Source organism: Miscanthus floridulus, chromosome 5 (genome assembly GCF_019320115.1).
Source record: "Miscanthus floridulus cultivar M001 chromosome 5, ASM1932011v1, whole genome shotgun sequence".
NCBI classification, from domain to species: domain Eukaryota; kingdom Viridiplantae; phylum Streptophyta; class Magnoliopsida; order Poales; family Poaceae; genus Miscanthus; species Miscanthus floridulus.
The window spans coordinates 45,753,983-45,826,071 of record NC_089584.1 but is presented as its reverse complement, the minus strand read 5'-3'; the positions used below and the strand labels follow the sequence as shown (position 1 = coordinate 45,826,071).

General features: G+C 43.3%; 1 protein-coding gene across 1 annotated transcript; it reads right to left on the bottom strand.

The window, feature by feature from the left end:
• Positions 1 to 37,673: 37,673 nt before the first annotated feature.
• LOC136452104 (caffeoylshikimate esterase-like) lies at positions 37,674 to 39,097 on the bottom strand. Its single transcript, XM_066452745.1, has one exon. It carries the CDS (start codon positions 38,876 to 38,878, stop codon positions 37,880 to 37,882), a length of 999 nt encoding a protein of 332 aa, XP_066308842.1. The 5' UTR covers positions 38,879 to 39,097; the 3' UTR covers positions 37,674 to 37,879.
• Between the last annotated feature and the right edge of the window lie 32,992 nt (positions 39,098 to 72,089).

Sequence of the window (72,089 nt, the reverse complement as noted above, 5' to 3'; positions counted from 1 at the left end):
CTGATCCTGAAGCATATTTAGATTAGGAGATGGCTGTAGATCAAAAATTTAGCTCCCATCAAGTACCTGAAGAATATAGAGTTAGACTTGCTACTAGTGAGTTTACTAGTTTTGCTCTTTTCTGGTGGAATGATATTTGCAATAATGCTAATGCTAATGCTCAAATACCTCAAACCTAGACTATACTTAAACGATGAATGAAATCAAGATTTGTTCCTCCATACTATCAGCGTGATCTGTGATTAAAACTGCAATGTTTAAATCAAGGTAGTAAAACTGTTGAGGAATATTATCAGGAGCTTTTAATTGGTCTAGCATGTAGTAACAAACAAGAGGACGATATGGATAAGTGTTTTAGATTTTTTGGAGGTTTACGTCGTGAAATACAGGATGTTCTTGACTATAAAGAATGGACTAGATTTTCCCAATTATATCATTATGCTATTAAAGCTGAAAGAGAAGTACAGGGACGACAACCTAGGCGATCCATGACTCCATCCGCGACTCCATCCATTCCTTCATGTCCAACCGAGGTGAGTAAATTTTCTAATGTGCAGACACCACCAGCGCCTGTAAAGAAGAATTCTCCTATCACACCTTCTTCTAGTGGATCTGCTACACCTTCCTCTAGCAGCTCTTCTAAAGTTGTGTGCCACCGCTGCAAGGGCATGGGACATATTGCTAAAGAATGCCCTAGCAAACGCGCATATATTGCTACTGATGATGGTGGGTATGCTAGTGCTAGTGATGAAGAGAATGAATTTGCACTTGCAACTGATCTTTATGCAGATAAATTTGTGGATAGTGCTGAAGATCCTGATGAGGTAATTGATAGTGTGGCATGCACTAAAGACTACAAATCAATCCTTGTTCAGTGTGTTTTGAGTACACACATTGAGCTAGTAGACAAGCTACAACGCCATAATTTGTTTCAAATGTTCCTCGTTGTCAATAATTTCTATGTTTGTGCTATAATTGATGGAGGGAGCAGCAACAATTTAGTAAGTTCTGAGCTTGTCAAGACTCTTAGTTTATCTACATGTGCTCTTCCACATTCATACCATGTTTAGTGGTTCAACAATAGTGGTAAGGCAACGGTAACACAATCTGCTCATGTGCAATTTTCTATCGGGTCATACCATGATTATGCTGATTTTGATGCCGTGCCTATGCAAGCTTGTTCACTTTTGTTAGGCCGCCCTTGGCAATATGATAATAATGTTGTACATCATGGTAGGCAAAATAGATATACTTTTATGTTTAAAGGAAAGATCATTGCTTTATTTCCTTTATCACCTGCTGAAATTGTGCAATATGAAAAGGAACTTGCTAAAAAGAAAAAGAAAGGCCATGATAAAGACTTTAGCAAACCAACAAATGAACCATCAAGTAACATGAAAGAACTTTTATTTGCTCTTAAATTTGTTCCTGTTGATCATGATGAACCATGTTATGCTCTAACTTGTACATCACCGATATGTCCACTTGGTCCTACTCCTAGTGCTATGCCTCTTGTTGGTACTAACCTTTTATAGGAGAAGGAGGATGAATTCCCAATAGGGAAGCCACCATGGCAGCCGCCTTTGTGAAGGATGGGGCACCAAGATGAACGTCTTCTTCTAGAACCATCATTGCTGTCATCCAATGGAGGAGACGATCTACTTTAGTCGAGGACGACTTCAATTCAAGAAAGGGAGGATGATGAGGACATCACTACTTCATTGCATACAAGCCAAGTAGAGGAGGAGGTCTAGCATGGGCGTCCAATTCATCTTTTTCATGGTGGAAGCCGAGTCCAACTCAAGTTCGAGTCCGGTTTGGGCTCTAGGACCAGTCCAACGGTTGCGGGGGTCCAAATCAGTCTTGGTTCGAAGCCTAGATCATGAACATCAAGTCTCCACCAATCGACGCTATCATACCTTTCAGAAGATCAGGCTTAGTCTACATCATTTACTCCAAGGGTTAAGAATGGAACCGAGCAAGCCTACTATAAGATATACCTAGTGTATGCATGACAAAAGATATAAGCATGCAAATGCAAACATAGGCATGAAAAAATAACTAGATGCTTAAAGATACCAATTTGTAAGAAATACCACTTGTAGGAAATGCAAATTGATACTACTTGAAGAAAAATGAATCTAGTTACCTAACATGGGAAGGGGAATTTGGGTCCATAGTATTCACTAACCCACTTGGCAATGATTTTGTCCATCATAATGCACCCCATGAAATACACCCATACTTTGCCAAGTCTCCAAATTCCCCATAGTCCATTGGACTTCTCACTTCCCTTTTGGGATCCAAACCTTCTTGGTGCTCTTCATGTTGGAAATGATTTTCTTTGGCATCCAAAAGCATTTGACCCCATTGTTAGCTTGCTTGTTCACCATTATGGCCACCACCTTGTCATTTTTCTTCTTCTTTAACAAGTATGGTGTGGAGGCCTTCTTGTCCACCTTGTTGGTGTAGGTGTTGGAGAGCTTGCTTGTTTGCTTCTTCTTTTTCTTCTTTGCTCCTCCCCTATTCTTCACCTTGCACTCATAGGACTTGTGACCTTCCTTGTGGCACATGTAGCAAACCATGGTTTGTCATTCATTAAGATTCTTTACTCCCTTGACAGTGTTATCTTGATGAAGTTGGGCTTGCTTCGTCTTGCCTTTCACTTGAGTCAAGTCCTTGGTGAGGCGAGCTACTTCTTGCTTGAGTTGCTCATTCTCCTTTGCAACCTCTTGTGTGCATGTATCTACAACAACTTTCTCAACACAAACTTGGTTGCACAAGGGTGAGTCTAAACATAAATCATTACAAGAAGTAGAGGCATCCTTTTTAGACATGTTAGAGATAGAGCTTTTCTTTTTAGATGCCTTGGTGGGGGGTTGTACCAATGGCTTCAAGATTAGCAACTTTATTAGTTAGATCATCACAATGTTTGCACATGGTTTCCATTTTAGCAAGCAAACTTTTGTAAGCATCTTGTGATCTAACTAACTTTTCTTTTAATTTTTCATTTTTCTTTACAAATTGCTCATCATTGATTGTGCATGCATTTGTTGTTGCACTAGCCTCAAGTTGCTCAATTTTAGTAGATAGTTCAACATTGAGATTAGCAAAGTTCTCATATTGTTCAAGTAAAGTTTTGTATGCTTCTTGTGAACTATCTAGCTTTTCTTTTATTTTTTTGATCTTCTTTTGTTGACTTGTGCAAACTTTAGCATAATTAAGATTTTGTTGCATAATTTCATCATAAGAAGGCATTTCATCATCACTATCACTCTCACTAGAGGCTGAGCTTTTGTTACCTCATGCCATAAGGCACATACGAGAAGAGCTTGATGATGAGTGCTTGCGCCTTTGCCTCTTGTGATGGTGTTCTTCTTCACTTGAAGAATCATCCCATGACCTTATTGATGTGAGGGCTTGGTTCTTGCATGCCTTCTTCTATGTCTTGGGTGTGGGCTTGTTTGGACAAACTTCCACAAAATGCCCTAACTTGCCGCATCCACAGCATCCTCTCTTTCTTTGCTCATTTCTTTGATTAGTGAAGATGATATCTTGGATTTGGATGGACACACCCTTGACATTGAGCCTTTGGATCATCTTCTCCACCTTGTTGATAAGTTTGATTGATTCTTCATCAAGGTCAGAGGTGGAGGAGGAAGATTGATCATCATCACTTGAATCTTCATCATCATCATCATCATCCTCATCTTCTTCTTCATCTTCACTTGAGGAGCTTGAGCTTGAGCTTGTTTCAACTTGATTGCCCTTCATCTTGTTTTTCTCGCTACATGCGAGAGATTTGCCTTTGCTTGATGAAGAGGCTTCTTCTTGACCCATCTTGCATGACATTTCAAATGCCACTATCTTGCCAATGACTATGCCCGTGGTCATGGTGCTCGAGTTCTCCATATTGTGAAGGATGGTGATGATGATTGCATATTTCTTTTGTGGTAGCTCAAAGATTATCTTCCTCATGATATCTGCATCATCTAGCTTTGTTAATCCTATTGAATGGAGCTCATTGATAATTAGATTCAAACAAGAATGCATATCATGAACAAGCTCATCATCATTCATTATAAAGGAATCATAATTTTGTTTAGCTAGACAATGTTTTTGCTCATGGATATTAGATGTGCCGTCATGGAGCTCTTGGAGTTTTAACCAAATTTCATGTGTTGTATTTAAGGTGAATACTTGGTTAAACACATCCATGCTAAAAGATTCAAACAAACAATTCTTAGCTCTAGCATTGAAATGTATTTCCTTTTCTTCACTCTTTGTGGATTTATCGGGATTCTTAATGGGTTTCATCCCATCACAAGTGACTCTCCAAACTCCCAAATCAACCGCCTCAAGGTAGCAAGCCATTCTAGCTTTATAATAAGGGAAGTTAGTGCCGTCAAAGTGAGGAGGCCTAGAGGTATCCATCCCAACCACTCTAAATAGCATCGGCTCAACAGCGGTTAAGCCAAAGGTCTAAATTGAGCCAACCAGCTCTGATACCAATTGAAGTGGACCATGACGCCTAAGAGGGGGGTGAATTAGGCAACTTAAAACTCTAACACTAAACTATGGCCTCTTTTTCTAACCCTAGAAAACCTTTGCAAAAGATAAACTATCTAAATGTGCAACTACAGTTTTGCTAGTGTATTGCTATCTCTACCGCAAAAGGAGTAATGTAATCAATGTAAGTGTGGAAGCTTAAAGAGCAAGGTAGAGATATGCAAACTCCCATTGATGACTCCAGTATTTTTATCGAAGTATCGAGAAGCGCACAAGCTTCCCCCTAGCCTCATTGGAGCCCCTCACAAGGAATCCCTCGCAAGGGCCAAGCTCCCGGTCGGGTAACTCCATGGATAGCCTTGGGCCTTCCCCACGCGCAAGTGGGTCTCCGACGTGCCTTTTGGCAAGCCTCTCTCGAATGCTCCCTGCCATCTTCACTATCAAGCTTCCAGCCAAAACGCCATGGGCCTTGTTCCCTCCGGTACACGGTGGTGGCCACACCATAAACACGGTTGGTGTGATCTTGCAAGACTACAAGCCCCTCCAATGTACAACAATGGTGCACGCAAGCACCGAGTGGTAAGAGGTATGCAAACCTCACTAAACACTAGACCTAAACCTAGAGCAAGCGCATAAGCGGTGGTCTAATTAACCTAAGCACTTCACAAAGCACCTACGCTAATCACCTAATAAAACACTAAGCACTATGCAAGTGGAGATCACTAAAATGGTGTATCAACACCCTTGGTATGTTTTCTCAGCTCCACACACTTCCAAATGGCCGGTTGGGGTTGTATTTATAAGCCCCACTGAGAAAGTAGCCATTGGAGATGAAATCCCACTTTTCTGCTACTGACCGAACGCTGAGGTCGTCCTGATCGAACGTGTCCGGTTGTCTTGACCATTGGAGCCATGATCCACTAATCAGACGCTGCCAGCGTCTGGTCACATGCCACCGGACATGTCCGGTCGTAGTATCACCACTCTAGAATCTTTCTGTACTCGACCGAACTCTGCTATCCTGCATCTAGTTAGTTTGCCACCATCATCCAGTCATTGCTAATGACGTCTGTTTGCCAAGCCTCTTGATTGGAGCGTTCAGTCACTTTCTGCCAGCGTCCGGTCCAGCGTCCGGACACCTCTGTGAGCTCGTTTCTTCACGATCTTGCGTTTGGTTTGGTTCCTATCTTCGTGCTTGGACTTTGCTTGATATCTTGAGTTTTATCTTGTGTTTCTAGGGTCTTGCTTAAGGTGTTGATCATCGGATCATCATGTCGCCTTCATCCAAGTCACGTCTTGCATCCTATTGAACTACAAAACAATCACTTGCAAGTTCATTAGTCCAATTTGGCTATGTTGATCATCAAACACCAAAATCCAAAGTAAATGGGCCAAGGGTCCATTTTCCTTACAATGTCATTCAGAACTATGTTGATTACATTACAATTAAACTGATGTTGTAATAACTATGTTGGAACTCCAATGTCTGACAAACTAATTGTGAACTTGTTGTAACATGTGACTTGTATATTGAATCATGTATGATCTTAGCTTGTATGTTGGTTGATTCAAGATCCTTCATGATACTCAACGGACTACCAGATTTATATGGGCTCAAGTGTGATGGTTTGACTGCCCTGGTGGTTGCTATTGTACTTGTGCTCTTATAAATTGGATAGTTCTATTACATTTCCCTTCTAGGCTGCCTCCACTTCCAGGACACTGCACCCCACCTTCGTTCACCACTATAAGATGCTCTTGGCCTTTGCTCTCCTTCTTCATCCCCATCCCCTCAAATCTAAAGCAGGGCTATGAGATCTAGTCGTCATTAAGGGAACTAGGTTCATCAGTCAGAGGTGATTGTGTAATCTAAGAAGAAGAAGGGATCTGGTTTTTGTTGAAGAAGTTCAAGTCTACCATTGGTTAGTTGGTCTTAGGGTTCAGGATGTTTGAGTTCTCAATCTCCTGTTTCTGGATCTGTTGGGCATACGCCATGTTTTGGATAATCATTTTCTTATTGTTCCTCCATTGTCCTCATCTATCTCGACTTCTAGATTAAGCCTTGTCTATATTAGGTTGCTCTTAACCATGTAACTCTAAATCCCTATATGGTTTAGTGTTCAACGTAGTGTGATCTTTCATGTAATTTTAGATCTACGAAGTGTAATCAAATTTTCCCCTTATGATTCATGGTTCAAATCTCAGGATGAGATTTTGTTTAAGGGGGTAAAGCTGTAACATCCTCGATGTTATGCCCTAAACCAACTACTAAATCATATCACAAGCATTGTGTTTGTGTAATAATGCATGTGAGAGAAGGTGTTGATAAATTTCTTGTAGCCTAAAATAACCAATTTTTATTGAGCAAAAACACTATAGAACACACATGTGACACTTAAATGAAGTTTGAAATATGAACTTTGTAGATGACCGTGAAATACTTGCTATCGAAAAATGATATTACTAGCTAATATTTCCAATAGCTTAGAAATCACAAATTGAAATCAAATTCAGCTCAAAACTTAGAAAATTTGGAAGCTTGTCAATAGCTAGACATTGCTAAGTTTAGCAATTTATTTAGAGAGATTGGGTTAGAGGGTGATGCGGTGTTTTAGCTCAGCTGAGCAGCCTCATATATCAGTTTGATCATGGTGAAGTTGGTTTTGGTTTAGAGGTAATGGTTTAGTGGTAGTCGCTGCATTAAAATCCATGCACAGCATGTTCTAGGGCTAGCCCCCTGGGCTGGGTGGGTCATGACATTGGCGTGCTCTACGTGCGCACGTGCGCTGCCACACTTGGCCGACCTGGTCGCCTTGACCCGCCCGTGAGGAGCCACCATTGTTGTGGCTTGCCTAGCTGAGCAGCACTGCCCCTACCCCACACGCTGCCACGCCGCCGCCCCACCTCATGTTGTGACACAGCCACTGCCGTTGCTGTCACATTATGTCGCACTGCATCACCTACCGCTGCACCATGCTGTATTGTTGGCCCATTTTGATGTGCGCACACAAGGCCGGACCACCGTTGCCATGCCATTTATGGCACTACGACGCGCGGGCCACGCCGGTCGTGAGCATGCATGCCTGTCGGTTAGCGTTTGGCCATGGGCTACACTAGTCGCGTCAACCGTGTCCCACCAAGGCTCACCTCGTCGAGTCACCAACCGCACCCCATCTCTCTCTCCTTCTCTCTATCACCGAGCCGCGCGAATGTGCCTACCTATGAGGGGTCATCTCCCATCAATTCCATGCACCCATAGTTCTATCCTCACAGCCTCTCATCAACCACCCCACCCTGCCTTGATTATGCCCAGGCTAAGCTCCAATTTTGGAACTTTGATCCTACCACCGTGCCATTAAGGCCTAGCCTGCCTCACCGTGGCCAGCTCCAACCTCGCCATCTCGCGTTGAATTGACCACACCACTTGCCCTACCTAGAACCCCTCTTCGTTGTGCGCACCCAAGTCGTAGCCCTATAGCTGCCTCCACAATGCTGACATGGTCGTGTTGCTATGGTTCGCCGTTGAGCTCACCGCATGCACATGCCTAGACTTGCTCGAGGTGTCTCCGGCCAGGCCACCACCACAGGTATGATCGTGGTGCGTCACTGATGCTTACCCATCATTTCTATTATTTGTTGCACATTGTGGCTCACCAGAACACGGTTACCGCGGCTGTAGGCCGACCGCCCCCGGGGAGAGCTCGCTCTGCTTCACCTCCGTTCGTGCAACCACTGCCCATCGTCGTGCGTCGGCCCATAGGTGAGCATCGGTCCCATAGCTAGGTCTGCAAGGGTCCTGGTTGGCCGACGTAATGGGGTTGTACCGATCCACACCGCACTGGCGAGCATAGGGTCACAGAGACCTCCTCGATGCGAAGACAGCTTCTCTTAGGGTCTTTCGTGCATAAGTGCAGACTGAGCAAATAGGACAAATAGTGGCTACGAGAATAGTGGGAAGCTCAGGGGCGTTTTCGCTAAAATGCTAGCTCGCGCGTGGGCTCCCCAAGGTGGGGCGTCTCCACGCATGGGCCGTGCCCCGAGTGGGCCGCGTTGGGCCAGATTCGGTTATCTTTTTTGTGGAAAATATAAATAGCTTTTTATTTTTATTTCTGAGCTGAACTTTGATAATTAATATAAAATGATATAGATGTCCAAAAATTGTGAAACTAATTTTGTTAGGTTCCTAAAATCATGATCTATCTGCTAGTATATTTTGTTCACAAAGTTTTATAATATTTTTAGGAGTTATCTAATTAATTTAAGATACTTAATATTGTAAGATATAAACATGTATGAATTTTTGTGAGGAATTAGTGATATTGTTGGCTCTAAAACTTTTACAGTAAATCCTTAACATTATTAGGTGCTCACTATAATTTTTGTAGCTCCATAATAATTAGTTTGCTAAGGTAGCTAAATGAGCCCTAGTTCAAAAATATATATTTAATCAATAAAATACCAAAGCACCTTGGGATTTTAGAACTAAAATATTTTTCTAGAGACAAAGCCTTACTTGATGATGTGGATACGTAGACTAGTACGTTACTCATTAAATCTAGCTTGTTAGCTTGCGGAGTGTAATCGTATATTTAAGAGTTGCATTTACCGTTGATTAATTGCGCATCTGCGTTGTATCCACGTATATCATAATAGAAACAATGATGGATCATGGAGTCGACTGAAGTAGCAGAAAAGATGATGCCTTGATGATTGTGTTACTATGATGGAATGCTAACTTTTGGTTATATCTTACCTAGGCAAGCCCCGGTGCATAACCTCTATTATTCTGCACTTTATCTTATGTTTCTGCATTAAGTTTTAAGAAGTTGAATGAAAACCACTTGCATATATATATATATATATATATATATCCTTATCCTATGAGTCCTACTAGTATGTCAGGATTGTGTAGATTGCTATGCTATAGGATCAGATAGAAGTTGAGTGATGATGTGTCACTCGTGAGAGATAGGAAAGATATTATTGTTGTTATTATATTACTGTCACATGGAATATATATGAATGATAATAGGAGACCGGGTAGAATGGTACTTTGGATCTGGACTTGGTTAGGCATTCAAGCAAGGCTCGGATTGCACTTGTTCTGTCTGTGTTGATTGAGGACCGTCCGTTGCTGTAGATGGTAGTCAAGTCACAGACTTATTATCCTGAGCATATATTTGCTTATGGGAGCGGGAAGGCTCGTTACCCTCGTGGGTTTTGGCTCTTTCCGGACCGATTGATTGGAGGAGGGAAAGGTGGAGGTCTAAGTACCATACTAAGATCGGGTCTCAAGTATGGGGGATTAGAGTCCAAGTTTGGACGGGGACTTGGACCCCGTGACAGGAGTGGAATGGGTTGGTCTTGTTTGTGCCTAGGGTACAAATGGGGCATATGTTTTGGGGTACCCAGCTAGAATACATTGGTTTGCGAATCACTATTTCTATGAGATGGTATCAACTTGGCTATGGTCTAGCACCATAGTAAGAACTGGAATATGAAAGATGGTAAAATGGTTCTGATTGCTTACCACCTGCTTAAAAGTAGCATATGTGCTTACATAGAATGGTTAGTTAATGAACTAATGATAACTGCTAATGAAGTTGAATATAAGGATGCGCGTTTAGTAATGCTTCCGCAAATGCAATAACCCATAAGCCAGATAGCCTTGCATATCCTTGGAGTCTTTTATTTTCCTCCTGTCGGGTAAGTCTTGCTGAGTACAATCGAGTACTCAGGGTTTTATTCCCCAGTTGCAGGTGATCGAAGGATACTTAGAGCTGAGTCTTGTGCGTGAAAACATCTTAGTGGGCTCATAGAGGATTCCTTTCACACTACGACCATAGTGTTTATTTATAACCCTCAAAAAAGGTTTTTATAAGAAAATATGTAAAATCTACTAGCATCTCTTGTATAAAAATGTCCACTATGTTAATGCTCCACCATGTCCTTAAATTAATCTTGCTTCCTCTGTAACTCTAATAACATTATTATATTCTACTGTTATAATAAATTGAAGTAATATTCTGGTACTGTAATAAAGTGACGTAAGAAATAAATTTAAGAATGCTGTAAGCTTTATTCTCTCATTTATGATCCTAATAGAAAAATGTGGATTTTCGAGTTCTTCCTTAGGGTGTGCTCGATGGAACTGCGAAGTTTAGTGTCCTCTCTTGGGAACCTAGTGTCTAATGGAAGACAAGTACTCCTGGGAGGTATTAGATTAGGTGGTTCTGCCACGGTTATTATATACAGTATAAAATTATTTGTGGTTCATTTTTGGCAGAATAGCCATTTGGATCCCTGAACTAATTTTTAAAATGGTCATTTTAGTCCATAAACTCTACTTTTAACGTCAATTTCATCCCTTAACTTTCAAAACGGCCGTTTTAGTCCTCAAACTTTGCATTTTCGGGTACAATTTCATCCATAATGTATCAAAATTGCATTTTGATCTTTAACTTTTATTTTCAACGCAATTTTGTCTATCAAAAAGAAAAGTTAATATTTTAGGCACAATTTCATCCAAGAATTATCAAAATGCATTTTGGCTCAACTTCTTCCTTTGTCCAACACCACATGCGATTTGAGATGGATGGTCATCGTTATGTACTATTCAACCTGGCGTCGCCCCAACTACCGAATCGGATAGCACATTTTCGACATTTGTATTCATATTCTAAGATGAATATATATATATATATCTAAATATTCTTAAATATAACTTATTTGGAGCCTATGGATAAAAATATTATTTTATACACAAATGATTATTAGTTGAGCACTTGAGCCTAACTCTAGAAGTAGCTAATAAAAAATTATAGATCTATTATTGTTTTAATATATCCATGTTTCTTAAGGAATAAATAGTGTTCAAAGCAACTATAATTGCTCCCACAAAAATGATTTAGTAGGATATATATATATATATATATCACGCACACACTTTTGATAGTTTATGGATTAAATTGAGCCCAATATGCAAAAGTTTGAAGACTGAAACAATCATCTTTATAGTTGTAGGATGAAATTGAGCCCAAGTTTGAGGATTGAAACGATTATCTTTATAGTTCTATGATTAAATTGGGTCTAAAAATACAGTTTGAGACTAAAATAGTTGTTTTAAAAGCTTAGGGATGAAAGTGTAGCACCCGGTTTTAAGAACAAAACCAGATACACACCATATGTGAGCTTAAGAAGTCAAATCTCACATATAGTTACAAATAAGGGTAATATCGAAAGACAATGCTCGTTACAAAGCATATTAGTATAAAGAATACAACCTCAGAGTATATACAGTGGAAAGACAACTCTGATCTTTAGGTGAAGACTCCACTTCTATAGGGACAACTGACTGGGTGATCACAAGCCTAATTCCTCCAAACCCTAGCAATCCGGTACACATCTAGGATTTTTCCAAAGTATTGAAAATAAAACAAGCATAAGTACATGTCGTACTCAACAAATATATCATGGGGTTCATGAGGCTCAAAAGGCTGACGCTGGTTTAACTACGATTAGCTTTTAATTGTCACAATTTTAGCAATTGAGTAGCAACTAGTTTATCACCAGCCCATATAAGCACATGATCAGGTAAATATGAATAATGAATAGCATAAACAGTAATCACTAGTGAGCATCTTTATCAACAGTACCATAAGTGTTCATCATCTATTCCATAAGGGTCCAAGGCCGCTCGTGACCATGAGCACGGCTGATATACCAATTTTACACTCTACAGAGGTTGTACACTTTCACTATGAGTCGTGATTTACCCTTTCGCCCGAGGAGATCAACCTCTTGACCCACTAACAGGGAAGGTCGGCAGGGTTCACTATGAAGCATTCAAAGGTTCGTCTAACAAGTTAGGACCACTAAGGTTTTTCCATCAATAAGCATGAACCCCCCTCCAAGGAGTGACTAACAAAATACCAAGAAACCAAAGTGCACCCTCTTGGTAGACCGAGATCATACCTGTCGGAGCCCCTCTTACGCCATAAAGGTAACCACTAACAAGCTAGAAAAGGTCCTCATACTAAGCTAAAGCCAGAGCCATGTATCCCTCACAGTTATACTGTAAGTCCCAGATGATTGCTTACATATAAGTCCTTAGGGAGAGAAATCTAGAGCACCATAAAAATAGCCCAATGCTCTAGCCCCTTGATTCCATGTTACTAAAAAGCATCTTTTAGTGTTTATTGCGTATACCATTAGTCAAGTTATAAGATCATGGTTCCAGTTGAGCACTAGCATCATATTACCCAATGTAATAACCCAAAGGTGTCAAGGAATCCAGGATATCAAATAGCTAAGAACATTACTACAGTTGCTAAGGTAGACACATGCATATGATTAAATTATTAAAGTGAATAGGACAACAAGGATGATCCCATGCTATACTTGCCTTAAACTCAGACCCTTTTTCTATTGAATTATAACCTCCAAAGGACTTCTTCTGGATCACCAACTTCTTCTATGTCACCAACGTACTTCTCACCGACTGGACATGATCATAAAGCACCATAGAAGCATCCATGCAATTATACATGAAGCAAACAATACAAATAAATTAGAATAGTACACCAAACATAATAAACAACAAGTAAAAAGGTTTTAAAGATGTTCTACACATTACTAAGATCACACAGGCATGAAAAGCACTCCAATCAGAGCTATAACAAAGAAGTTATGAATTAAACAAGATTTTCTTTAATAAAATAATAGATTAAATCTAACCTCAAATTTCAAAAGTTGAAAATATACTTAATAGAAATATAAACATGTAGATTACGTAATTATGAATCTAACACAACTTGAATGGATCAAATCGGAGTTAAAACGGAGAAGTTATGGCCTAAAGAAAATAGTGGCAAAACTATAAATAGATGAAAACGTATTTTGGATCTAACAGAGGATTTTTACACTTTCTGAAAGACAAAACATATTCTAGAAGTGCGCCATGGACTGTAGGTTCTATTGCGTGAACTTCAGGGGCTCTTTTGCAAACTTGTCGGCCGAAGGGGTACCGACCAATCTCAGCCATTCGATCGTAGATGGGCGGCGGAGATTAGAAGATGGGGAGGGAGAAGAGATGCCGACACCAGAAACGAAGCCAAGGGCGGCGGTGGACATGGCCAATGGTGAGAGACATCGCCGACGCACTTGAAATCGACCCTAGAGGCCACATAAGAGTAAACCGGAAGCATGGGGAGAAGGAGAAGGAGATGGCGAACTCACCTAGGGGGTTTTCTTCGGCGGTGGAGGCTTGGAAACGATGTGGGACGTGGTGGATGAGGACCTCGAGCTTGGCGATGTGATGCTATGGTTCCGAGTTCGGTGGCTGCAAACTTGGGACAAAGCGAGGCTGCGCTTGGGGCTGGATGGGGGCGGCACGATGCTTGGCTTATATGGGGCGGGAAGGCGTGGAGTGCACAGCAAGGCATGGCATAGGATGGCGTCAGACTCTCGGTGGCGGGGTCCTCTTTGGCTACAATAGAGGTAAGGGATGGTGCTGACAAGTGGGCTCAGGATGGCAGTGACATGGAGCGCTTGGCCAGGCAGTCAGAGGAAGAGAGGGGTGGGACACGGCTGCAGCATGTGGCTAGGCCTGCAGTCTGGCAGGGCAGGGAGAGGGAGAGCAGTGCTGGGCCACAGGTGACGATGGGGAAGGAGTTGGGCCCGTAGCGCTCTAGCCCAAGTGGAGAAGGAGGAGGTGAGAGTGGGCCAGGCCGAGGGAAGGAGAAGGTGGTGGAAAGAAGTAGGCTAAGTGGGCCAAAATAGAGAGGGAGAGGTTTTCTATTTTTTCTTTTTTTTCCTTTTATTTCAAAACTATTTCAAAAACATTTGAATTCAATTTTGAATTTTTGGTCAAAACCACTCACCTCAATAAATCAAATGCACCAGCATGTATGCACAACAATGTTGCTACACCCTATAATGAATTTTAATTTAATGAAAAAATTTATTTCCTATTTTTTTATGAGCACAAAAATACCAAATTAAATACTTTTAACTCTATTTCAAAAAGAGCAATTTTTAGGGTGTTACAGAAAGTCTTTGAGTAATACTTCAGAAACCAAAATGACTATTATGCCTTTATTTTCCACAGCTGTCGTTGATCAGTGAGCGGTAGACCTGCAACAAAGGTGGCACATTTTATTTTGGGACAATGGTCTATTGGACATCCAAAGTGATGGTTATTTGCTGGCGGACACCCACTTTAGAGCATTTTGTTAGAAGACACTCTAGTTCTATAAAATTAGGCCATAGGACACCGTGGACCGGTTGTAGTCGGTTGAGGAGAGAGAACAACGGTGAAATAACATTCTTGCCCTTGCTGCTTTCTTCTTCCTCTCTCCTTTTCTCTTTTTTCTGTTTCCTATCCCGTTCGCCAGCGCGTCGTCCAGACCCGGACATCCCCACGCCATCGGCGGCAAAGGCTACTTCTTTAGCATGCTAGCTAGCCCCATCCACCACCTCCTCCTCTTGGCCTAGTGCTCGACCTCCTCGACTCCCAGTGCCGATTATGATGCTACTACAAGCTCTCCAACTACATCACATTGCTTCATGTCACAAGGTGACACCAAGGTGTCAAATGATAATGTGGTTGATCATGTTGATTCATATGATGAGCTTGTGAGTAGACTTGCTAGCATGACCATGTCTTTAGAAAATGAGAAAGCTAAAACCAAGAAATTGAAAAATGAAAACTCTTTTCCAAAGAACACAAGTGAACAACAAAAGCATCTACTTTATATTACTACTTGTTCACATGAGGAGCTAAAATTGGCTCATGAGGAACTTAGTGTTGCTCATGATAACTTGGTACAAGACCATGCTTTTCTCACTAAGGAGCTCTCTAATGGAAAAACTAAAACTAGTGAGAGCTCATCACATGGGTCAATTGATCAATCACATATTGTTGCTAACCCTTGTGATGTAGGCAAGAAGCATATATCCACCTCTTATGATGATTTATTAGAAATGTCATATTCTTCACAATTAGATGCTTGTTCTACTTCTATGTCCTGTGAGACTAACCTTTTGAAGGAGAACAATGAGCTCCATGAACAAGTGAAGAAATTAAGCAATAAGTTAGAGAGGTGCTACAACTCTCAAGTCACCTTTGAGCATATGATGAAGAATCAAAGAAGCTATGGTGACAAGAGTGGCATTGGCTTCAAAAAGAGAAAGGGCAAGAACATGAAGATGCAAGAAGAAAAGATATCTCATCTCATGTTCTACTGGTGCCATGATATGGGACATCTTGCCAAGTATTGCCCAACCAAGAAGCCTCAAGTTGAGCCAAAAGCTAAACCCCAAGTTCAAGTCAAGATCAACCATCAAGATGGTGATTTGGGGATGAAGAAGAAGAAGACAAGAAGAGGTGGTAAAGCAAAGGCAAGGCATCCAATGCAAATTCTAGATGCCAAGATGATGAGCAAGACACAAGATGAGAATAAAGTCTATGCTCACATCAAGTGCTTCAAGTGTGGAAATATGGGACACTTTGCCTCTAAGTGTCCTACCAAGCTTGAGAAGAAAGCTCACGCAATCCATGAGAGGCAAGGCAATAGGAAGCACAACATGAGCAAGGAAGAGAAGGCTCAATCAAAGAGAAATTGTTACTCATGCCAGGAAAGGGGACATATGGCACATTCATGTCCCCTAGGTAATAATTCTAAGCCTATTTCAATTGTTGATAATAATGTGCTTAGAAAGAATGGTAATGGTACCTCTATGGTTGCTATTACAAAATATCCCGCTACTCATATTAAGGTTTTGCCTAAGTATGTTGCTCCTAACTTGAGAGGATCCAAAATTGTTTGGGTACTATCAAAAAGTGGGTGATTGATTGTAGGTACCATCGGCATTGGAGACTTGATTAAATTGATTTCATATTGATCATCATATGTTGAATCAAGATATGAAGCCTAGTGCACATCCAAACCCAATACCATGACAAATTGAGTGAAGTTCAAGTGCTATCAACATATAAGTGTCATATTCAAGTTGTTGGTGATTTATTGGATTATTTGATGGCTTGCAAAAATATTTGAGTTGAAGCTTGCTAATTGGGTGATTATGAGCTAACCAAGGTAAATCTCTTGTTGATCATTTTATTTGGGTGCATATGAGTTGATTGAATTGGATAAATATGCAATGTTGCTTGTTATAAGATGTTTGAATGGATAAATTGATTAGTAATCAAGTTTGGATTAATTTGTGTTGGATAAGTTCATAAGATGACATATAGTAAGTGGATTGAATGGATTTATATCTTGTGAAAGTATACAAATAAGTTGGTTTTAAGTTTGATTCATACATAATGAAGTATAGTTCAAGTGATTGAAATCTGTCCTAAATTGCAAAATCTGAGCTAGCTGTGATCTTAGCCATGTTTGAGTGATCAAAACTTATTGGATTGGTATAAAAATTGGTGTACATGCTCTAGACTTATGGTATAAGATGCTGTACAAATTTTATGAGAATTGGATAAGAGATGCTTCAGTTTTGGAGTGGATCTTATCAGCTATAGTGCAATAGTTTTTAGCATGTAGCAGTGCTGGAAGAATTGAAATCTGGTAGCAATCTAGAAGTCAAATGAAGCTCACATTGTTACAGCTTCTAGACAACTTAGTGATGCACATCTCCACCAAATTTTGTGGCATTTGGATTTGTACTTTGGGAGATATTAATTTTTCTTTGAAGAGTACAGAATCTGCCAGAAAAGTGACAAGTGTTGGATTGATCTAGAGTCACCTTGATTGAAAGGTTATCAAGTTGGAAACATGTTTACAAGTGGTTTTGAGGTACCTAAGTTTGGCTTTGAGATAATCTATAAGCATGACAAGCAAAGAAGTACAAGATCATTTAATTGTGGAGTGTACTTTGCACGCATTTGGTACTCAAATTAGAAGATCAAGATCAAACTCAAGATGAAGATGAAGTTTAAGTTCTAGTGACTATTGGAAATTATTTGGTAGAAATAAAAGGTTTTAAACAAGTAGAAAGAAAAGGAATTAAAGAAGGAATCAAGGTTACTCATCAAGTTAAGTACATCACTTGGATCAATCAATCAAGCTATTTCAAGTAATTATCAAGAATGGTTCTTACTCCACCCTAGTGTAGGGGCTTGCCGCCTATGTATAGATAAACCAAGTGTGGTACTTGAAAGGCTAATATGGAAGTGGTGATCCGAGGAACATTTGAGATGCTTAGTTGAAGCAATCAAAAGGGTTGATCACGAAAAGCAAACAACACCCAAAAGAGAGCAAATCATGATATTTCAAGTGGTACTCTCACATTGATGCTCTCATGCAAGTATTGATCAAAAGATGAAGCAAGCCAACCACAACAAGAAAGTGCACTTGATCATAAGTTGTATTCACTTCATATGGGTGAATAATGGAATTCAAAATGGTATCTATTGGTCTTCACCAAGCTTATAATTGGACTTCACATTGCTATTGGAGTAATGAATTGGAATCTATGTGACTATCCTCTACTCCAACATAGCAAAGGTATCATTATAATGTGCATGATCATTTCATCCCTTACTAGTATGTGATTAGTGCATATAGTATATGCTTCATAGGATCATGCATAACAAATGAAATGTTTAAATTCATAGCTTACCACTATTGCTTGAATGATTAATTGATCTAGTGGTTAGTATATGAATTTATTCATGAGCTAGTGAACCCAATTACTTGACTTAATTTGGATTGCTAACAAGTGACAAGTACAACATTGGCAAGTAACCCTTGTAAGAGGTGTGAAGAAGCTTGTCATTGGTTCAAACCGGACTTGGAAGCTTAGGCAAATCAATTTAGTTCAAGTCAACATTAGAAGCTCATGATAGTGATAAGAGTACAAGCACAAGACAACAATGCAAATGGATATCTAGTTTGTTTGTTTCAATTGGTATCTAGACTCAAGTATTTCATCAAGAATTCATAAGTGATGTCTAGATCAACTCACAAGTGATATCTATAAGTGGTACTCATAAAGATAACAAAGGTTCAAGAATTGGTTTTTATTGATAAATCCAACAAGTGGTTCCATACTAGAAGATTCTTTCAAGTGGTATCACATCTACACATGGTATCAATCATACAAGATGATGGTTCCACAAGTGATCCTCAACTTTAAGTGATCATCAAATGAAGAATGCATCCTTTACCTACAAGAGATCAAGTGTATCAAATGGATGACCCATGCTATCACATAGGGGAGGTGTCATACAAATTGATATCAAGATCAAAGATCCTATGTGTGGTATCTCAAGAAGCCACACAAGATACAAGTGGTATAAGTTACAAGTGGTATCTATAAGTGGTGTCATTCCAACAATCAAGTGATGTCCATAAAAATGCAAGATTCAAGCCTCAACCATCTACCCAAAATACATACCTTTGCATCAATGAGAAGTACGCCTTTTATGGAAATTGATGACAAAGGGGGAGAGATTGTACAAAGATATGAAAGCCTTGAGATTGAGATTGTACAAGAGAGATAAGATAAGATATAAAAGCTTTGGGAGAGATTGAGACAAAGAAGTAGAGGTTAGATATGGACATGGACAAAGAGGGAGCAACATTGAAGAAAAGAGATTGATCAAAATTCTTGGACAAGAGAAGCACACAAGTAGGGGGAGCAAGCTCATGAACTTTGATTGATTGCATTTGATATGTGCATATTCATGTGCTTGCTTGCATTGCATAAGTTCTTAAATTCAATATGCATGCTTGTGTGATGTATGCTAGTTGTAGAATTTGACTGATGAAATGAAAACTAGCATACATAGGATGATAGCTAGACACTTGGTATGCTTTTTAAGTAATGCTAGTACCTAGCTTTTAATGATGATCTCACGAGGTATCTAGTGCTTTTTATTTCCAAGTGTTCTCTAGCTAACCATGGTGCTAAGGATGAACTTAAAGGTGCAACTCCGATTGGTATCACACTTCAAAGGTTTACTCTATACACCTTAGCATCATTTGGTAGTAATTATTCTCCCACAATTACAATCTATGCATATGTGCGAACTTCAAACCAAACACTCTAGCACATATGTAGGGGGAGCTAATACTACCATTTTGGGTTTGTGGTACTTGTCCAAAATCATTTACACATGGTAAAATTGCTTGGGCAAGCAATATGAATCCAAAAGAGCTTAATTTACATATCTTTGTAGAGTTGTCATCAATTACCAAAAAGGGAGAGATTGAAAGGTCCTTGTGTGGTTTTGGTAATTGAGTGACCACTTAGGTGGACTAATTGTGTTTATATAAGATACACAGGTGATTAGTCCATAGGTACATGAGTGTGAGCAACATATGCCATGAAGGTGAAAATAGCTTGGAGATTTTGCAAAGCTCATACATGTGATGATGAAGGAGCTCATTGCACATGAGACATGACATTGAGTTATGTGATCAAGGTGGAGAAGATCAAGACAAGACTTAGCTTAATGGGCCGGTTGCAAGTGTGAAGGGCAAGTTGGGTGATGGCTTGGCACCGATGGACCGAGGCAACGGTGAAGAGCAAGTGAAGTCAAGATCGATGAACCAATATGATCACATGATGATATGAAGTGGATCATATTATTGTTGATTGAGTTGGTGCATGTGTTGCATCAACATTGGAGGATATGGATTGGAATGCGCAAGGCAAAGGTATAACCTAGGGCAATTCATTTCACCGGTCATAGGTGTGTAGAGAAGTTGATGACTAGATTTAGGATAGATGGCCGTACTATCAAGAGGGGCAAACTTGTTTGCATATCAATCATCTAGTGTCACTCGAGTGATCTAACTTTGCATCGTCGCTAGGATCGAGTGGCGTGGCAAGTTGAGTGGCTAATCCTTTAGAAAATATTTGTGAAAATCTAACAGACATACACATAGTGGTGTACACTTGGTGGTGTTAGCACATTTACAAAGGTGAAGAAGTTGGTGAAGAAAAGGAGTTAGTCGTGCTGGTCATATAGTCATCGGACGCGTTTAGTATGGATACCAGACGCATTCGATATGTGGCTCGGTACTGAATCTCAGAAAGCGACCGGCCGGTGTGAATCAGCGAAGTCGATGTCCAGTGAAATAGTTGATCGGAAGCTGGGAGTGTCCGGTCCAGAGTGACCAGACACGTTCGATCGGGACTGGGTGCTCACTGGACTCGACAGGACGCTGAGGCTCAGCTGTAACACCTCGGTGTTAAGCATGCATTAACATTTTGCAAATCATGAGCATAATCATTATTATGCATTCATAAGCATGACATGAAATATAGAATTGAAACATACTAATGAAACATGTATGTTGCATAGTTTTGTTTTAATAGATTGGATGCTATGTTTGTTTTGCCATGTGAGTACCTTGGTTGATCACTTAGACCACTTAGAAGTAATTAGGATGCAATTTGGAGCAAGGTGTACATTCAAAGTTTTCTCAAATTTTGCTTTTAAAAATAATCTTCTAAAATAGGGTTTTTGATTTAAATTAACTTTAAATCTATAGTTCAAAATCTAATTGGATTTTGGCCTTACTCTTTTTGGCAAAGTTGTAGAGTATATTTTTTTGAGCAACTTCTATTTTGGGTCCAACTTTTGAAACTGCTTTGAAAAGGTTTAAAATTTCATTTGAATGAATTTGGGGAAGAAAATAAAAGGAAGATCACATTTTCACTTAATAGCCGCCGCCTCCCTTTCGGCCCGGCCTGCCTCCACGCTCGCTCGCTCACCCGCCCGCCCACCGCGCCCGACCGGCGTCAGGCCATGGTCTCCGCGTGGCCGTCGGCGTATGGCAGCGATGGCCAGGTGGCGTCCGGTGGCCCCCGCGTGCGCCCTCGCCTCACCTTTACCTACCGCACCGAGCCTCGCCCCTCCCCACTCCACCTTGCTTAGTAATAGCCGTGCAACACCGCAGCAACCGGAGCAGCTCCGTCATGCCATTGCCACCGTCGAGCTCGCCTCCACCGCTCCTCTTGCGCCGGGACCCCGTTAGTGGGAGCACGGGCTCCGCCTCGTCGCGGCGCACCTCCGTACACCCCCTTTCACCGAGGTAGCGCCCGTGCCCTGCATTGCTCCACCAGAGCTCATCGGAGCTTGGCTCCACACGGATAGCCCCACTCCGCTTCCTCTCCCTCCTCCCTTTCTCACGCTTCAGGTCTGCCGTGACCTCGTCTTGCTCACGCACACCTCACCGGGCCTCGCCATGGCCGGAGTCGGTGTACCGCCGATGAGCCGTGCCACCGCACCGCCATGGCCGCTAGTGGGCTTGATTTTGAGCTCCTCCAGCCCTGTCGCTTGTACTGCCGTGTCCGCCTTGGCATGGTGCTCATGATGGTGGTGACCTCGTCGCCGGCCACCTCGCCGACGGCGAGTTCGCGTCGGTCAGCGCTGCCTGCCCTGTAGCGTCTGGCTAGCAGGTAGGGTCAGCTGACCTGTGGGGGGCCCGCTTGTCAGTGCCTCAGGCACAGACCTAGGTGCACTGCACCGGCTACACCCAGCGTTTTCATCGGGTGTTTTTTTTTAAAGGATTAAGGAAATGATTTTCTAGAAAATGTTAAATGTTTCTAAAAATTCATAACCTGCTCAAAATAGCTCCAAATTTGTTGAAATAAGTTTTGCTAGGTTTTTTGTGACTAGATCTATCTGTTAAAAATGTTGCATGTCAGTTTTGGGATACATTTATATAGGGCTTTAGTTAATTCTTGTAATTGTTGTTTTCTTGGAAAATGCTTAATAAATATAATATACATCAGAAAAATATAATTCCAATTTGGTTGATTTATTCTTGAGATGTACTTTCTATGAAAAATATATGCCATGCTTGTTCTGTAGAAAAATATAGCTATGTGATTTAGGTGCATTTATTTGCTATTTCTTGTAAAATTGCTAGAGCCAAAAATATAAATAAAACATGTGTATGATAATTTTTGTGTAGTGATTGTTTACTGTGTAGAATATAGGAAAAATATTAAATCTGTTGTTTGATATTTTTCATAATACAAAGTATTTTCATCCTCATATTTATGCCATAGCTTGTCATTTTTGTGTAGGCTATTTTACTTATCCAAATGCCATGAAAATTTTATGGTAGTCTACTTAGAGTAGTACTATGCTACTGTAATTTTCTTAGATTTTTATGAGCACCAAAAATATATGTTGTTGTTGTAGCCCTAGTTTAAAATGAAATAAAATAATCTTCTTTAATGCATGTTTAGTTAATAATGTTTGCTTTGGTGTATCTTTGAAGCATCTTAGCTTGCTATGGTGACTTGGCATGTTAGTATATTGGTTGTAGTAGTAATATAGTAGTACATGTTCTTGGATGATGTTGGCTACCTTGTAGAAGAGCTTTACTTCTACTATGTCCAATAAAGTTAAACATGTTCATCTACATTCCATGCATCATGATCATTACATGTCATCTCTTTGATGCACCTATGCATGAGCACTTATACATCTGCATCATATAGGATCACAGGAGGAGTTGCTAGTAGCAGTTCAGGAAGAGCAGACCAGGATAGATCCACAAGAAATCCAGGCATAGGAGGTGCCAGAGGAAGAGGAGCAAGGAGAGGACTTGCCCAAGTGTGTGGATCATCAACCTAGTTCATTCGAACGAGGCAAGCCCCAGAGCATTCCAAGTCTCCTACTTTATAAAAGCAATTCTTTCTATATATGAGTTTATATATTGTTGCATTAAGTTATAGGAGTTAATTAAAACCGTTGATGCATTTATTACTATCCTTGCCTACCTTATTACCTTTTTACCTTATTAGGTTGGGATCGAATAATTGCTTAGCCTTGCTTAGACCGGTAGCGATCGGTGATTTCCGGTCACCTACATTTATAGGTGGTTACTGGAAGAATTTAGCTATGGAAAGAATGATATCCTGGAATTAACCACGTGTGATGGATAATTGGAGACCGGACGGAAAAGTTGGAGGCAACCAGACAAGGTTCTAGGGTGCTGTTAGTTTTCTGTCTGTGTCAATTAAGGACCGGTCGTTGCTCGTCCCTCTTATCATGTTGAACGTATGCCTCACTTTTAGCTGGCCGAATAAAGTACCTTTCGACTGCGAAGCTAGTGACACTATTCGAGCCGGGATAAACTTGGATTGGCAGACTGGTGCTGAAGGGGGTATGACGGGGATGCGAAGAGTGAGCCCAAGGTGTGTCTTGGCTGTCGGGCAATCCCTGGGTAGTGCAGTCCATGACTGTTATCCTGTGGCTACTTGGAAAGTGTCATTAGTGATCTATGGCTCACTTGATCGGTGAGTGTGGTTTGTGTGAGGAATAAATCACCAGCTGGTTAGGAATCAATTCGAATCGCCATCGCTCCTGGATAGTGAGCACTTGACTCGAGCTACAGCATCATAGTAATTATGATGGAACAATGATGGTTATCTGGATGGTATGGGATATGCTAAATCTAAGTTGGTAACTGGATGTTATTGGTTAATCAAGTGATTGCTATAGTATAGGTGCTTACCTAGATGGATAGGTCATAATAAAGATGATGCAAAGTACTTAAAATGGTTTCTTCATGATAGCTTATGCTTTTCGCAAATGAGTCAGCTAGCCCACTAAAGAAAGCCTTACATAATCCTTGGTGTCGCTTTATTTTGGTTTAAGACAGGTAAGTCTAGCTGAGTACCTTCTCATACTTAGGGCGTTGTTCCCATTGTTGTTGCAGATGGTCAAATGTACTACGGTTATTGCATTAACTGCCTGCACCCGGCGATGGGTGACAACTAGGACCAAGGGCAATGGTCACTTCGTATCTCTCATCTGATGCTTTTGTTGGAGATGACTACCTACTGGCACTGTATCTGAACCAAAAGTGTGTGTTTGTGGCTTTAAAACAATTTGCTTCCGCTATTTTAGTCTGAACTTGGGTTGTAATAACTTTATGTTCTAAACTCCGATGTATCCAATTGTCATTGCGAACTTTATGTAACATGTGACAGTAATTGCTAAACTTGTATGATCTTGGTTTGTATGTCGATTGGTTTGAAATCCTTTGTGGTTTCACAGACTACCGGGTTATACGGGCTTAAGTTTGCTAAATTATCTACTTCGACGGAAGATTTCCTTACTTAATCTCGTATAATTGGTCGGTTCTGTTACAGCTGGTATCAGAGCAAGGTTTGGCAGGTTACTATTCCCATGAGTATTTAAAACCAAAATTGTGTTTAAAACTGAGTTTTAAAACTTAATAGTGTGCCAGTGGTCATATCCTGTATGCCCAGTTAAGGACTCTAGGTGGCTTATTTAAGTACTGACTTGGGGGGTCTTTGCATCATATTTCTATTTCATTGCTCATACGGCGTGCTATTGTATGAGTGCCATTCACTTGAGTGGTAATGTATGGATCCATTGCCTCTACACCTCGGTAAGTGAGAGTTGTGAGAGCATGATCGGATACACTGCCGATCTAGGGAAGTGCTTATATGATGCCGGATTATTTACATGTCATACATGTGTTTGTATGAAGGTATCCAATATGTGGGGAATTCCGTCCTATGGTGACGATGTCGTCGATAGGACGATGGTTCGGGTAGTTGCTACCATTGTACGCATATCTGAGGATGCGTGTAGAGCGAGTAGATTACTTTACTACTTTTGTGCATATTTTTCATACTGTCAGGGTTTGGGCTGCAGTGGATCTTTTGCAGGTACATAACAGCGCTATCGTGTAGTACATATTAGCTACGTTTATGAGAGACCATTGTATGCCACCGTCTATGCTGCTAGCAATTGTTATTTTTCCTAAGTTTGTGAGAACGTACGGAACATGCATGCATCATGTTGTTACATATCATTCATGGCATTGTTCCTCCCCTTATAAGTTGATTATCTCATTTTGATAAAAATGACAACTTAACCTTGTTCTCATGTGAGTAATAAAACAAAATTTGCTACAGATGGCACGCACAAAGTAGACCGCTTGCAAGTCCACCAGAGGCAGAGCTCCCCGCCATCAGCTTGCTCCACGTACCCATCAGCACCACACATTTCTTGGAGAGTTTGGGATGCCTACACTTTTGTGGAGAGTGCTCAGCTATGTAGGCTATCCTGATGGAATGGAGCCTCGCTATTTCTAGACAAATGAGCAGTTGGGGGAAGGTCTCTTGGTAACCGAGGCCGTTGTTCGTCCCCAAGGTGATGGTTCTGAGTGGACTAGTTAGCGTTATGAGTCAACTGGCAGGACCACTGAAGAAGCAGCTGACAGGGTAGCCTTTGGGATACTGAGGGATATCATGGATCGTTTTCCTTAGGAGTTGGCAGCCGCTATAGTTGGAGTCTTTCTGAGGGGCAACCCCTCCACTGACTCATGGCAGCAAGCAAGAGGAAGATCTCTAGAGATTGGTGCAGCAGAAGGACAGAACAGGGATAACCCTACTATGAGCGCCATGTTCACAGTGATGAAGGTTTTTGATGAAGTAGAAGGTAGCCTAAGACGTGTGTCTAGTGCTCTTGGTCAGGCCTGCGATGACCGACATCAGCGTCAGAGGGATCACGACACCGAGATTGAGAGGCTCAATGCAGAGATGGCTCAGTTGACTCATTAGAGGGATCAGGCGACCTAGAGGACTGGAGTCTATGAGGGAAACGTACATGCACTGAGAGAGCAGGTTGAGCGTCTAACCACCACCAACAGGAACATTGAGCGCATGTTGATCCATGTGCTCCACTAGAGGAATGAAGCCTGGTCTGTAGAAGATGTTCTAAGAGCTCGACAGGTTGAGCTGGAGTAGCAGCTGGCCAATGCAGAAGAGTACAACGACAACCTACATGAGGAGGTTCATCAGCTGAATAATCAGCTCCACCCTTACGTTCCTCCTGGAGCAGCAGAGATGGATCTAGATGAGGACAAGGATCCCAAAGAGCTTGAGGCACTAGCTGATGATGACAATGATGATGTGGATAGTGACAATGTCGACATCTCCGACTTAGACAGCGACCACGATGAGTAGGCTAGTAGTTGTTGCGCTAGCTACTAGGGTTTCATTTGCGATGACCTTTTGCATGGTTGGCATGTCTAGCATGCAATAATGAGTAGAAAGACTAAGACCTTGATGTAATGTTGGAAAACTTGGATGTGTTTGTGGCGATATCCGAACGTCAAAAGTCTAGTGTATGTATGCTGGCAATTTGGTTGTAATGGACGCGATGTGTGCGCTTAAGTAATCTAATTAGTGATGTTGTGTTAATTGGAATGACTTATTGTGACCCTGTTTTATTGTATGAATTTATTCTCTCCAGTGAATTCAGTACGGCATAATTTTTCATTCACCTGTGATTTCTACAACATCGCCTAATAATTACTATTGCTGAAATATGTAGATGCTGAATGCTCGCCGTACCGTGTATGATGCTATTGAGGAAGGTGGCAGTGCCACTAGGAATGAGAACCGTGAACCACCACCACCTCCTCCTCCACCGTACACCGTGGAACAGTTCTTTGCACAGTTCCTTGGAAGTCAATGCAACATGGAGGGCATGCAGCAGAACATGGAAGCTGCATTGCGCCACATTGCTAACAACACCCACCGTGGGTTAAACCTAGGCGGACATGAAGCGAATCAGTATAGCAGTTTCAAGGACTTTATGGACACCAGACCACCAATTTTCAAAGAAGCGGCAGAGCCATTAGATGCAGAAGAGTGGATAAACATCATGGAAGATAAGTTTCGTGTTCTAAGGATGACAGAAGTATTGAAGACTAAGTATGCAGCTCATCAGCTACAAGGCCCTATAGGAATGTGGTGGAAGCACCACCACATCACTTTTCCCCCCAATGCCCACATTACTTGGAGGGAATTCACTGAGGCTTTTCGTGGAGTTTACATTCCACCTAGTTTGACAGAAATGAAGTTTGGAGAATTTCTAGCACTGAATCAAGGCACCAAGACTGTGACACGGTATCTACATGTATTCAACAATCTAAGTCACTATGCCTCTGACATGGTGAATACCGATGCCAAAAAGATTGCTAGTTTCAAGAGAGGTCTGAATCCCAAGATGACGAAGCACGTGGGTACCAACACGAGAACTAGTTCTAATGACTTTGTTAGTGACTGCTTAAAGCAAGAAAAGAACAACAATGTATATGCTACATCCAAGACTCACAAGAGGGCTTTTGAGTCAGGTCTATCCTAGCCAAGGGCCTCGATGGCAAATCATTCTGCGTATCGTCCGCCTACCCCTGATGCAAGGTTCAGGCCACCCCAATGGAGGAATTAGAATGCCCAGCAACCTCAGAGGAATCAGAAGCCATTCAAGATGGCAGTGCCACAAGTCAAGACCAGACAAGGCAGTTCATCTGGAGCTGCTACTTAAGTAAGAGGACCATGTTTCAACTGCAATCAACCTAGGCACTTTGCGAAGTTTTGCCCATATCCCAAGAAGCAGCAGAATTAGTACCAAGCTCGTGTGCACCACACCACCATTGATGACATCTCGGAAGGAGAGCCCATGATAGCCAGTATGTTTTCTATCAACAATCATCCTACAGTCGTTTTGTTTGATTCTGGATCATCTCATTCATTCATAAGTCAAGCATTTGCAAGAAAATATGAGCAAAAGATAGTTGAATTGGAATGTGCTTATCGAATAAGTTTAGCTGGGGCTGATCTGTTAACTAATTAGATAATCTAGGGGGTAACCCTGAGTATAGCAGACAAGCAGTATAAGCTTAACTTGATAGTTATGCTAGGGCTAGTTCTGGATGTGATTATGGGAATGAACTAGATGAATAAGATGGGAGTAGTAATTGATGTTGGAGGAAGAAGCATTTCTCTCAAGGAACCTGTTGGAGAAGGTACATTTCAAGTAACCTTACCTCGGAGAATAGATCTGGCCAGTACAACTTGTGCAGTCCAAACTACTCTTCTAGCCAAGATTCCAGTAGTGTGCGAGTTTCCGGACATGTTTCCAAATGAGTTACCCAGTCTTCCACCAGACAAAGATGTTGAGTTTGCCATTGAGTTAATCCCTAGAACACCACCGATCTCAAGAAGGCCTTATCGGATGCCTCCAAATGAATTAGCTGAGTTGAAGAAACAACTCCAAGATCTATTGACTAAGGGTTTAATTCATCCAAGTTCATCAGAATGGGGATGTCCCGCACTGTTCATGAAGAAGAAGAAGGATAACTCCTTATGGATGTGCGTGGACTACCGGCCACTGAATGCGGTGATAATTAAAAACAAGTATCCTCTACCTCGGATTGATATCTTGTTTGATCAATTGTCAAAAGCCAAGGTGTTCTCCAAGATAGATTTGAGATCAGGGTACCATCAGATCAAGATTAGACCACAAGATATACCCAAAATCGCATTCTCCACCAGATATGGTTTGTACAAGTATCTTGTCATGTCCTTTGGTTTGACAAATGCTCCTGCATACTTTATGTATCTGATGAATTCGGTCTTTATGCCAGAGTTGGATAAGTTCGTGATTGTGTTCATTGATGACATTCTAGTATACTCCGAGAATGAACAGGATCATGCAGAGCATCTAAGAATTGTCTTGACTAGACTTAGAGATCACCAGCTGTATGCTAAGTTTAGTAAATGTGAGTTCTGGCTGAAGACAGTTCCTTTTCTCGGTCATGTGTTATCTGAGAATGGAATCTCAGTGGATCCTAGTAAGGTACAAGAGGTTATGGATTGAAAGGCACCAAGCACAGTTCATGAGGTTCAGAGTTTTCTTGGATTAGCCGGTTACTATCGTCGTTTTATACTGGACTTCTCAAAGATTGCCAAGCCAATGACAAGTTTGCTACAGAAGGATCATAAGTTCGTTTGGACAGAGGAGTGTGAGGCAGCTTTCTGCACCTTGCAGAATTTGCTAACCACTGCTCCTATCCTAGCGCAACCGGATATAGAGAAGATGTTTGATGTGTTTTGCGATGCATCAAAGAATGGTTTAGGATGTGTTCTGATGCAAGATGGAAGGGTCATTGCTTATGCCTCATGTTAGTTGAGGAAGCATGAGGTTAACTATCCTACGCATGATTTAGAGCTTGCGGCCATTGTGCATGCTCTAAAGATTTGGAGACACTACTTGTTTGGAAATGTGTGCAATATCTTTATAGATCATAAGAGTCTCAAGTACATATTTACTCAGTCTGAGTTGAATATGCGATAGAGAAGATGGTTAGAGCTGATAAAGAATTATAATCTGAATGTGCACTATCATTCGGGAAAGGCAAATGTAGTAGCAGATGCCTTAAGTAGGAAGTCACATTCTCTTGCTGTGCAACCATTGTTTGAAGATGGGTTCAATTTGTTGCATCCTGCTATGTTGCATAATGTCCAGGTTAGTTGTACCTTGGAGAGCAAGATCATTGAGGGTCAGAAAACAAATAAGGGAATATTCCATATCAAGGAAAAAATGAAGAAAGAACCGACCAAGCACTTTAGAGTGGATGAACAAGGAGTGTTATGGTTTAAGGACCGTCTGGTTATACCTAAAGATCGAGAGCTCAAGAACAAATTGATGGATGAAGCTCATCACTCTAAGTTGTCTATCCATCCTGGAAGTAGCAAAATGTACCAAGAATTGAGACCACGTTATTGGTGGACGAAGATGAAGAAGGAGATTGTAGCGTATGTTGCTTTTTGCGACATGTGTTGTAGAGTGAAAGCTCTTCACATGAGACCCGCAGGAATGTTGCAACCTTTGTCAGTACCAGATTGGAAATGGGATGATATAAGTATGGATTTTATCACCGGTCTTCCCACCACACCAAAGGGGAATGATTTGATTTAGGTGATTGTAAATTGCCTTACCAAATCAGCTCACTTTTTACCAGTCAAGAACGCTTTTCGACCCCCTTAGTATGCTGAGAAGTACATTGTAGAGATTGTCCGATTACATGGTATACCAAAGACTATCATGTCTGACCGTGGGTCATAGTTTACCGCTCATTTTTGGGAGCATCTTCATAAAGGTTTGGGTACTAGCTTGGTTTGTAGTATAGCTTACCACCCACAGACAGATGGGCAGACAGAGCGAGTTAATGCTGTTCTTGAAGATATGCTTAGGGCTTGTGTGTTATCGTCTAGGGGTTCATGGGAATCATGGTTACCTTTGGTAGAGTTCGCTTACAACAACAGTTACCAAGAGAGTATCAAGATGGCTACATTTGAAGCATTGTATGGTAGGAAATGTAGGACACCATTGAATTGGGTTGAGCCTGGAGAGAGAAGGTTTTATGGAATCGATTTTGTTGATGAGGCTGAGAAAAAGGTCTGTATTATCCAACAAAACATGAAAGCGGCACAGTCATGCCAGAAGAGTTATGCAGATAAGAGAAGGAGACCGCTAGAATTTCAAGTTGGTGACTATGTCTATTTGAAAGTTACCCCAATGAAGAAGAAATGGTTTGGAGTAAAGAGAAAGCTCGCTCCTAGGTTTGTAGGACCGTACAAGATCATAGAGAAGAAGGGTCCAGTGGCTTATAAGTTATAGTTACTAGAAGCGATGGGTTCGATCTTTCCAGTCTTCCATGTATCACAGTTGAAGAAGTGCTTGCGTGTTCCAAAAGAGAGAATAGAACCTCAAGGCATTCGGATCAAATCAGACTTGAAATATCATGAGCAACCGGTTCAAGTTTTGGACACTAAGGACTGAGTCACTCGAAATAAAGTGGTGAGAACATATAAGATACAGTGGAGTCATCACGATGATGGTGATGCGACGTGGGAAACAGGAGAATATCTACAAAATGCTTATAAGGATTTTTATAACAAATGGTTCGTAACTCAAAATCTCAAGACAAGATTCTTATAAGGGGGAGGGCTATAACACCTCGGTGTTAAGCATGCATTAACATTTTGCAAATCATGAGCATAATCATTATTATGCATTCATAAGCATGACATGAAATATAGAATTGAAACATACTAATGAAACATGTATGTTGCATAGTTTGTTTTAATAGATTGGATGCTATGTTTGTTTTGCCATGTGTGTACCTTGGTTGATCACTTAGACCACTTAGAAGTAATTAGGATGCAATTTGGAGCAAGGTGTATATTCAAAGTTTTCTCAAATTTTGCTTTTAAAAATAATCTTCTAAAATAGGGTTTTTGATTTAAATTAACTTTAAATCTATAGTTCAAAATCTAATTGGATTTTGGCCTTACTCTTTTTGGCAAAGTTGTAGAGTACATTTTTCTGAGCAACTTTTATTTTGGGTCCAACTTTTGAAACTGCTTTGAAAAGGTTCAAAATTTCATTTGAATAAATTTGGAGAAGAAAATAAAAAGGAAAAATCACATTTTCACTTAATGGGTCGCCGCCTCCCTTTTGGCCCAGCAGCATAGGATGGCCCGACCTACCTCCACGCTCGCTCGCTCGCCCACCCGCCCACGCGCGCGCCGCGCCCGACCGGTGTCAGGCCGCGGTCTCCATGTGGCCATCGGCGTACGGCAGCGACGGTCGGTGGCCCTCGCGTGCGCCCTCACCTCACCTTTACTTGCCGCACCGAGCCTCGCCCCTCCCCACTCCACCTCACTCAGCAGTAGCCGCGTAGCACCGCAGCAGCCGGAGCAGCTTCACCGCGCCATTGCCACCGCCGAGCTCGCCTACACCGCTCCGCTTGCGCGGGGACCCTGCTAGTGGGAGCATGGGCTCCGCCTCATCGAGGCGCACCTCCGCACACACCCCCTTTCACCGAGGTAGCACCCGTGCCCTACATTGCTCCATCGGAGCTCGCCGAAGCTTGGCTCCACGCGGACAGCCTCGCTCCGCTTCCTCTCCCTCCTCCCTTTCTCATGCTTCAGGTCCGCCATGACCTCGTCTTGCTCACACGCAACTCACCGGGCCTCGCCGTGGCCAGAGTCGGCGTACCGCTGACGAGCCGCACCACCGCGCCACCATGGCCGCCGGTGAGCTCGATTTCGAGCTCCTCCAGCCCTGTCGCTTGTACTGCCGTGTCCACCTTGGCACGGTGGTCACGATGGTGGTGACCTTGTCGCCGGCCACCTCGCCGACGACGAGTTCACGCCGGTCAGCGCCGCCTGCCCTACAGCGTGTGGCTGGCAGGTGGGGCCAGCTGACCCATGGGGGCCCGCTCATCAGTGCCTCAGGCGCAGACCTAGGTGCACTGCACCGGGTGCACCCAGCGTTTTCATCGGCTGTTTTTTTAAAGGATTTAGGAAATGATTTTCTAGAAAATGTTAAATGTTTCCAAAAATTCATAACTTGCTCAAAATAGCTCCAAATTTGTTGAAATAAGTTTTGCTAGGTTTCTTGTGACTAGATCTATCTGTTAAAAATGTTGCATGTCAGTTTTGGGATACATTTATATAGGGCTTTAGTTAATTCTTGTAATTGCTGTTTTCTTGGAAAATGCTTAATAAATATAATATACATTAGAAAAATATGATTCCAATTTGGTTGATCTATTCTTGAGATGTACTTTATGTGAAAAATATATGCCATGCTTGCTCTGTAGAAAAATATGGCTATGTGATTTAGGTGCATTTATTTGCTATTTCTTGTAAAATTGCTAGAGCCAAAAATATGAATAAAACATGTGTATGATAATTTTTGTACAGTGATTGTTTACTATGTAGAATATAGGAAAAATATTAAATCTGTTGTTTGATATTTTTCATAATACAAAGTATTTTCATGCTCATATTTATGCCATAGCTTGTCATTTTTGTGTAGGCTATTTTACTTATCCAAATGCCATGAAAATTTTATGGTAGTCTACTTAGAGTAGTACTATGCTACTATTATTTTCTCAGATTTTTATGAGCAACAAAAATATATGTTGTGGTTGTAGCCCTAGTTTAAAATGAAATAAAATAATCTTCTTTAATGCATGTTTAGTTAATAATGTTTGCTTTGGTGTATCTTTGAAGCATCTTAGCTTGCTGTGGTGACTTGACATGTTAGTATAGTGGTTGTAGTAGTAATATAGTAGTACATGTTCTTAGATGATGTTGGCTACCTTGTAGAAGAGCTTTACTTCTACTATGTCCAATAAAGTTAAACATGTTCATCTACATTCCATGTATCATGATCATTACATGTCATCTCTCCGATGCACCTATGCATGAGCACTTATACATCTGCATCATACAGGATCACAGGGGGAGTTGCTAGTAGCAGTTCAGGAAGAGCAGACCGGGACAGATCCATAAGAAATCCAGGCACAGGAGGTGCCAGAGGAAGAGGAGCAAGGAAAGGACTTGCCCGAGTGCGTGGATCATCAACCTAGTTCGTTCAAACGAGGCAAGCCCTGGAGCATTCTAAGTCTCCTACTTTATAAAAGCAATTCTTTCTATATATGAGTTTATATACTGTTGCATTAAGTTGTAGGAGTTGATTGAAACCGTTGATGCATTTATTACTATCCTTGCCTACCTTATTACCTTTTTACCCTGTTAGGTCAGGATCGAATAATTGCTTAGCCTTGCTTAGACCAGTAGCGATCGGTGATTTTCGGTCACCTACATTTATAGGTGGTTACTAGGAGATTTTAGCTATGGAAAGAATAATATCTAGAATTAACCACGTGTGATGGATAATTGGAGACCGGACGGAAAAGTTGGAGGTAACCAGACAGGGTTCTGGGGTGCTATTAGTTTTCTGTCTGTGTCGATTAAGGACCGATCATTGCTCGTCCCTCTTGTCATGTTGAACGTATGCCTCACATTTAGCTGGCCGAATAAAGTACCTTTCGACCACGAAGCTAGTGACACTATTCAAGCCAGGATAAACTCGGATTGGCAGACTGGTGCTGAAGGGGGTATGATGGGGACGCGAAGAGTGAGCCCAAGGTGCGTCCTAGTTGTCGGGCGGTCCCTGGGTAGTGCGGTCCATGACTGTTATCCCGCAGCTACTTAGAAAGTGTCATTAGTGATCTGTAGCTCACTTGATCTGTGAGTGTGGTTTGTGCGAGGAATAAATCACCAGCTGGTTAGGAATCGATTCGAATCACCATCGCTCTTGGATAGTGAGCACTTGACTCAAGCTACAGCATCGTAGTAATTATGATGGAACAATGATGGTTATCTGGATGGTATGGGATATGCTAAATCTAAGTTGGTAACTGGATGTTATTGGTTAATCAAGTGATTGCTATAGTATAGGTGCTTACCTAGATGGATAGGTTATAATAAAGATGATGCAAAGTACTTAAAATGGTTTCTTCATGATAGCTTATGCTTTTCGCAAACGAGTCAGCTAGCCCACTAAAGAAAGCCTTGCATAATCATTGTTGTCGCTTTATTTTGGTTTAAGACAGATAAGTCTAGCTAAGTACCTTCTTGTACTCAAGGCGTTGTTTCCATTGTTGTTGCAGATGGTCAAATGTACTATGGTTATTGCATTAACTGTCTGTACCCGGCGATGGGTGACAACTAGGACCAAGGGCAATGGTCACTCCATATCTCTCATCTGATGCTTTTGTTGGAGATGACTACCTACTGGCACTGTATCTGAACCAAAAGTGTGTGTGTGGCTTTAAAACAACTTGCTTCCGCTATTTTAGTCTGAACTTGGGTTGTAATAACTTTATGTTCTAAACTCTGATATATCCAACTATCATTGTGAACTTTATGTAACATGTGACGGTAATTGCTGAACTTGTACGATCTTGGTTTGTATGTCGATTGGTTTGAAATCCTTCGTGGTTTCACGGACTACCGGGTTATACGGGCTTAAGTTTGCTAAATTATCTGCTTCGGTGGAAGATTTCCTTACTTAATCTCGTATAATTGGTCGGTTCTGTTATAGCAGCATCCAATCAGTTTCTAACAGTGCGTCTAGTTGGCCCTGGGAACTTACTAGACTCGACCAGACGCTATGGCTCAGTGTCCGGTCGTTTCAAACAACGTGTCCGATAGGACATGTCACAGAGCCGTTGGAGGCAATGACTAGTTTAAATGGGACACGTGGCGGTCAGGCAGCTATCGGACATGTCCGGTATGGTGACCGGACATGTCCGGTGCGTCCGGTGCAACGTCCGCGGCAAATGACCTACGTGCACGGTTGTCCTAAAATTTACCTAGTGAAGGGGTAACGTCTAATTTAGCCCGTGGGGCTATAAATAGAAGAGTGTCTCAGCCATGGCTGGTGCTGAGCACCTCGGGGGACTTTTGTGTCCATGGTTGAGAGTGCTTAGGAGCCCTCCATCTCACATATGCTTGATAGCGATCATTCGATTATGTGAGAGAGCGATTCTAGTGCGATTGCATCGTGAGGTTGCATCAAATGGCACTAGGTGATCGAGTTGCAAGCCGGTGGTGCTTGTTACTCTTGAAGGTAGCCACCTCCCAGATGGCTTAGCGGTGGTCTCCGTCGAAGCCCGCAAGAAGTTTGTGCTGAGCTCCGAAAAAGAGCTTTTGTGAGGGGCATTGTGCTCGATCCCGCGGGAGCCGCAAAGAGCAACTCTAGTAAAGTGTGTCATTGAGCTACCCTCACTTTCAGGGTAGGTTCTTGCGGGGCCCAACGTGCGGGCTTGACGGGTGATGCCAATTAGCCGCCGAACCACCAAGTGAGTGGTCGACACAATGGGGACTAGCGTGTTGGCAAGCACGTGAACCTCAGGAGGAAAATCATCGTGTCAACTTTGTTCTTCCCGTTGGTTTATATCCTCGTTACACAAGCTTGTAATTACTTTCATATATATTGTGCTTATGTAGTTGCTCTTGTAATTAGTTTATTTGTGTAGCTTACTAGTTACCTTCTTGCTTGTGTAGCATAGAAGTAACTCCCTTGCATGGCTAATTTAGTTTGTATAATATTGTTAGTCATATTGCTTAATTTGTGTAGCTAAGTATTTGTGCTCTCTAATTTAGCGTTGATCGTCTTGTTATTGAGCATTGCTAGTGAGCTTAGGTGACTTTGTGCTTTTGCTTACTAGCATGTGTTGGAGCTACCTTGTTGCTTAAAGTACTAGTGGCATAGGTTTGTGTGACCTTACTTCTAGAATTGGTTAGGTGAGCTCTAGCTAGCCCGGCACCTTTGTTGCTTAATTAGGATCTTTGCAAGATGCTAGAGAATATAGTTTGAGGGGTGTAATCTTGGCTAGACCGATAGTTTTAATTTTGCACTTGTTTCGGTTAGCCGACGCGATTAAGTTTTAGAAATAACTATTCACTCCCTCTCTAGTCGTCATCTCAACCTTACACCGGGGCGCCCGCCGCCGTCGGCGCAACCATGCTCGAATGAGCCAGGCCGTTCTCGCTGGCCTGGGTAGCCCCCCTCGACAACGCCATTGCCAGCAATCTAGTATCTATCTGTGACAAGGACGCTATGGGCTCTGCTTTGCCTTTCCCTCCCCTGCTCTCTTTTTTCCCCTATCTATCTATCAATCAATCAGAATCAATCGACATAGAAGGACGAAGGAATTGAAGATGTAGGAGGCAAGCAGCGGGCATCAGAGGCGTAGCCACCCGTGACGGGGACAGGAAACAAAAAAAGGGAGAGAGGAAGAAGAAAGCGGCAGGGGCAAGAATGTCATTTCACCGTTGTTCTCTCTCCTCAACTGGCTGCAACCGGTCCATGGTGTCCTGTGGCCTAATTTCACCGAACCAAAGTGTCTTCTGGCAAAATACTCCAAAATAGATGTCCGTCAACAAAGGACCATCACTTTAGATGTCCAACAGACAATTGTCCATTTTTATTTAGGTGGAGTTTGGTTGCCCCTCCTAAATTTTAGTCGCTGTCCTATCGGATGTTTGGACACATGTATGGAGTATTAAATATAAACTAATTACAAAACTAATTGCATAGTTTATGACTAATTTGCGGGACGAATCTTATAAGCCTAATTAGTCCATGATTTAACAATGTGGTGCTACAGTAAACATGTGCTGATGACGGATTAATTAGGTTTAAAAATTCGTCTCATGGAGTACTGATGGATTATGTAATTTATTTTTTTATTAGTATCCGAACACTTCATACAACATCCTTCCAACACACCTCATAAATCTTAGTCACTGGATTCAAACACCACCTTATTATAAAAAAGACAGCACAGTTTGATTTATTACATTTACACTCCCAAGTCCCAACTGCCAACTCCCAACTCCCAACTGACAACCACCGCAGTATACATCATCTTGAGTGGGTGGGGACAAGAAGCGAACATGGCAGAAATGTGGGGACAAGAATCAAAGCTGCAAGATGGTAGGGCATCTGAATCGGTTGCAGATGGTAGGCCGGGACTGAAGAGATGTCATTACAGCAAGCATTGAAGCCAAAACAAATTCTGTAATCAGTAGTACAAGTTTATTGCTGGACCCGTACTCGATACTCCATAGAATCCGTCATGGACCACGAGCGGTTGAAGGCCATGGGCACGCAGGAGGCGTGCCCAAACTACTGCTCACCGTGGTGCGCGCCAGCGGCTGTAGCGGTGGCGGTGGCGGCGCGTGCCTTGAGCCAGTCGATGATTTCGTCGAACACCTTCTCGACGTTCTCCTCGGGCTCGCCGATGATCTGGTGCCACATCCCGGGGTAGACGCGGAGCGTCTTGTCGCTGCTCCCGGCGCGCCTGTAGAGCTCCTCGACGCAGGCCGGGTCGCAGACGGTGTCCTCGGCGCCGTGCACGACGAGGAGCGGCAGCCGCACGTCCTCGAACCGGTGCTGCAGGTCGCGGCAGACGCGGAGGAGCTCGAGCGCCGTGGCGGCCCTGGGCGGCGCCGTGGTGCGGCGCGGGGAGGCGAGCGCGAGCGCGCGCTTCCAGTCCACCTTGAAGGACCGCTCGGGGATGTTCCCCCTCGTGAAGGCGACGCGCCAGGTGGGGACGACCATGGCGGCGGCGGCCAGCAGGTGCTCGAGCGGCCACGGCGGCTTGAACCTGGGGCTGATCCCGCACATGGCGCCGTTGAGGACCACGCCGTCCCGCCAGAGGTCCCGGTTCCGGAGGTGGAGCAGCAGCGCGATGGCGCCGCCCAGCGACTCCCCGTAGAGGAAGCAGGGGAGCGGGGGCGGGTAGTCGGCGCGGAACGGCGCGAAGGCGGCGTCGCAGTCGTCGAGGACCGGCTCGATGTCGGGGAGGTGGCCCTGCAGGCCCTCGGAGAAGCCGTGGCCCTGGTGGTCGAGCGCGGCGACCGCGAAGCCCGCGGCGGCGAGGTGGACGGCCGTGAGCTGCACCGTCCAGCTGGACTCGCCCGTGAAGCCGTGCACGACGGCGACGGCGCCCAGGACGGGGGCGTTGTCCCCGCGGGGCACCCAGCGCTGGGTGAAGATGCGGAGCCCCCGTGGGTTGACGAAGGAGGAGGTGGAGTGGGTCACGCCGTGGCGCGCGTAGAACTCGTCCGGCGTCAGGCGCCCGAAGGGGCTCCGCTCGTCGGCCTCCGCAATCGGGTGCACCATCTCGCTGGTTGCTGGTTGCTGCTCTGCGCTCGTCCGGTCCGGTGTTTGCCCCCGCTCAGCTGCTGGGTCTGGGTGGATGAAGATGGATACTCCTATAGGTAGAGGGAGGTGCAAACAAGGGGAGGAGCCAGCCGGAGAGGGAGGAGGCGTTGGTCGGTATGGGACCGCCCGCCGCCTGACTACCCCCGGTTCGGGATGGAAACAATGGACAGGTGAAGGGGGGGGGGGGGGGGGGGGGCAGGCGCCGGCGCCGGCGCGACTTTTATTGGACTCTCCTACGCAGCACGAATACTTCAGGGTCGTGTCCCAGATACGGATACACGAACCATACGCCCCCGATACGTATCCCCCGGAGTATCCAATTTTTTTATATTTTTAATTTATGATGATCTTCCTGAAGTGTGAGCTCTAGTATAGAGTATGGACTTGTTATTTGTGGATTTGGTGTATCACTGTAATGTATGCACTATGCAGTTATGTATTGAAAAATTAATATGTATTATTGTTTAAGAAATTGCCGTATCCACATATCTATATTATATATATCCTTACGATACCCATACGCTATCAGTATCCGTGCGTAGCTCTCCTCCGTGAGCAGGTGCGAATGGGCAGGGGTACGAATTACAAAATCCTTGTGCTGCGTTTCTCTAACGTCGATCCATTCGTCCTTGTTTGTGGGCACTAGGCAGTGGGCAGGTACGGCGCCTATGTACGTACTCCATATCGTGTTGGGTATCCCGTATCCGTGTGTTTTTTCGACCCTTCTCATTTTCTCTTCCTCTGGCCTGGCACTGGCACTGGCCGCCGACACTACGACGGTGAGGATTTACTGGGCCCTGTTTGTTAAAATGCTAGGAGAGGAAAGCACTCTTCGCTCGTCGAAACATAACAGCGCCATTATTTTGTTAGACCCCAGCTAGCCCTGAATTGCCGAGAAACGAAAATGGTCACATACCACTTCGACTCCGACGACTCTTATAAATAGTTACTACTATCAATATATTATTTTAGAAAAATTCAAGTTACATAAATCTTGACTGAAAGTTTTATTTAAACTTCATGCATCTTCAACTCACAAACTACATGGATAGATTGATATTAAAATTCTTTGGACATGGTGTCGAAATGTAGCAATTTATAATACGATCGAAGAATAAATGAATGAGCAAGATCTTCTCACGACGCGGGCGGCGGCGACGGCGACGCCGCCCTTGAGGCGCGCGCACCCACGGTGGCCGTCCCCGGCCGCCGCAGAGCGGTGTGGCCGAGCCCCACCGGTTGCCGCGCCCTCCGCGCTGCCTCCTCCCGCGGATCCGCATGGACTAGACGAAACCCTAGCCGCTTCCTCCCCGCTCGACGGTCCTCCCCACGCCGCCCTTCTCACCGACTCTTTCTTCGCTCGCCACTTGCCAGTGCCGTCTCTCTCTCCCCTCTCTCCCCGTGACGCGGCGCACCATCTGGGCCCCTGCGTTGGCCGCGCATGGTGGCCGCACCCGGTTCAGGAGGCCCTCGACGGTGCCGCGATTGGGGAGGACCAGTCTCAGGTCACGGCAGGTCTCGGCGTCCACCTCCTCAACACGGGTTCTGGCTCCAGGGTAAGCGGAGCGTTCGCCTGTGCTTCAGTATACCCTGGTCGACTGAATTTAGTGCTCCTTCTGATGCTTATCCGTCAGAACAATCCAATATTGTCCTCTAGGTATAAGATTCATGTGAGTACTTGCTTGGGACTTGGGATCTCGTGGTGTTCTTATTGTGCAGGCTCTTTCAGTAATTTTGTTTATTTTCAGCTACGTACCACATACGCATACAGTTTAGTGGTTTAGATAGCTGATCCTGTTTGCTGTTTTTTTATTGGGTTCACAATAATACTGTCAGATGATGAGTCCACATTAGCAATTTGATTCTTCTTCTTAACACTACATGCATTGTTTTAGATACTTTTCCTGCCTATATGTTAGGTAGCAGGTCAAGCCTCTTACCAAATAAGGTTTTGTTGTGCAGTTTAAACTATTCCAGTTTGTTGTGGCAATTCAAGAAATAGGCCTACAAAAACAAAAACATATCTCTATCTATTCGTTATTTGTTAGTTCAATTTTTAGTTATGCTCATAGTCAGATCTTTAAAACGCAATCTCAGTTGCTCTTTATACATGGCATGCCTTTGCAGTGGTTTGCATGGGTTAATTGGATTCATGTCATTACAACTTCTGCGTTTCTGAAAAATACCATTACTATTTGTCTATTTGGAAAGATGCCATTATAATTCGTTGTCTACTTGAACCATGCCATTTTATACACTCGGGATGAAGTTGGGTCCACCTCTAGGTCACCATATTCTAGTATTGCCCAAAGTAACCCTTTCTTCTTCCTCTCTTCTTTGCTAATAGTGGGCCCCACCCGTCAGATCCATCTTCTTCCTCTTTCTCGCATGGCATGGCCATGGCCATGGCGGAACCCATCTCCTCCCGCTCCTACACCCACATTCGTCTGTGTCCGCTTGCCAGCCCCACTGCCAGGGTTGGTGTCCGCGGGCTCGCTTGGCCCTGCTGTCGTGCAGGTGCTCGTTGGCTCCGTGGCCCCACACCAGCAGTTCGCGGGCAGCGCCAGCCCGCACCACCTCCACCGCCCAGGCTGCGTTCACGTGCCTCCGCGACTCTAAGGTCCTGGCGCGCTTCCTCTGCTGCGTGGATGCAGGCGCTTCCGCCACTCACGCTGTCCTCTTCCTCGCCTCTCCACTCGCCCGCGCTTGCCGTCGCCCGTGACTGGCGTGCTGTGCTTCCTCGGGCCTGCCACGAGGGGGATGTGCTACCCGCTTGCGGAAGAAGCTCGCCGCCACTCGGGGCGAGGTTTTTCGTGCCCCTGCTTGAGGCCTGTGGAGGCGCTCGTGGATGCGTTCAAGTTCAATGCGATGGTATTGCTGGACGTGGTCGCCGCCACTGAGTGACAGCTTTTTTGCTCGGTGCTCGTTGCTTGTCTTCTAGGCATTAGTAGAGATATATTATAGTGCCCAGATGGATCGAGTTCTGTTTTGGCTAGCTTCTTGTAGGATCTCGACTCAGTATAAAGGAGACGACGAGATGCGCTGATGAGTACGTTGTACGCGACAGTGTGACCGGTGAGGTGCGCGAACGAGGCCCTGCTCGGCAGTGGTGCCCCGCTCGTCCCCATGGTGGTGGGCCTGCCGGCGGGAGAGACGAGCGCGGTTGGCGGTGAGACTGCGGGTGGACACCGCGGGAGGGGCGAGCGCGGCTGGCGGCGGCATGGGCAGTGTGCACGGGAGAGAACAGAGAGGAAGAAGATGGATCTAACGGTTTGGGCCCACCGTCAGCAGAGAAGAGAGGGTGAAGAAAGGGTTACTTTGGGCGATACTAAAATACGGTGACCTGCAGGTGGACCCAACATCGTCCTGTGTGTATAAAATGGCACGGTTCAAGTAGACCACGAATTATAATGGCATGTTTCTAAATAGACGAATAGTAATGGTATTTCCCAGAAATGCAGAATTTGTAATGGCATGAATCCAATTAACCCTATACATAATGGTGATTGGGACAAAGGAGTCATGCTATCTGAGGTCCTTTATTCGATGTTACGGACAAATAACTGTCACCTGCACTCTTGCCATAATCATGAAGAGTCAATTAGGGAAACAGGGTAAAGATGGTGTCTATAAACTTCTCGGCTGCGAATACTAATGTTTAGATGTAACCGCACAAGTATCTGTCATGTGCCCTATATTCTCAAACATAAGTTATCTCAATAATTGATGCTTCAAAAAATAGATTGGTTAATATGAATCATTTAATATGTCGTTGTTACACACCTGGTTTCTAACTACTGCTGAATCTAAACTTTGTCAATGACATATGCTAACTTTTGTTCTTTCCAAGTGGCACAGAGCACTTCTATGCGTGAATTCCTTGATAGCTAACTACAATTCAGGCATAGATGGTATGATTTGACGCACCGAGGCCCAAGGGGGACAGTAGCAGGTTTGGTTGTTGGGGACCTTGCGGCGTCTCCCTCCCTCTCTTCCCGGACGCAGGCGACGGCGATTTACCCTTGCGGTGCACGCCACCGCGGTTGCCCTTCTTAGCGCCTCCCTCTCCTCTCGACGGTTGCCAGCGCCTTCTGTCTCTCCCTCTCTCCCCGTGCCATGGCGCACCGCCTGGGACCCTGCGTTGGCCACGCATGGTAGACGCACCCGGGACAGATGGCCCTCGATGGTGCCGCGATTGGGAAGGAGCAGTCTCAGGTGCTCCCGTTTCCTCTCGTTTTGTCATTTTGATTCTGTCTCTCTGATTTCTCCCTACATTGGCTTGGATTCCTAAACTTCTCCCTTCTTCGGCCTGTGATGAAAATTCCAGACCCATTGGTCAAGGATATGAACTGATGTTCGTTCGCTTGTGAGGTACTAGGCATGCTCTGCTACTTATACTGTGCAATTTATGAGAGTAACCCAATTGTGACCATGCCTCGAAGCTCCAAGTTGATGAACAAATGATGATTGATATGTTTCTGAGGCCTCTAAAAATCATGTCTTCATTAAGAAAAATTCTTATCTTTTTCATTGCGACAGATGATGAGTGGTAGCCTCTCCACTACTTCCCACTCTGCTGATCTTTTGTTAGGTCATAAAATCTTTTTGTTTATGTACTAAATGTAAGAGCTTCTGATGTTCGTTCTCTGGTAAGGTACTAGGTATGATCTGCTAATTATACTAAATGTAACAGCTTCTCATGGCCAGTTACATCTCAATTGATGCTTATTTTTTACAATTTGTTGTCTTCAGTCTAGGTGTGCTTTGCTAGCTATCCCAAGTATTTATATTGCAAAAAAAATCAGCCTCAAGGGTAGTTGCAATTTAGAGCTCCATGATACTTAGCTATAGTTCTGTCCTCCTTTCCCTTCTGATTTTTATTTTGCTTGGTGTTTGAAAGGGTTCAGAATTGAAAGCAACATAGTGCTTCTTGGCAGATTTTTTTTATATATTTCAGTTAATAAAATGCACACACCAGAAACATACTGCTGCAGATTGGACCAAGCAGTCTTTGGATTGATAGGTGTGCTCTCCTATTTTTGCCTTCCTTCAGTTGGAGGTTCTGACCTGGGTGCATTGGTTGGTTCGAAGGTTGCATCTTCTTGGATCCTCATGCCTGCAAATTCCTATGGTGTTTATTTCAATTCTATTAACCTTGTATCCATCCTTTGCAGCAATGGTGTCTTAGAATTGGCGCCATGATGCTTCCTGTGGTCCTTAAGTAAAGGTACAGCCCCTCACTCAGATTGGTGGCTACCAGCGTGCTGTGCTGTAGCACCGGATCAACGGGGGACGACCTCTCTTGGGCGAGCGAGGTGTGGTGCCTCACCATCGAACAGTTACGACCTACACCCACCCTTTCAATTCCTTCTGCCACTGCTCTGCTTGCTTCGTTCTCAGTACATGTGCCTGCTAAATGAAGCTTCGCTGCTTGGGTGACAAGTTGATGCCATATGTCAAGATTGGGCAGCCAATTCCTGACAAGTTGATAAACTGCCATTGATTTCTAGAGCTGGTTTTTGCTCCGATTGAAATCTAGGGATTTGAGTTAGTACTTGGAATTCTATACCAGTTTAGCTCAAGTATGCGGCACACTTGATGTGGAATAGGATATTTACTGAATTTAGCTTTTGCCATGGCTTACATTTTAATGACTAAAACAATCAAACAGACAGTTACTACTTGAAATATGAAACATTTGTATGCAGGCTGTGGGAGACGGGAACTGAGTGGAATTTTTTAGCACTTTGCTAGCTTCACCGATCAATTGCCATTTTCATGCTACTGACCATAGATTAAAGCTGCAGATGCTGTGGCTTTTTAGGTTAATCTACAGTACTTCGTAGGGGCATGTCTCCTACCTTGCCGGAAGGACTTTTTCGTCACATCAACAAATGTAGACTATAAGACTTCGACGAAAAAACATGCCAATCGGATAAAAAAATGGAAGTCCACTGATGAGCTTTATTTTTTGCTTACGAATTTACATTAACACTTACAAAGAAATTTGTCCAGTTTGAGGTTTTCCATCTAGCGTAACTGATAAGAACCATACGTTTCCTTTTACTGGTGCATCTACAAAACCACTTATAACAATTATATGGGACTTCAATGTGGGTTCACAGATGGCGATTTTTAAGGCTCTGTTAAGGGCTCAAAATCATCCCTACACTTTGTAAATCACAGCCACCTCCTAGGGTAGACCGTAAACTACCAATGCCACTGCCATATGCCTGCACCTCTGTACTTTAACCATTCTGTAAATATATATTAGTGAAGGTACCTTAACTTCGCAAATGACCGTGCCTACGACATGTGCATGATACACTCATTATTCTGACCATAGTCCTTTATCCTCGCGCGCGAGGGCGCGTGCACACAGATAGGCAATTGTGTTCCAAAAATATTAACCTAATTCGGCTTAAAAAGTGAACAATAACACAGCCACTACAGCTTCGTTACTAAATTTCGCTAGCTTACAAAAAGCAAAGCACTCCCTGTAATGATCTTAACCTGCAATCTCCCTTTCATTTACTCTGCTTTTTATATCACATAAATTCCAAGAACACATGCTACCTCCTTCAGGCATCAACCACTTACCTATCTGTTTCCCATATAAAAAAAATTATCAGCTACAGAATTTTAATTCCAACCCCTTTCCACTTATCGGTTAACAAACTGTACTCCATGCTTTAAACAACATCACCATCAACAATACTACTATCTACATATAAACATGGTTATATTTATCTATCAAATTAATTGATACATGACACTTGCAGATCTACAGAATCAACAGGATGGCTGGCTACCGTTACCCGAACCTGACAATAATCGACGAATAAGAGCTCCCACATCAAGGATCCCAATGTCTTTAGCCATGCAGTAATTGCAAAGCTTCCGTTATCAGCTGCAGGTGCAGTTGACCACCAGAGCTTAAGAGACGCAATCCAGCAGCAACTCCAAGTCGAGATCTAGATACAAAACATATCAAAGTATGGTCCTGACTACTTTATACAAGTACACTCTTCGGAAGCAAGTTTCCGTATGCTTAGCAAAGGCTTTGTTGTTGTTTCTACCTACACACTCACACTCATGCCATGGACCCCGGAATACGGCTCAACAGCAGTGCCCCTACAAACCCAGCTCAACCCTGATCCCATCAACCACCACATAGCAAACTGCTCACGTGTGCCGCCGCCCAACGAACGCCTCAGCATTGAAATCTCTGGGATACCACCACACCTATGCTGTGAACTAACGATACACCGTCTGTTCAGCGGAATTTGCACCATCCGTGACATAACATTGACACCTGCAACACTCACATACTGGGTCTCCGCCTATGGACAAGAGCCGCTTGTGCCTAGCATTGCACATATAGGTGTCAGGAAAACAGCTGAACACGGCGACCTCCTCAACATTTGGCCACTATGGTATGAAACATATACAGAAGAGGAGATGCTTGGCAGGATGACTCCACCAGAACATCGATGGTCTCAGCGACGAGGTAATCACTCATACAGCTACAATGCCACTGAAAAACGCAGGCGCCTCTATTTCTAACAATCTTGCTCCCAAAATTAACAGTATCCTCAGATCTTGCTACCGTGCACCAAGAGGAACACCACAGAGAATATTTCGCCTACGAAGGTAATGACAGTCAATATTAGCCAAACACAGTGCCTACTAACATAATTATTTCACTCATCAGGTCACGACAATGAGGCAACCTCCCGTCCACGGGGTATGACATCTATATACTCCATTTCAGTCCTCATCATATTCTAAAAAAAAACACACCACGGCTACAATTATCACAACACTATCATTCATATGCCTTTCTTCCTTTGTTCAGCAATATAACAATATAAAAAGAAAATCCTCAAACTGTGTGCTCCAATATTTCTTGTATACACAGTACTTGCAATATACATAAATTTCTTTTCCCTGCTTCCTCATACTCCTGCAGACACACCATCACTAAGACTACAATCATAAACACATGTTCATCTCTCTGCAGATATTTCTACCGATTCCTCCCTGAACAACTGGGACGACGATGAACATGGTTGGAAGACTGATAGCAGCTGGAAATTCCACTGATCATTGCTACATCAACGTTCAAGTGACCCTGTTCTGGTTGAATTGTCGTGAGAGAAAACATTGTTCCGGCTGAAAAATGAAGCCGAACAAGCCGAATATGGGGTAAGCCGAACGGGGCCAATAGGCCATGTTCGCTTCTCTTATAATCCATACTTTTCAGCTTGTTTTCTCAGCCGGAACAGTATTTTTCTCTCTCACAACAAATCAACCGAAACAATGTTTCAGCTTATTTTTTCAGCGAAACGAACAAGGCCCTGATGATCGTTCCTGCATCTATCTCCGAGCCCGGCAAAGGCTCCAGTCAACTTGCTATTAACCTTGTATAATATAGCTGCTCAACACCCTGTAGTGGCTCTGTATAGGTACTCTACTCTTTCACCTAGCAAACCAAGTCCTTGTTTGTTCATACACTGAAAACCCTGTGGACACGTTCCAGGAACAACTCCATGTATAATGGCTGTATAATTATGCTTCAGTCGACTATGTCCAGGTTACTGTTCTCTTTCCCTCAAATTTGTGCCTGCATCTGCGCGCCACGCGCGCGCCCCTCCACTAGTTGTACATAAACTCCATAGGAATCTAAAGGCGACGCTGCACTGTTTTGGTGAAGAATCGACGCTTTTCGGTCACTGGTGCAGCAAGGCTTTTTCTTCCGGTTGGGAAACCCCTTTAGTCCCGGTTTCCCAACCAGGAGCATTAATCCGGGACTAAAGGTACTCTCCTTTAGTCTTGGCTTGACGCCCGGGGCTTCTTTAGTCCCGGCTTGACGCCCGGATCTAAAGGGGACCTTTAGTCCCGGTTGGAAACACCAACCGGGAGTAAAGGGGGCCTCCAGGCCTGGCCAGGGACCGTCACGGGGCAGGACCTTTAGTCCCGGTTGAAAACACCAACCGAGACTAAATGTCCCTCTTTTTTTTTTTCTTGTTTCTATTTTTGGTTTCTTTTTTCATTTAATGATTAGTTTTGATATTAAAATACATTTTCGAATACGCTGCTAATAGTAATATATATGTGTACTTCGTATGCGTAAGTTTTCATTCGAACTTTGTACATAAATAACAAACGAATATACGCGTACATGCATATATATATGATGATCATATATATACACACGTTATTTTATGTACATATATATATATATATATATATATATATATATATATATATATATATATATATATATATATTACTCCCTCCGTTCCTTAATATAAGCCATATAGATTTCTAAAGAAAATTTCAAAATATAGGTACGTATCAGCTCCCACGCCGATTAGTTTGGAAACTTTTCCACCATACATAGCACATGCCCCAACAAATCCTTTAGATTTAGGAAACAATCTGATTGGGAGAGAGAAGATGACCTGATTTTTCTTTTTTTCCTCGGTCTCACATCCTTCCCCAAGCCGTACGTTAATATTAGTGCTAAAAACTATATGGCTTATATTAAGGAACGGAGGGAGTACAAAGGTTTGATATATAAATTGTTTATGTCCTTAGCAATTCACTCCTCTAGATTTGGCATCCACGTTTCGTTCGGGTCATTGTAGAACTCGCCGTTGGGGTTGATGACTTGGTCATTTAGAAATTCTGCTATAGTCTCTCGAATTGCTTTAAGTTGGTCAAGTCATATGACTCTTTTCCTCAACTATTCAGTCTTCAATAAAAGTTAAAGGAATATATATATATATATATATATATATATATATATATATATATATATATATATATATATGTGTGTGTGTGTGTGTGTATTGCTCATGTAATTACTTATACAAATGAGAGCAATAAATAAATTGTAAATATACGATCAAAATAATATAAAGGAAAAAGTATTTATATACGTACTTTGAGTTGCTCTTCAGGAGTTCTCTTTGAGTACGCCATGATGAACTCACAAACATAGTATCCGCAGTAGTTGTTACCCTGCTCCTGCCTTAAAACCCACTTTTACGATAAAAAAACAATTAGGGTGAATTGAAATCATCGTACGATGTTAATTAAATATAAATGTGTAGTTATAGTACTTACTTTATGTGCGATTACACCCAGTGGCGCTTTGCAATGTTTCATTTTTTGTTCCTCAATGAACCTTTTTCAAACCCTGCTCCCAATAAAATAAAAAAATAATTTAATCTTTAATAATTGTTGAGAGATCGGCGCCATTATATATATATATATATATGTTGTTATAGATAAACTAAATTAATTACCATTATATAATATCTATCATGTCTTGATACTCCGTTTGCGGTTTTCTCAACGAGTCTAAGATTTTTAATCTACTATTGGCCATATCGATGACCATCAATATCCAGTGATTCCTGCATAAACATATATATATATATATATATATATATATATGTGTGTGTGTGTGTGTGTGTGTGTGTGTGTGTGTGTGTGTGTGTGTGAGAGAGAGAGAGAGAGAGGTAACTAGCTAGTAAGGAAATATTGATGTCCCATATATATGATCGACGTTAATTACTTATAATAACACTCACTTGAAGTTGTAGGGGAAGAGTATCTCCTTCTTGTCGCGTTGGTTCACTAAGAAATTCATGAGATTTCTCTCAGGTTGAGGCATATAATCCTTCGGGGGTTAGGGTGTTTGTATACGACATACGGATCAACGAACCCAACATCGTTATCCTCTCTTTCTAAGTTCTGTCATCTCATATCTGCATACATGAAAATTGTGAATATATATATTGTGAATATATAATAAAGAAATTGTGAATATAGTAGAAAATAATCACACTTACAAACAATAGCAGCTAATGAGACTTTTATCGAGAGAGTCCAAGTGGCATAGTTGGTGTAATTCTGCAAGCTCGACATAGATAATGTCATTGCCACGGAAGTAATGGTGGTTTTTAATTCCGACAGAAAGATGGATTTGTCCCGCATTAGACGCCGACATGCACCACCCGTTTAGCAGGTACATTTGCGTACCCAGTTCACCTAATTTCTCTGGGTTGTATAGACTCTGGCCTGGTACAAATTTCTTGTAAGGATCCACTTCCGGAGCAGATGGTCCTTCAGCGAGCACTTCGGCAAGGTTCAAACCAGTGTCCTCATAAAACCAAAGAAACGACTCATAGTCGCCTACCTCCACCACTAAGTTTAAGTTTGAACCATATTCGTTAGGAACGACAAGGGGGGATTGATTGTTGTGATTGTTGTTCGAGTTGTGCAACACCTTTCCCTACTCTCTTCTTTTTTTGCGCCGCCTCATATGACTTGGTGAGAGAGCAGTCATAGTCTGATATCGGTTGTTTCGCGGCGCTCTTAAGAGAATCCCGTTTTTTTGTTCCAACTTCTTTCTTAGCTGATCTAGAGATAGGAAGAAGTATGATGGCTCTGGGTTCTCCCTCGCTCGTCGTGCCTATTTTGCACCTTCAAAGAAATCTGTCACTTCTTTTTGTACTGCATCCTTTAATTCTTGTTCACTTTTCTCATAAGATAGTTTTTGGGGAATAACTGGATGAGTATTTGCTTTCTACTTCTTTTGCCAGTGGGCAGGGCAACGGCTTCGTTTGCGGGGCGGACCTCTTAGGGGCTGGCTTCCTTAGAGGCGGGGGAGATCGCCTTGGAGGCAGCGGAGGCATTGGAGACCTCGGCGGAGGAGTTGTGGACTTCCTTGGAGGCGGCGGAGGAGTTGGAGATGGTGGGGATGCAGCAGCGCCTTCGAAGGCGTCATCATTGCCCTAAGCACTATGATGGTCGAGAAGCAACAACTAGACTTTGGTTAGCGGAGGCCCTGCTTTGTGAGTACAAAAAATAATGAGATATAAGTAAATGCTTATTATTAGTTATGCCCATAGAAAATTATCAAAAAATTGTTTTGTTAACTTTTGTCCGCACCTAATGTCTATTGGCGGTGGAGCAGACGCCCTAGGGATAATGATGTAGCGCTTGCCCCATAGTATATATGCCTTCTCTGCTTCTCCTAGGGTCTTCTCTCCATCACCTATAGGAATGTCAAGAACTAGATCCTCATAACCTTTGCTCACTTTATCCACTACGACCCTAGCATATCCAGGTTGTATTGGTGCCCCATAGATTCTTGGTGTCTTGGTAGGGTCTGGAGGAGTAAAAACACCGACAGCGACCTTGATTGTGTCATTCCCCCTTGGAACATGTAGCTCAATTGATGTCATTGGAGTAGTGACATCATCCACGGGGGAAGCGCGGTGCTGTGTCATCTTGCTTTGGCAGCTCAGTGGAAGCGCAGCTGCTTTTCAACTGACCAAGGGGGCTAATATTAACATTCATTCCTGGCTCTGATGCCTGCCTCTAGGTACTCATTGTTATCTGCACTTGCTTTCTGATTTCTTCCTGCATTCTTGCTTCCATTGCTTTTTCTCGCTCCTTTGCTTCAAGCACCATTTCCTCCAACATTGTCACCCGCGCTGCTTGCTCCTCCTTGCTTCTCTGGCGGCTTCGGTAGGTTTCCCTATCGTTAGGGAAACCATGAACCCATGGAGTGTTGCATCCTAAGCCTCTAGTTCGGCCAGTGTGTTCAGTAGTCCCGATGACATACGTCAGCTCATCCTTCTCTCTATTGGGCTTGAACACACCAATCTCTTTAGCTTCTATAGCAAAAGCCAATCGGCGTGCTGCTGTTTCGAGTTTTTGCCCATACAATGTTGGACCGGTCTGTGGGTCGAGTCTTCCCCCATGACCGAAAAACCAATTCTTCGAGCGTGGGGGCCACTTGGCTGATTCTAGTTTGATCCCCTTGGCAATAATGTTCGCTTCCATTTTTTGCTACTTTGGAATGGCAGTATCATAGCCACCTGATCCCATGTCATGGTGGTATACCTTTTTTCGGGCATTCTCTTGGTTCCTTCTCACCCGTGCCTCACCCTTTGCTGATGTCTTGTACTCTACAAAATTATTCTAATAGGGCCTCAGTTTCGAGATCGGGCCCGTAGTAGTATTGAAATTCGGCGTTTCGTTCTTCTTGATGTATGTGTTGTATAGGTGTTTCTTCCAAGTCTGGAATTGTGTGGCCATCTTCTTCATAGCCCACGATCGAACTAGCTCCTTCAATTCATCATCGTTGATATCATCATAATCATCCGCTTGCAACGTGAAATGGGCAAGGATATCATTCCAGAGCAAATTCTTGTCAACATCAGAGACAAAACTAACATCAGGCTCGTTGATCTTTTTCTTCCATTCACGGATACTTATCGGAATTCTATCCCTTACAAGGTACCCACAGTGTTCCATGAATTTCCTTTTATGTGGACCAAGTGGTTCGCCTGTCTTGATGTTGAATTCCGATATTATGTACCGGCCCTCCAGTGGTTTCTTCGGTCCTCGAGCATTTTTGCTCTTCGCCGTTGTGGTCGTCGATCCAGAGGGCTACATATAAAAATAATAATAAATAAATATCTTTTGTACATAGAAATATATACAATATTCACATATAATATATATTTAGTATATATACCTCGCCTGTATTTTCTTGCAAAACATTTTCTTGCTCATTTTCAAGAGCTAGGTATTGACTTCCATCATCAACATCCTGCTCACCAGCATTGGCAATAATATTCATCATTTCTTCCTCCATGTTGTCTCCTGGGGCAGCCATATCTAACAAATTTAACAAAATTTAAGTCATATATATAAACAAGTCATATATATACAATAAGTCATATACAAATTTATCTAAGTCACATATATATAAACAAGTCATATATGTAAAAAAGTCATATATGTACAATAAGTCATAAACAAAATAAATCTAAGTCACATATATAAACAAGTCATATATATAAACAATTCATATATGTAAACAATCATATATGTCAACAAGTCATATATGTAAACAAGTCATATATGTAAACAAGTCATATAAACAAGTCATATATATAAACAAGTCATATATGTAAACAAGTCATATAAACGACGAATTCACCCTAGCGAGAACGATGAATTCGCCCTAGCGAGAACGACAATTCGCTCTAGCGAGAACGACAGGGCGAATTCGTCGTTCTCGCTAGGGCGAATTCGTCGTTCTCGCTAGGGTGAATTCATCGTTCTCACTAGGGCGAATCGTTGTTCTCGCTAGGGTATACAACAACGGGGCAGCATTGCTCCACATATACAACAACGGGGCAGCGTTGCTCCGCATATACAACAACGGGGTGACGTTTCTCCGCATACAACACAATGAGGCGGCGTTGCTTCGCATACAAAACAACGAGGCAGCGTTGCTCCGCATACAACACAACGAGGCGGCGTTGCTCCGCATACAACACAACGAAGCGACGTTGCTCCGCATACAACACAACGAGGCGTTCCTCTGCATATATCACATACAAACACATATCGACGTACGTAGGGCTCGGCGGTGACGATCGACGTATGTAGGGGTCGGCGGTGATGGGCGTCCGGAGGCGGTGACGACGAGGCGGCGAGGGGCGTCGCCGGCAGCCGAGGCTCCTCCTCCTCCCTTCTCCTTCCTCCTCCCTTCTCCTTCTTCCTTCTCCCTTCTCCTTCTCCTCCCTTCTCCTTCTTCCTTCTCCCTTCTCTCCTCCACCTCCCTTCTCTCCTCTACTGCCCTGCTCCTCCTCTCCTCCAATCTGGCGGTTTAGGGGGCAGGGCACCAGTCTGGCGGTAGGGACGGCCGTGGCGGAGTAGGGCCAGGGCGGGGACGACCGCGGTGGAGCAGGGACAGGCCGGGGTGGTCGGGGGGTAGCGCGTCGTCGGGGAGGAGGAAGAAGAGGGGCCGAGGCGTGCGACATTGGGGAGGAGGAAGAAGAGGGGCCGAGGCGGGCGCAAAACCTATATAAGGGAGAGGACATTTAGTCCCGGGCGCCACCACCAGCCGGGACTAAAGGCCCTTTAGTCCCGATCCCTGTTAACACCCGGGACTAAAGGTCACACCTTTAGTCCCGGCTGGTGGTGGCGCCCGGGACTAAAGGTTTTTGGCGGGCGGCCAAACTGCAGTTTCACTGCCCACCAATTCATTAGAATTTTAATATATTTCTTTTTACACAAATGATAAAAGGATAGTTAATTACACAGAAAATTAAATAAAAGACATAAAAATATTTTAAAAAATATAGATTCTATTTTGCTTTATTGCACACAGGAAAATTATGTGACCTAAAGTTTTAAATTTTTTAACAAGTTTTAAAACACAATATAGTGTTTAAATTACTATTTCGATAATGCAAAAATATAGTGTTTAATTAAATTCAGAAAAACTCTTGTGTTTCGACTAGAAATTTGTTTTCACATCATTTGAACGTGACATAATCCCCACCATCAAACATAAATTTGTTTTCACATCATTTCAACGTGACATAGTCCCAACATCAAACATAAATTTGTTTTCACATCATTTCAACGTGACATAATTCAACATCAAACATAAATTCACAATTATTACATAATATCTCTAATACATACTATTGAACATCAATATATATATCAAGCGATCACAGTAATGAACTTCTTCTTGACGTATGTCCCTTAGTTATGATCGTGCCGTAACCATGGAGTGTCCTCATCGTTTAGCTAGATGCTAGGGTCTTTGTTCACTGTGAAGGGTGAAATTCGGTCATCCTTTTCATAATCTTCTGACATGTCTGACTTGTCTTCGATTCCGATGATGTTTCTTTTTCCTGAAAGAACTATGTGGCGCTTTGGCTCATCATTGATTGGGTGGTTATCATTTTTCCCTCTCTTCGGTTTTGTAGACATGTCCTTGACATAGAACACCTGAGTCACATCTTTCGTAAGGACAAACGGTTCGCCTTTGTACCCAATATTATTGAGGTCCACTGTTGTCATTCCATACTGGTTGTCGACTGCTACGCCGCCTCCAGTCATCTTTACCCACTAGCACTTGAACAAAGGTACCTTAAAATAAGATGCATAGTCTAGTTCCCATATCTCCTCTATGCGGCCATAGTATGTTTGCTTGTTCCCACTAGGGTCGGTGTCATCTATGCGGACACCACTGTTCTGGTTGGTGCTCCTTTTATCTTGTGCTACTATGTAAAATGTATTCCCATTTATCTCGTACCCTTTGTATGTGAGGATATGCCACGATGGCTGCCTAGCCAACAAATACAGCTCCTCATCAATACTCTCATCACCCTAACATTCTTTTCACAACCAGTCACTGAAAGTTTCCATGTGCTGACGCGTAATCCATGCTTCAGACTTCCCTAAGAACTCAGATCGGAGGAGGTTCTTGTGTGTCTCGATATACAGATCTACCAAGGAGGAGTTCTACAGAACTATGTAGTGTGCTTTATTGAAATAATTGTCACCCTTACCAATATATGTTTTCTTCCCTAGTGTCCTCTTTCCACTTAGTCTCCCCTCATGTCACGATTCAGGAACACCAATTGGGTTAATATCGGGAATGAAGTCAACACAGAACTCAATGACCTCCTCTATTCTGTAGCCCTTGGCGATGCTTCTTTCTGGCCGAGCACAGTTGTGAACATATTTCTTTAGGATTCCCATAAACCTCTCAAAGGGGAACATGTTGTGTAGGAATACATGACCAAGAATAGTAATCTCCTTGACCAGATGAACTAGGAGGTGTGTCATGATATCAAAGAAGGAAGGAGGGAACACCAACTCAAAGCTGACAAGGAATTGAACCACATCATTCTGTAGTTTTCGCTAGATCCATTGGATCGATTGCCTTCTAAGAAATTGCATTGAGGAATGCACATAGCTTCATGGTGGCTAAACGTACATTTGGCGGTAGAATTCCTCTTAATGCAACTGGAAGCAATTGAGTCATGAGCATGTGGTAGTCATGGAACTTTAAGTGTCCAAATTTCTTCTATGGAACATTTATTATACCCTTTATATTCAAGGAGAATCTAGATGGTACCTTAATGCTATCTAGGCATTCAAACAAGTTGTCCTTCTCTTCTTTGCTAAGAGTGTAGCTGGCAGGACTTAAGTACTGGTGTCCATCATCTGTCTTCTCTAGATGCAGGTTGTCTCGTTCTTTCAAACACCGTAGGTCCTGTCGTGCTTCAATTGTGTCCTTAGGCTTTCCATACACGCCCATGAAGCCTAGCAGGTTCACACAAATATTCTTTGTTAGGTGCATCACGTCGATCACGCTGCGGACCTCTAGGACTTGCCAATAGGGTAGCTCCCAAAATATGGACTTCTTCTTCCACATGGGTGTGTGACTGTTGGCGTCCTTCGAAACAGGTTGGCTGCCAGGTCCCTTTCCAAATATTACTTTCACATCATTGACCATATCGAGGATGTCCTCACCAGTTCGGTTACGAGGCTTGGTCTGGTGGTCTACCTTACTTGTAAAATACTTGCCTTTCTTTCTTATGGGGTGATTTGCAGGAAGAAATCATCGATGCCCAAGGTACACGACCTTGCGACACTTTTTCAAGAATATACCTTTCATGTCACCAAAACAGTGCGTGCATGCATTATATCCCTTGTTTGATTGTCCTGAAAGATTACTTAGAGCTGGCCAATCATTGATTGTTATGAACAATAATGCTCGCAGGTCAAAGTGCTCCTGCTTGTGCTCATCCCACACGCGTACACCTGGCTTGTTCCACAAAAGTAGAAGTTCTTCAACTAGTGGCCTCAGGTACACATCGATGTTATTGCTAGGTTGCTTTGGGCCTTGGATGAGCACCGGCATCATAATAAACTTACGCTTCATGCATAACTAGGGAGGAAGGTTGTAGATACATAGAGTAATAGGCCAAGTGCTGTGACTACTGCTCTGCTCCCCGAAAGGATTCATACCATCTGTACTTAAAGCAAACCTTAAGTTTCTTGCGTCACTTGCAAACTCAGGGAATTCTCTATCGATTGCTCTCCACTGGGACCCATCAGCAGGGTGTCTCAACATATTATCAACCTTACAATCTTCTTTGTGCCATCGCAATAACTTTGCATGGTCTCTGTTTCTAAAAAGATGTTTCAAGCGGGTATTATAGGAGCATACCACATAACCTTGGTAGGGATTTTCTTCTTGGGACGTTCGCCCTCAACATCACCAGGGTCATCTCGCCTTATCTTATATCGCGACGCGTGACATACAGGGCATGCATCCAACTTCTCGTACTCCGTGCCATGGTAGAGGATGCAGTCATTAGGACATGCATGTATCTTCTAGATTTCTAATCCTAAAGGGCAGACTACATGTTTTGCTTCATACGTAGTGCTGGGCAATTCGTTATCCTTTGGAAGTATCTTCTTTTGGATTTTTAGTAACTCCGCGAATCCCTTGTCAGATACACCATTCTTTGCCTTCCATTGCAGCAATTCCAATGTGGTACCTAACTTTTTCTACCCTACATCACAAGTTGGGTATAGCAATTTCTTGTGATCCTCTAGCATGCGGTCGAACTTGATCTCCTTTTCACTTTCGCATTCTCTTTGTGCGTCACAAATGGCCTGACCAAGATCATCAGCGGGCTCCTCCTCTGCCCCTACCTCTTCTTCAGTGGGCTTCTCCTTTGCCCCCACCTCTTCTTCAGTAGGCTTCTCCTTTACCCCCACCTCTTCTTTAGCTTCCCCCATTGCAGTATCATTGAAGGCACCATATTCAGCAAAAATGTCATCATCGCCCCATTGTTCTTCTTCACCTTCTTCCATTACAACTCCGATTTCTCCATGCTTCGTCCAACAAATATAGTTTGGCATGAAACCCGACTTGAACAAGTGTGAATGAAGAGTCTTTAAGTTAGCATATTCCATCGTATTCTTACATACGGCACATGGGTAGCATATGAAACCATCGCGTTTGTTTGCCTCGGCCGCACATAACAAAGAATGCACGTCGTCCATGAACTTTTGGGAGCGACGATCAGCATTGTACATCCAATACCGACTCATCTGCATTACATGACATAAATACTGTATTAAAACCTAGAACATAATTAGTTAATTATACAACATGCATACCACCACAAAAGCTATAAATTTAAGAAAGCCTCGCTACAATGTAGATAATCTTAACTACCACTAAAAACACTAAAGCTAAAATGCACTTCAGAAGCACAAGGATTTTGCGACCAATCCCAACTAAAACAGACAGATCCCCCGTTTGTTCAACATCTTTGGGCTTCTTCGGCTGGATCACTGCCTCATTAGCCGCCATATCTACCTATTGTGCAAGATATTTTTGCACGAGTTCAACATACTCTTCCTCCCAGTACAAGCCTGAACATCCAGTGCCATCCCACTAAAATTAAAACAGAAAATTAGAACTTTAATCACAACCATCATGAAAATAGGTATAAACTAACCATAGTCATTAAATACGATAAAATAACTCACATTGCGATCCAGACACTTGTAGAAAATGCGACCCTTGTTGGGACCCTCCCTCTTCACTCGATACTCTATCACAATCTTCGTCTCATCACAACACTTGCCGTATGCAATGAGTGGGAGGCCCGGCCTAAGTCGCTTTGGAAACCCATGACAGGCCGAGGACCCGGAAGCAGTTGCCATCTACTCTCTATACTCATTTTTTAATACACTATAAATTTCTCATTTTATAAACAAATAAAATTAAAAAAAACTCTAAAATTCTCTATATCTCTAAACAATAAAGTGTGCTATGCATGCTACAAATGAACGGTGAATACTAGTTTTTAATAGCTACTTTAACCTTCCTTCATGTAAATATGCAAGCTTAAAGTGATTTTGAGCTCAAATTGCTTACAAATGAAAAAAACCACAATAAAGAACCATATATATATAGTGAACAAAATGAGATAAGACAATGGTGAAACATGAGAGTATGAAGTTGGTAACCTTTAGAACCGAAAAATCGACGGAGGAATCGAAGAAATCGATGGAGGAATCGAAGAATGGATGGAGAAAGAGCAAGAACACTGCTTAAATTTGAACTTAAGCTCTCAGGCGGGCTCAGGGAGGAAGAAGACGGCCAGCAGGATTTATAGCTCAAAAACATGTTTCAATAAATCATCATCCGTACTAGTTGACCTTGCTTACGTGATCATCTCGACGAGCATTTCTCCACCGGACGGCACCGTACTTGGTCAAGGAAGAGCTCTGATTCTACGAGGAAGGGAACACGGTCTTCCACGACCGTTGCCGCTCTCCCTCATAGAATCAAAGCTCCTCCTTGATGTCTGTTACCGCTCGGCAAAGAACATGCTCGCCAAGCTGAACACGGTCCGCAAGTTCAACTAGTATGAATTTTCTATAATTTTCTAACTATTTTCTAAGTTTTTCATTTCATAAAAAGTTAAAATAAAATGTTTAGTCGCGGAGTCCATAGAAATGACCATATTTTAACCTAGCAATGCATTATCAATTGTCATTGCGTTGCATTGCACCCCAGACCGGACTCTGGACAATAAAATACTATGGTCGATCGATGCCGTTCTTTGTCGTACAGTCGCACGGCGACGGCCGACGGACCCGTTCAACCACCAAATGTGTCAGGCCCGGCTGTTCGGGCGTATCATCAAAAGAGAACGGATTTTCTTCCTATTTCACGGCCTTGCATTGCATCTGTCATACCAGTCGGAGGCACTAGTCCCCGGTGTACTTCAAACCTCTACTGGTATACCGAGACGCAGCAGGTTGACGGTGGAAGAAAGAAATGAGGAAGACGAGTGAAGTGCACAGAGACAGCTACGCAACCGCAAAACCATGACACTTGCCGCATGCAATGAGTGGGAGGCCTGGCCTAAGTCGCTTTGGAAACCCATGAGAGGTCGAGGACCCGGAAGCAGTTGCCATCTACTCTCTATACTCATTTTTTAATACACTATAAATTTCTCATTTTATAAACAAATAAAATTAAAAAAACTCTAAAATTCTCTATATCTCTAAACAATGAAATGTGCTATGCATGCTACAAATAAATGGTGAATACTATTTTTTAATAGCTACTTTAACCTTCCTTCATGTAAATATGCAAGCTTGAAGTGATTTTGAGCTCAAATTGCTTACAAATGAAAAAAATCACAATAAAGAACCATATATATATATAGTTAACAAAATGAGATAAGACAATGGTGAAACATGAGAGTATGAAGTTGGTAACCTTTAGAACCGAAGAATCGATGGAGGAATCAAAGAAATCGATGGAGGAATCGAAGAATGGATGGAGAAAGAGCAAGAACACTGCTTAAATTTGAACTTAAGCTCTCGGGCGGGCTTGGGGAGGAAGAAGACGGCCAGCAGGATTTATAGCTCAAAAACATGTTTCAATAAATAACCATCCGTACTAGTTGACCTTGCTTACGTGATCATCTCGACGAGCATTTCTCCACCGGACGGCACCGTACTTGGTCAAGGAAGAGCTCCGATTCTACGAGGAAGGGTACACGGTCTTCCACGACCGTTGCCGCTCTCCCTCGTAGAATCAAAGCTGCTCCTTGATGTCCATTACCGCTCGGCAGAGAACATGCTCGCCGAGCTGAACACAGTCCGCAAGTTCAACTAGTACGAATTTTCTATAATTTTCTAACTATTTTCTAAGTTTTTCATTTCATAAAAAGTTAAAATAAAATGTTTAGTCACGGAGTCCATAGAAATGACCATATTTTGACCTAGCAACGCATTGTCAATTGTCATTGCATTGCATTGCACCCCGGACCGGACTCTGGACAATAAAATACTATGGTCGATCGATGCCGTTCTTTGTCGTACAGTCGCACGGCGACGGCCGACGGACCCGTTCAACCACCAAATCTGTCAGGTCCGGCTGTTCGGGCGTATCATCAAAAGAGAACGGATTTGCTTCCTATTGCACGGCCTTGCATTCCATCTGTCATACCAGTCGGAGGCACTAGTCCCCGGTGTGCTTCAAACCTCTACTGGTATACCGAGACGCAGCAGGTTGACGGTGGAAGAAAGAAATGAGGAAGACGAGCGAAGTGCACAGAGACAGCAACGCAACCGCAAAACCATGACACTTGCCGCATGCAATGAGTGGGAGGCCCGGCCTAAGTCGCTTTGGAAACCCATGAGAGGTCGAGGACCCGGAAGCAGTTGCCATCTACTCTCTATACTCATTTTTTAATACACTATAAATTTCTCATTTTATAAACAAATAAAATTAAAAAAATTGTAAAATTCTCTATATCTCTAAACAATGAAGTGTGCTATGCATGCTACAAATGAACGGTGAATACTATTTTTTAATAGCTACTTTAACCTTCCTTCATGTAAATATGCAAGCTTGAAGTGATTTTGAGCTCAAATTGCTTATAAATGAAAAAAATCACAATAAAGAACCATATATATATATAGTGAACAAAATGAGATAAGACAATGGTGAAACATGAGAGTATGAAGTTGGTAACCTTTAGAACCGAAGAATCGACGGAGGAATCAAAGAAATCGATGGAGGAATCGAAGAATGGATGGAGAAAGAGCAAGAACACTGCTTAAATGTGAACTTAAGCTCTCGGGCGGGCTCGGGGAGGAAGAAGACGGCCAGCAGGATTTATAGCTCAAAAACATGTTTCAATAAATAACCATCCGTACTAGTTGACCTTGCTTACGTGATCATCTCGACGAGCATTTCTCCACCGGACGGCACCGTACTCGGTCAAGGAAGAGCTCTGATTCTATGAGGAAGGGTACACGGTCTTCCATGACCATTGCCGCTCTCCCTCGTAGAATCAAAGCTCCTCCTTGATGTCTGTGACCGCTCGGCAGAGAACATGCTCACCGAGCTGAACACGGTCCGCAAGTTCAACTAGTACGAATTTTCTATAATTTTCTAACTATTTTCTAAGTTTTCATTTCATAAAAAGTTAAAATAAAATGTTTAGTCGCGGAGTCCATAGAAATGACCATATTTTGACCTAGCAACACATTGTCAATTGTCATTGCGTTGCATTGCACCCCGGACCGGACTCCGAACAATAAAATACTATGGTCGATCGATGCCGTTCTTTGTCGTACAGTCGCACGGCGACGGCCGACGGACCCGTTCAACAACCAAGTCTGTCAGGCCCAGCTGTTCGGGCGTATCATCAAAAGAGAACAGATTTGCTTCCTATTGCATGGCCTTGCATTGCATCTGTCATACCAGTCGGAGGCACTAGTCCCCGGTGTGCTTCAAACCTCTACTGGTATACCGAGACGCAGCAGGTTGACGGTGGAAGAAAGAAATGAGGAAGACGAGCAAAGTGCACAGAGACAGCAACGCAACCGCAAAACCATGACACTTGCCGCATGCAATGAGTGGGAGGCCTGGCCTAAGTCGCTTTAGAAACCCATGAGAGGTCGAGGACCCGGAAGTAGTTGCCATCTACTCTCTATACTCATTTTTTAATACACTATAAATTTCTCATTTCATAAACAAATAAAATTAAAAAAATTGTAAAATTCTCTATATCTCTAAATAATGAAGTGTGCTATGCATGCTACAAATGAACAGTGAATACTAGTTTTTAATAGCTACTTTAACCTTCCTTCATGTAAATATGCAAGCTTGAAGTGATTTTGAGCTCAAATTGCTTACAAATGAAAAAACCACAATAAAGAACCATTTATATATAGTGAACAAAATGAGATAAGACAATGGTGAAACATGAGAGTATGAAGTTGGTAACCTTTAGAACCGAAGAATCGACGGAGGAATCGAAGAAATCGATGGAGGAATCGAAGAATGGATGGAGAAAGAGCAAGAACACTGCTTAAATTTGAACTTAAGCTCTTGGGCGGGCTCGGGGAGGAAGAAGACGGCCAACAGGATTTATAGCTCAAAAATATGTTTCAATAAATAACCATCCGTACTAGTTGACCTTGCTTACGTGATCATCTCGACAAGCATTTCTCCACCGGACGGCACCGTACTTGGTCAAGGAAGAGCTCCGATTCTACGAGGAAGGGAACACGGCCTTCCACGACCGTTGCCGCTCTCACTCGTAGAATCAAAGCTCCTCCTTGATGTCCGTTACCGCTCAGCAGAGAACATGCTCGCTGAACTAAACACGGTCCGCAAGTTCAACTAGTACGAATTTTCTATAATTTTCTAACTATTTTCTAAGTTTTTCATTTCATAAAAAGTTAAAATAAAATGTTTAGTCGCGGAGTCCATATAAATGACCATATTTTGACCTAGCAACGCATTGTCAATTGTCATTGCGTTGCATTGCACCCCGGACCGGACTCCGCACAATAAAATACTATGGTCGATCGATTACGTTCTTTGTCGTACAGTCGCACGGCGACGGCCGACGGACCCGTTCAACCACCAAATCTATCAGGCCCGGCTATTCGGGCGTATCATCAAAAGAGAATGGATTTGCTTCCTATTGCACGGCCTTGCATTGCATCTGTCATACCAGTCGGAGGCACTAGTCCCCGGTGTACTTCAAACCTCTACTGGTATATCGAGACGCAGCAGGTTGACGGTGGAAGAAAGAGATGAGGAATACGAGCGAAGTGCACGGAGACAGCAACGCATCCGCAAAACTATGACACTTGCCGCATGCAATGAGTGGGAGGCTCGGCCTAAGTCGCTTTGGAAACCCATGAGAGGTCGAGGACCCGGAAGCAGTTGCCATCTACTCTCTATACTCATTTTTTAATACACTATAAATTTCTCATTTTATAAACAAATAAAATTAAAAAAAACTCTAAAATTCTCTATATCTTTAAACAATGAAGTGTGCTATGCATGCTATAAATGAACAGTGAATACTATTTTTTAATAGCTACTTTAACCTTCCTTCATGTAAATATACAAGCTTGAAGTGATTTTGAGCTCAAATTGCTTACAAATAAAAAAAATCACAATAAAGAACCATATATATATGGTGAACAAAATGAGATAAAACAATGGTGAAACATGAGAGTATGAAGTTAGTAACCTTTATAACCGAAGAATCGACGGAAGAATCGAAGAAATCGATGGAGGAATCGAAGAATGGATGGAGAAAGAGCAAGAACACTGCTTAAATTTGAACTTAAGCTCTCGGGCGGGCTTGGGAAGGAAGAAGACGGCCAGCAGGATTTATAGCTCAAAAACATGTTTCAATAAATAACCATCCGTACTAGTTGATCTTGCTTACGTGATCATCTCGACGAGCATTTCTCCACCGGACGGCACCGTACTCGGTCAAGGAAGAGCTCTGATTCTACGAGGAAGGGTACACGGTCTTCCATGACCATTGCCGCTCTCCCTCGTAGAATCAAAGCTGCTCCTTGATGTCTGTGACCGCTCGGCAGAGAACATGCTCACCGAGCTGAACACGGTCCGCAAGTTCAACTAGTACGAATTTTCTATAATTTTCTAACTATTTTCTAAGTTTTTCATTTCATAAAAAGTTAAAATAAAATGTTTAGTCGCGGAGTCCATAGAAATGACCATATTTTGACCTAGCAACGCATTGTCAATTGTCATTGCATTGCATTGCACCCCGGACCGGACTCTGGACAATAAAATACTATGGTCGATCGATGCCGTTCTTTGTCGTACAGTCGCACGGCGACGGCCGACGGACCCGTTCAACCACCAAATCTGTCAGGTCCGGCTGTTCGGGCGTATCATCAAAAGAGAACGGATTTGCTTCCTATTGCACGGCCTTGCATTCCATCTGTCATACCAGTCGGAGGCACTAGTCCCCGGTGTGCTTCAAACCTCTACTGGTATACCGAGACGCAGCAGGTTGACGGTGGAAGAAAGAAATGAGGAAGACGAGCGAAGTGCACAGAGACAGCAACGCAACCGCAAAACCATGACACTTGCCGCATGCAATGAGTGGGAGGCCCGGCCTAAGTCGCTTTGGAAACCCATGAGAGGTCGAGGACCCGGAAGCAGTTGCCATCTACTCTCTATACTCATTTTTTAATACACTATAAATTTCTCATTTTATAAACAAATAAAATTAAAAAAAAACTCTAAAATTCTCTATATCTTTAAACAATGAAGTGTGCTATGCATGCTATAAATGAACAGTGAATACTATTTTTTAATAGCTACTTTAACCTTCCTTCATGTAAATATACAAGCTTGAAGTGATTTTGAGCTCAAATTGCTTACAAATAAAAAAAATCACAATAAAGAACCATATATATATGGTGAACAAAATGAGATAAAACAATGGTGAAACATGAGAGTATGAAGTTAGTAACCTTTATAACCGAAGAATCGACGGAGGAATCGAAGAAATCGATGGAGGAATCGAAGAATGGATGGAGAAAGAGCAAGAACACTGCTTAAATTTGAACTTAAGCTCTCGGGCGGGCTTGGGAAGGAAGAAGACGGCCAGCAGGATTTATAGCTCAAAAACATGTTTCAATAAATAACCATCCGTACTAGTTGATCTTGCTTACGTGATCATCTCGACGAGCATTTCTCCACCGGACGGCACCGTACTCGGTCAAGGAAGAGCTCTGATTCTACGAGGAAGGGTACACGGTCTTCCATGACCATTGCCGCTCTCCCTCGTAGAATCAAAGCTGCTCCTTGATGTCTGTGACCGCTCGGCAGAGAACATGCTCACCGAGCTGAACACGGTCCGCAAGTTCAACTAGTACGAATTTTCTATAATTTTCTAACTATTTTCTAAGTTTTTCATTTCATAAAAAGTTAAAATAAAATGTTTAGTCGCGGAGTCCATAGAAATGACCATATTTTGACCTAGCAACGCATTGTCAATTGTCATTGCATTGCATTGCACCCCGGACCGGACTCTGGACAATAAAATACTATGGTCGATCGATGCCGTTCTTTGTCGTACAGTCGCACGGCGACGGCCGACGGACCCGTTCAACCACCAAATCTGTCAGGTCCGGCTGTTCGGGCGTATCATCAAAAGAGAACGGATTTGCTTCCTATTGCACGGCCTTGCATTCCATCTGTCATACCAGTCGGAGGCACTAGTCCCCGGTGTGCTTCAAACCTCTACTGGTATACCGAGACGCAGCAGGTTGACGGTGGAAGAAAGAAATGAGGAAGACGAGCGAAGTGCACAGAGACAGCAACGCAACCGCAAAACCATGACACTTGCCGCATGTAATGAGTGGGAGGCCCGGCCTAAGTCGCTTTGGAAACCCATGAGAGGTCGAGGACCCGGAAGCAGTTGCCATCTACTCTCTATACTCATTTTTTAATACACTATAAATTTCTCATTTTATAAACAAATAAAATTAAAAAAAAAACTCTAAAATTCTCTATATCTCTAAACAATGAAGTGTGCTATGCATGCTACAAATGAACGGTGAATACTAGTTTTTAATAGCTACTTTAACCTTCCTTCATGTAAATATGCAAGCTTGAAGTGATTTTGAGCTCAAATTGCTTATAAATGAAAAAAAACACAATAAAGAACCATATATATATATAGTGAACAAATTAAGATAAGACAATGGTGAAACATGAGAGTATGAAGTTGGTGACCTTTAGAACCGAAGAATCGACGGAGGAATCGAAGAATGAATGGATAAAAAGCAAGAACACTGCTTAAATTTGAATTGAAGCTCTCGGGCAGGCTCAGGGAGGGAGAAGACGGCCAGTAGAATTTATAGGGGGTCCTTTAGTCCCGGTTGGTGGATCCAACCGGGACTAAAGGTCACTTTTCAGTCCCGGGCCACGCCACTAGCCAGGACAAGAGCTTTACTCCCGGTTGGAACCACCAACCGGGAGTAAAGGTCGACCTTTAGTCCCGATTGGTGGTTCCAACCAGGACTAAAGGTCCCCTGCCACAACGGCCTGGCGCAGGAGCCGTTGGGCAGGGACCTTTAGTCCTGGTTGGAGCCACCAACCAGGACTAAAGGTCTCTCTAGTCCTGGGCGCAATATTTCTCGGAACTAGAGCCTAGTTTGACCCTTGGATCAAAGGTCTGTTCTCTTCTAGTGGGTGCCAAAGTCATGTAGAACTTGGAATTATAAATATTAGAGTACACCACTACATGTGAAGTTATTGGATTGTTTACCGCTATAGCTAATATAATTACAAAAACATAAGAAAGCGAGCAGGCCGTGTTTAGTTGCCCAGACTCGGCGCCGGCAGGAACCCTGTAGCCACACTGTAGGTACAGTGTTGTTTTGTTTTTATTTGGTAATAATTGTCCAATCGTTGACTAATTACGCTCAAAATGTTCGTCTCGCAAAGTATAACCAAACTGTGCAATTAGTTTTTGATTTCGTCAACATTTAGTACTCCATGCATGTACCGCAAGTTTGATGTGACGGAGAATCTTCTTTTTGCATAGTGTCGAATTCTGGAATTTGGAGTGAACTAAACATGGCCCAGGAGGATGGATGTCACAAGTCACAACTTGGTACAACGCGACACGCGAGCGACAGGTATCCAATTTCTGCAAATAAAGAAAAATCCAAGCCTCATAATTGCCCCCCCCCCCCCCCCCCCCCCCCACCCACACACACAATATTGATCACCTTCCAATCTTCAAATGATAAGTAATGAAATATTTTCACGCAAGCCCAGCAGTCGAAGAAATTTGTCATTGCTTGCTATTTATATTGAGTCTGTCTACCCAACAACTATGTGTTTTATGTAGTTTCAATACATGAATTTTTTTGCACCATAGAATTAAGATCCAACAGCCTTCATCATCCTTCTACCTCTAGCCTTTTTCTACCTACAGCCTTCTTCTACCTCTAGACAATCACAAATCACAAGATCACAGATCCACAAATCACAAAAAAAAATATATGCAAGGACAAAAAAACCGTCACGTCGACTCCACATCCAACGGTTCTCCGACGTATCAATACAGGCCTCGCTGCTTCCGTCCGCGATGCCGATGCACGCCATCGATGGCGATGGTAGCGTCCATCCCACGTCAGAGTAGTGCAACTTCATACACGGACGAATCTGGATGAAAAGAGAGAGGGATAAAAAAATCCATGTGTTTATATTACTAGCCTACGGCAGCTGGTAAGCCTTCGGGCATTCCTGACGACCAAAGTTCGAATACTTGGTCAAACGAATTTCTGGGTCGGCGGTGTAGAAAAAACCCTCTCGTCTGTCCCGCGTTCACAAAGCACAGGTAAAATGGACCGGCCCTCTCACCGAGTAACGGGCCCCTGTGTGCGGGCGGTACATGGGGTTCGGGTTTTTTTTTTTTGACTAGGTGAGAAGTCCTCTGGCTTAAGATAAAATAGCCCGGAGGTGTCTACCCCCGCAGCCCGAGTTTTTTTACTAGATGCGAGTTGTTCTTACTCGTATGAACGTAGGCCATTAGTCCGGTTCACATTCGAGATACATAGGATGTGACCCAATATGTATTAGAATCGAACTCCATATTCATCATCGCTAGATGCGAGTCCTAACTCATATGAGTATGGGTCATGAGTCCGGGTTATATACGAGATATGAAGAAAACTCTTCACTTTTCAGGTACTTAGGAGGAGGTGCACAAAAAAAGTGAGAATTTTTAGCTCTTTATTAATATCAAAAGGTATACATATCTATAGTATAGATATAAATATTATATTTAAAATGTGCATGTGCTTTGCACGGGATATAAAATCTCCACACGTCTTGTATATCCTTTTCAAAGATCAACAAATGGGGTCAACTTGATATGCCAGCTATCTTGACGTATATGCTGATGCTATGCCGATTTGAGTATCCAACTATGAATTATTTACAGGCAGTTGTGAGGATCCCGCCTCTGAATATTTACAGGCAGCTGCCGATTTGAGTATCCAAAAAAAATGAAGAGTATAGTTGATAATCTTCCTAAATAATAGCATGTCAATCCATCCGTGCTTTTTTCCTTGTAGGCATTGAAATCAAGCTATACTTACATGCATGTGAACCATCGAACTCATGGTAAAAAAAAAAATCAATTAGAAAATTGTCATTATCATTGATTGCTGGTTGATGTCAGATGAGTTTTTTTTTTACAACATATGTCAGATGAGTTGTTTCCAACTCTCCAACCCAACCCGGAAATCAAATTTCGCTGGAGACCGAGAAGAGGACTGAATCTCCATAGTAGTTGGAAAGAAGACGGTACTGAAGCTCGGGAGACGGTATGTCAGCAGCTGAGCTCCAGCTTCCTCTAGCTGCCCGTGCCCCCTGCCCTTGTCATGGCAACCACATTGAAGCACCGGTGCTGCAATTACTATCAGTTTCTGCCGTATTCACGATACTGTTTTGGTACAGCAAACAAGCCTTTCTCCATGCATCAACCACATGGAAAAATGCCATCCGTCAGGCATGCAGGATGCCACGATCTATGGACAGAGGCGGAGGCAGAACGAACGCTTGCCTGAGGGTGCGTACATGACGAAAAATTGATCATGTTTTTTCGTTTTCGGGTGGGTGCGCAGTTTTATGTCTATCGAGGATACTCATAAAACTTCAGTGTCCCATTTTTCAAACTTTGATCCAATGGCTAAGTGAAGTAAACAAAAGGACTGATACTGTTTGGTTGCTCCGAAATAGGCCTTCCAAGCTGGAGCTCTTCCAAACAGGCCCACGATGACTAGAGTAATCTGATTTGGAGATTGTAAAATGCATTTTCTTCCGAAGGTCCTGTTTGGCAATACAATATTATTTCTCAGGTGTAAACCATTTCCACTTGTATGTTTTTCGGATCAAAGGTGATAATATTTTTTCCGTTGGTTTTGGTCCAAACCAAATGTAAAATTATTTAGCTCACTGGCCTTCCAATCTGTGATTTTTGAGTTGGGTTGGAAAAAGTTTTTAGACCTATAATTTACAGTGGTTTTGGAGCAAATATTGGGCTTGCAAACAGGCCCTAATGCAAAACATAGCCTGACAACCTCTTTAGGGTGGGTTTAGTTTTCCTTGCAGGCGTGTGTTTGTGACTTTGAGGCTTGGGCTTCGCTCCATTGCAAGAAGTCGGAGCTACTCGACTGTGTTTTCGAGCTCGGCAATGATGACTTGCAGCAGGTAGGGTTTGGGTTTGCCGTTTCGGCCATGCTGCTGATGTTAGAGTTTTTGCTGGTTTTTCTTTAATTAATCATGCAAGTGCTAGGTTTTCGGGCCTGTTTTTTCTTAAATAAACTGGAGCTAACTCTTTTCTAACTTAACTAAAAGGCAGTTGCGTTAAGAAAAAAAATCCTTGCCGCACTAGGCTCCTCGGCCTCCAGTGGCCTTCTGCCAGGCTAACTTGGCTTCAAGGCAGTGAAGTTCAGATCGACGTCGTCCATTGGCCACTGGCCATTGGCCATCCTCCAACAGCTACGAACTCCATCACTGACGAGTTCAGATCGCATTGGTTGTCTGAATCGAGAAAATTCAATAGCTTAATAGTATAGAACTGTAGATATAGTAAGTGTGATAAAGTGAACAGTTGGCCTTCCAAACATGGCCAATCAACTGGCAATCGCATCTTTACTTTGGCCCATCCACATTTCCACATACATAGCTGCAAGATTACAGCTTCATCCATCAGCACAGCTCCACAGGCAGGCAGCTCCAGCTCTAGGGTCCTCCATCCTTTCTCGGCCTGTGGTAGCAGCCTGGCTGGCACAGTAAGCAGTGGTGAAGTACTGAAGTAGCTGGATCGATTCATGGTATCCTGCAAACTGCAATTGCAGCATCATAATTCACATGAGGAGATGGCCAATGTCTGACCAGGAGAAATGGTGCGGGCTCAGAGGTCACATGGCCAAGGACCAAGGACATGGTTAGGTCTAACAGAGTCCTTGTGTTCGTTAATGGAGTACCAGTACCCAGTCACGACCTACCACTGCTTAGCAATAGCAAACTCAGCCTGGCAAGGTACGAAAATGGACCCTAGGCCTATTTATTTTGGATTTTGGTGTTTGATGACCAACATAATTAAATTAGACTAATGAATTTGCAAGTGATTGTTTTGTAGTCCAATAGGGTGAAAGACGTAACTTGAACGAAGGCGACGTGATGATCCGATGATCAACACCATAAGCAAGACCCTAGAAGCACAAGAGAAGAATCAAGATATCAAGCAAAGTCCAAACACGAAGATAGCAACCAAGCCATACACAAGATCGCGAAGAAACTGTTAGAATATATTAGGCAACTCCGGATATTGTTAGTTTAGGATTGATTGTAATCCTGGGATAACCTTCCTTATCTCTAGGAGAGGCTACTTGCCCTCCAAGCCATGTACTCTTATATAATCAGCCCAAGGGGCTCAAGCAATACATCAACACAATATCCACGCATTATACGCCAATCTTACATGGTGGGATGAACAGGCTTGAGCCTCCGCTACGGCGCTACCCCTGGAGCCGGCCGGCCAGGACACCACCGTTGATCAGCAGCAAAGAGTTGAAAGACAAGTGGGGCGAGGCTCATGGCTGCTGATCAACGGTGGTGTCCTGGCCGGCCGGCTCCAGGGGTAGCGCTGTAGCGGAGGCTCAAGCCTGTTCATCCCACCTCCCAATCTTACATGGTATCACGAGTCTAGGTGCTAACCCTAGGCTTCCGGCTTCTGCTGCCCTCACGCCGCCCCCGGGGAGATCGATCTCCACCGGGGGCAGCGCCTCTGTATGATGCGCCGCCGACCCTTCTGGTCCGCCGCGCCGTCGTGGAGTCAAGAAGCAACAACAGGGGTCTTACCTCCTCTGGCCGCGCCCGACGCGGCCGCCGACCTGCCCTGCCCCGCGCCTCGATCCCTGCGTCGCTGGTCGCCGTTGCCGCCGGGCTGCAGCGTCGAGGGGATCCGCCCCTCCCGCCCTCCCTCGCCGGCTCTCCCCCCCGCGCCGTCGGGCCTCGTCTGCCTCCGACCCAGCGCCGCCGCCGCCGCTGCTGCCTCGAGCGCGCGGACGCGGCTGCAGGGGCTCTTGGCATGCCATCCTGCCGGGGTGGGGGCCGCTCCCTCACCGGAGCCCTCCTCTCTGCCACCGCGCGTCGTTCCGGCCCGCGGGAGGAGGGGCGACGCTCGGGGAAGCACCGCCGCCCGCCCAAGCATTCTCGTTCAGTCGGATCCGCCCCTCTCTGGCTTTCTTTGTTCTCTCTATCCTGGTTGACGGAAAGGATAACGTTCTGAGAGGGGCCAGGCTCAGTGCACCCCGGGTTTGTACCCATCATTCCATCTGCTGCTGCTATTTTCTTTTTCCCGATCAGAGATCGGGTTGCGTCGCCCTGCTGTTCGTCATCGCC

Bases quoted from the DNA above. Each gene is read 5' to 3' on its own strand.
- LOC136452104 (XM_066452745.1), bottom strand. From the start codon at position 38,878: ATGGTGCACCCGATTGCGGAGGCCGACGAGCGGAGCCCCTTCGGGCGC.